The 72,089-nt window shown below is 46.3% G+C and overlaps 2 protein-coding genes and 1 long non-coding RNA gene across 3 annotated transcripts; all 3 read left to right on the plus strand.

The window, feature by feature from the left end:
- The first annotated feature begins 32,794 nt into the window (after positions 1 to 32,794).
- LOC139831368 (uncharacterized) lies at positions 32,795 to 33,995 on the plus strand. Its single transcript, XM_071820640.1, has 2 exons — positions 32,795 to 33,429; positions 33,509 to 33,995. The coding sequence occupies exons 1-2, from the start codon at positions 32,830 to 32,832 to the stop codon at positions 33,818 to 33,820; spliced, it is 912 nt and encodes a 303-aa protein (XP_071676741.1). The 5' UTR covers positions 32,795 to 32,829; the 3' UTR covers positions 33,821 to 33,995.
- Positions 33,996 to 34,947: 952 nt separating this feature from the next.
- On the plus strand, positions 34,948 to 35,916 carry LOC139831369 (uncharacterized). The gene is made up of 3 exons (XR_011746081.1): positions 34,948 to 35,319; positions 35,398 to 35,451; positions 35,539 to 35,916. It is a non-coding gene; the product is annotated as an uncharacterized lncRNA (long non-coding RNA).
- A 22,178-nt stretch (positions 35,917 to 58,094) lies between these two features.
- Positions 58,095 to 58,949, plus strand: LOC127298252 (BURP domain-containing protein 15-like). The gene is made up of 2 exons (XM_051328160.2): positions 58,095 to 58,206; positions 58,296 to 58,949. The coding sequence occupies exons 1-2, from the start codon at positions 58,173 to 58,175 to the stop codon at positions 58,889 to 58,891; spliced, it is 630 nt and encodes a 209-aa protein (XP_051184120.1). The 5' UTR covers positions 58,095 to 58,172; the 3' UTR covers positions 58,892 to 58,949.
- The last annotated feature ends 13,140 nt before the right edge of the window (positions 58,950 to 72,089 follow it).

Below are 72,089 nucleotides of genomic sequence, written 5' to 3' on the forward strand. Positions count from 1 at the left end.
GCTCCAAGATGGACATGTCGACCACATGGATCCTCCTACTTCCACAACACCTACCTCAAATGAGTCGGCCTACAAAGGTAACAACATAGGTGTTGGTGATGCCATGATCCCACTAGTGGACATGATGACTCATGAATGCATGCATGATCTTGATGACCCATTTGCTACGTCACATGCTACTTTCACTTTCCCATGTGATGCTTTGCTTGATAACATTGTTGATCATGTGGAATTGAGTGCTTGTGATACCATGACCATGCCATTCTATGAGAGCTTCAATTTTCCTACCATTGCTTGCAATATGTTACCTACTTGCTCTTTCACATGTATTGCTTGCAATGACAATGATGATATTAGCTTCCGCATGCTTTGCCCAAAATGTTTGCACTACTCCATGATCCTTGCATCCAAGATTGTGAACAATTCCCCTTTCTTATGCTTAGTATGCAAACATGCTTATTTCATTGTCCACGAGATGGCCCCCATAGCCTTCTCCATTTTTGATGATCATGAGTACCCACATGCCACACATGCACCTTCATGCCATTTGCACCATCGCCATGCATTTCATCCTATTTTGCTTGACACTCATGGTGATGTGCACAAGTCTTGGACCATCAATAAGGATGATGTGTTCCTCTACCATGCACACACGCTCTTTGTTTTGCCCATTCCATGTGTAGGTACCCGACCATCAACTTCCACCGCTACGGAGCATGAGCTCACGAAACGCGCAATTGAGAGCTACCCCAACACGGACGAGATACATGACCCAACCCATGGGATTCACACCAAAAGGTATGTTCCCAAACGCCTTCGCCCTCGTGTGCTTCCGGCTTGTCTTGTCGAGATTTCGGTTTGGCCCATTTCCTCGTCACCTCTTTTGCCTCTTAAGCAACATATCTTGACACATCTTGTTGGCACAATGGTTGTTGTATGTCTTGATGCTTTCATCATACACTTCGAGAATCTCAAGGACCATGTCATACATGTGAGAGACACCTTATGCATCTTGTGCCACATGTCACACAAAAAGTTGCTCTTCTTTGGATTTTTCATTTCATCATTGGCATTTGCAATGGATTCTTTCACACTTGAGGAGGCTCATACTCGGCTCACGCCAACCACACTCTCCCAAGCTCGAAGTATCCATCGTTTTGCCATTGCACCTAACAATTTTGCCCCAAATTTTGCCGCCGATACTTGCCTTTTGTTTGTTCCATTTGTTTGGGACAAGGCTACACCACACATTTTTGACACCATACAACTCTTACATGCACAAATTTTTGCCCTTCCACATGTCGGATACACCCACACTCTTTTGGTTCCCATTTTTGCCAAATGCCTCTTGGAGCTTTCCCTTCGCAAGCGGTTTTTCTCCAAGTTCTTCTTCGACCGCGACTACCCAACTCTACATGGGACAACCGTCATGGACTACCTCTTCGATGAGGAGAAACAAGAGTCGAGGACAACTCTTTCCCAAGGGGGGGGAGATGATGCGGGGTGGCCTTCGGACACCTACGCCTCAAAACCATCAAGTGCAGCCCCGCCTATCGTCGACGCTACACCATGGCCAAAGAGTCCCCCAAGTGGACCTTCAACCCTAAACCACGCTACACGCGACAAGGTGAACTCCTTCCTCTCGATACTCGACCTCATCAATACCTTGAATGGAATGCTACCTCATATCGGTGTGCTACATATCATTAGGTACAAGAATCATCGAGGAACCGGAGAGGAGGAACTCCCATGGTGCAAGGAAGAAGAGAGAAGAAGAAGAATGAAGGAAGTAGGAGGGAAGAGGAAGAAGAGGCGAGAGGAGGAAGGCCGGCCGGTCCCAGGGCCGGTCTGACCGGGCTCCTGACCGGACCACCCGGTCCCAGGCCCGGTCTGACCGGGCTCCTGACCGGCCTGGCCGGTTTTCGACCGGAACGTCGACCGGTGCCATCCGGAAGCAATCCCGGGGCTCCCGAAGCCCCGCCCGGTCACCGTCCGGTCCAGGATCCGGTTTGGACCGGATGGGCCGGTCCCAGACCCGGTCCAACCGGCCCTGTGACCGGATTTCACGGGTTTGACCCTACCAACTTGTACCCGTTCGACCCGAGCTGCCTTGTATGCCTATATAAGCACCCCGGTCGCCCCCTTACCTCTTTAGACAAGATTTAGGCTTAGACATGAAGTTGAGCTTTGTCTCCCTAGGGTTTCATCCCCTTTGTATCAAGGCTACCCATGTTGGATGATTGGATTTGGTGTGTGAGATTCTAGTGTTACCCACTCTCTCTCCCACTCCTAGATTCGTCTCCCTCACCAATCTCTCCGCTCGGAATTCTACCGTGTGTCTCTTCCGGGTTGATTCTATTGGCGTGGTCCATCGAGCCACGGGGTAAGTAATCGATTGTATCGGGTTGGTGTGTGTGCGTGAGTTCATCGTGTTCTTCGTGTTCATCGAGTTCTTCGCGCTCTCCCTCTCTCCCTCCTTTGGATTTCGGGTCAACCGCGAGATCGGGCCACACACGGGGTCTTAGACCTCATCAGCTCATGAATGGGACATTTGAGCATTAGTGACTTCAATCTCCCCCACGCTTGAGAAATACTCTCTCCATCACGAGGATAAAAGTTATAAATATAATTCCTATCAATATGCACTTCATGAGGAGGATAAAATTTAGAATAAAAGAGGGATGCAATTTCTTCCCAACCAAGAGAATGACTATTCTCCAACAATTTATACCAATGCGCCGCTTTACCAGACAGCGAAACAGAGAATTGCTTCTTCCTCACTTCATCCATAGAGATACCTGCACACTTGAATAACCCGCATAATTCATGCAAAAACAGTAAATGATCTCTAGGATGGACAGTTCCATCCCCTTTATAGTGGTTATCCATAACACGTTCAATAATTTTCATAGGTATTTTATACGGAATACTTTCAGTAGGTGCATTTAAAATATCACAAGCATCATTAGAGTTATTGCATATGGGAGATAAAGTATTATCAGAGCAAATTTTCTCCCCTAAAGATGGGATGCTAAAAAGATCACAAAAACTAGCTTCCCCAAGCTTAGACTTCTCCATAGCATTAGCAGTAATTGCATTCATACTAATAACATCGCTACTAGTATGCAAATAAGGTTCCATAGGTTTTTTAATTTTCGCATCAAACAATTCTAAATCAGGAAAAAGATTAAAAAGTTCACCAATTTTTTTGTTGTTTTCCATTACGCCTAACTAGTGTAAACAAGAAACAAAAAGATGCAATTGCAGGATCTAAAGGAAATAGCTTCGAGTACTTACAACGGCGAAAATAGCTTAGTAGCCGAGATCCGGAGTGTGAGTACCTTTTACCTTTCCTCCCCGGCAACGGCGCCAGAAAATAGCTTGATGTCTACGCCCCCCTCCTTTTCCTGTAGACAGTGTTGGGCCTCCAAAAGCAGAGGTTTGTAGAACAGCAGCAAGTTTTCCCTTAAGTGGATCACCCAAGGTTTATCGAACTCAGGGAGGAAGAGGTCAAAGATATCCCTCTCATGCAACCCTGCAACCACAAAGCAAGAAGTCTCTTGTGTCCCCAACACACCAAATAGGTGCACTAGTTCGGCGAAGAGATAGTGAAATACAGGTGGTATGAATATATATGAGCAGTGGCAACGGCACCAGAAAAGTGCTTTGCCCAGGACAGTAAACAAGCAGTAGTAACGCAGCAGTAGTAACACAGTAAAACAGTAAACAAGCAGCGATAGCAATATTTAGGAACAAGGCCTAGGGATCAGACTTTCACTAGTGGACACTCTCAACATTGATCACATAACAGAATAGATAAATGCATACTCTACACTCTTGTTGGATGATGAACACATTGCGTTGGATTACACGAATCCTCAATGCCGGAGTTAACAAGCTCCACAATTCAATGTTCATATTTAAATAACCTTAGAGTGCATGAAAGATCAATAAGACTAAACCAAGTACTAACATAGTATGCACACTGTCACCTTCACACTATGTAGGAGGAATAGATCACATCAATACTATCATAGCAATAGTTAACTTTGTAATCTACATGAGATCACAATCATAGCATAAACCAAGTACTAACATGGATGCACACACTGTCACCATTACACCGTGTAGGAGGAATAAAACTACTTTAATAACATCACTAGAGTAGCACATAGATAAATTGTGATACAAAACTCATATGAATCTCAATCATGTAAAGCAGCTCATGAGATTATTGTATTGAGGTACATGGGAGAGAGATGAACCACATAGCTACAACGGAGCCCTCAGCCTCGGGGGTGGATTACTCCCTCCTCATCATGGAGGCAGCGATGGCGGTGAAGATGGCGGTGAAGACGGCGGTGGAGATGGCTCCGGGGGCAATTCCCCGTCCCGGCAGGGTGCCGGAACAGCGACTTCTGTCCCCCGAATTGGACTTTCGCGATGGCAGCGGCTCTGGATGGTTTTCTCTGTTTCCGTCGAACTTGTCGATGTTTTTAGGTCAGGGACGAATATATAGGCGGAGAGGCGGCGCAAGGAGGCGGCTGGGGCCCCCACACCATAGGCTGGCGTGCCCAGGGGGCCACCCGCGCCGCCTTATGGTGTGGGCCCCCTGCTGCCCACCTCCGACTCTCCTTCGGTGTTCCGGAAGCTTCCGGGAATTCTAAGACTTTCGGTGTTGATTTCGTCCGATTCCGAAAATATTTCCTTACTAGGATTTCTGAAACCAAAAACAGCAGAAAACAGCAACTGGCCTTTCGGCATCTCGTCAATAGGTTAGTTCCGGAAAACGCATAAATATGACATAAAGTGTGAACAAAACATGTTGGTATTGTCATAAAACAAGCATGGAACATCAGAAATTATAGATACGTTGGAGACGTATCAACACACTTAAGGTTTGATGTTGTAATAGTAGAACTTGAATATGGAATGGAGTTCGAAGTATTGTTCGAAGTCTCGGATGGGATCCTGGACATCACGAGGAGTTCCGGAATGGTCCGGAGAATAAGATTCATATATAGGAAGTCATTTTATAAGTTTGAAAATGATCCGGTGCATTTATGGAAGGTTCTAGAAGGTTCTAGAAAAGTCCGGAAGAAATCACTTTGGAAGGCGGAGTCCCGGAGGGACTCCACCACCATGGCCGGCCAACCCTAGAGGGTGGAGTCCCAGGTGGACTCCACCAAAGGTGGCCGGCCACCCCCTCCCAAGGAAAGGTGGGAATCCCACCTTGGGTAGGTTTCATGTCATATGGAAGGTTTTGGTTTGGGGTCTTATTCGAAGACTTGTACACCAACTCTTGGGTGTTCCACCTATATAATGAGGAGCAAGGGGAGGGGGCCGGCCACACCAAAGCCATTGTGGCCGCACCCCTCATAGTGGCCGGCCACCTCCCCCTCTCCCAAACCCTAGCCGCCCCCTCTCCTCCACCTCTCCCGCAACGCTTAGTGAAGCTCCGCCGGAGTTCTCCATCGCCACCGCCACCACGCCGTCGTGCTGCCAGATTCAAGAAGGAGCTACTACTTCCGCTGCCCGCTGGAACGGGGAGAAGGACGTCGTCTTCATCAACACCGAACGTGTGACCGAGTACGGAGGTGCTGCCCGATCGTGGCGCCGTGATCAAGATCTTCTACGCGCTTTTGCAAGCGGCAAGTGATCGTCTACCGCAGCAACAAGAGCCTCATCTTGTAGGCTTTGGAAATCTTCAAGGGTGAGTCTCGATGATCTCCTCGTTGCTCCCGTCTTCTAGATTGCATCTTGGCTTGGATTGCGTTCTCGCGGTAGGAAATTTTTTGTTTTCTATGCAACGAATCCCTACAGTGGTATCAGAGCCGTGTCTATGCATAGATGGTTGCACGAGTAGAACACAATGGTTTTGTGGGCGTTGATGCTTATGTTGTCTTTAGTTTGAGTACTTTGCATCTTTGTGGCATAGTGGGATGAAACGGCTCGGGCTAACTTTACATGACCGCGTTCATGAGATTTGCTCCACGCTCGACATGCAACTTGTATTGCATAAGTGGCTCTGCGGGTGTCTGTCTCTCCTACTATAGTGAAGATTCAATTTACTCTTCTATTGACAACACTAGTATCACCGTTGTGGTTCATGTTCGTAGGTAGATTGGATCTCACTCGAAAACCCTAAACCACGTAAAATATGCAAACCAAATTAGAGAACGTCTAACTTGTTTTTGCAGGGTTTGGTGATGTGATATGGCCATAATGTGATGATGACTATGTATGAGATGATCATTATTGTATTGTGGCAACCGACAGGAGCCTTATGGTTGTCTTTAAATTTCATGTTGAGTAGTATTTCAAAGTAGTTGTAATAGTTGCTACATGGAGGACAATCATGAAGACGGTGCCATTGACCTTGGTGCTTCGCCGACGATGATGGAGATCATGCCTGTTGATGATGAAGATCATGTCCGTGCTTTGGAGATGAAGATCAAAGGCGCAAAGACAAAAGGGCCATATCATATCACATATGAACTGCATGTGATGTTAATCCTTTATGCATCTTATTTTGCTTAGATCGCGACGGTAGCATTATAAGATGATCCCTCTCACTAAAATATCAAGATAATAAAGTGTTCATCCTTAGTAGCACCGTTGCCAAAACTTGTCGTTTCGAAGCATCTCGTGATGATCGGGTGTGATAGACTCAACAAGTGCATACAACGGGTGCAAGCCAGTTTTGCACATGCGGATACTAAGGTGGCCTTGACGAGCCTAGCATGTACAGACATGGTCTCGGAACACGTGATACCGAAAGGTAGAGCATGAATCATATGATTGATATGATGAACACTTTGAGTGTTCGCCATTAAAATTACATCTTGTCTCGTGATGATCGGACTTGGTGTGGTGGATTTGGTTCGTGTGATCACTAAGACAATGCGAGGGATATTGTTTTGAGTGGGAGTTCACCTAGTTTTTAATTATGTTGAATTAAAATTTGAACTCAATTTGTCATAAACATTAGTCTAAACTATTGCAAATATATGTTGTAGAAATGGCGTCCCCAATCAATTTTAACCAGTTCCTAGAGAAAGAAAAGCTTAAGAGCAACGGTAGCAACTTCACCGACTGGTTCCGTAATGTGAGGATCTTCCTCAATGGCGGAAATCTGCAATATGTGCTTGATGCACCGCTAGGTGACCCTCCTGCAGAAACTGAAACCGATGAAGTAAAGAATGTTTACGCGACTTGGAAAACTCGGTACTCTCAAGTTCAGTGTGCCATCCTGTGCAGTCTGGAAGCCGATCTTCAAAAACGTTTTGAGCACCACGATCCACATGAGTTAGTCAATGAGTTGAAAACTATCTTTGAAACTCATGCGGCCGTGGAATGCTATGAAGCATCGAAACACTTCTTCAGTTGCATGATGGAAGAAGGTAGCTCCGTTAGTGAGCGCATGCTCGCCATGACCGGGCATGCGAAGAAACTCAGTGATTTGGGAATAGTGATTCCTAACAGACTGGGGATTAATCGTGTCCTTCAATCACTGCCACCTAGTTACAAGAACTTTGTGATCAACTACAATATGCAGAACATGAACAAAGAGTTACCTGAACTCTTCTCCATGCTAAAATCAGCTGAGATTGAGATCAAGAAAGAGCACCAAGTGTTGATGGTCAACAAGACCACCAGTTTCAAGAAACAGGGCAAGTCTAAGGGAAAATTCAAGAAGGGTGGCAAGAAAGCTGCCACGCCTCCTGTGAAACCTAAGACTGGCCCTAAGCCTGATGCTGAGTGTTATTACTGCAAGGAGAAGGGACACTGGAAGCGTAATTGCTCCAAGTATTTGGCGGATCTGAAGAGCGGCCTTGTCAAGAAGAAGAAAGAAGGTATATCTGATATACATGTTATAGATGTTTATCTTACTGGTTCTCGCACTAGTACCTGGGTATTTGATACTGGTTCGGTTGCTCATATTTGTAACTCGAAACAGGAACTAAAGAATAAACGAAGACTACTAAAGGATGAAGTGACGATGCGCGTTGGAAATGGATCCAAAGTCGATGTGATCGCTGTCGGCACACTTCCTCTACATCTACCTTCGGGATTAGTTTTAAGCCTCAATAATTGTTATTTTGTACCCGCGTTGAGCATGAACATTATATCTGGATCTTGTTTAATGCGAGACGGTTATTCATTCAAGTCTGAGAATAATGGTTGTTCTATTTTTATGAATAATATCTTTTATGGTCGAGCACCTGAAAAGAATGGCTTATTTCTATTAGATCTCGATAGTAGTGATACACATATACATAACATTGATGCTAAATTGAATGATAATTCTACTTATATGTGGCACTGTCGTCTTGGTCATATTGGAGTGAAACGCATGAAGAAACTCTATACCGATGGATTACTTGAATTACTTGACTTTGAGTCACTTGATAGATGCGAAGCATGTCTAATGGGAAAAATGACTAAGACTCCATTCTCTGGTATTATGGAGCGAGCTACTGACTTATTGGAAATCATACATACCGATGTGTGCGGACCAATGAGTGTAGCATCACGCGGTGGTTATCGTTATGTTCTAACCTTCACAGATGATCTGAGTAGATATGGGTATATCTATTTCATGAAACATAAATCCGAAACTTTTGAGAAGTTTAAGGAATTCCAAAGTGAAGTAGAAAATCAACGTAACAAGAAGATTAAATTTCTACGATCTGATCGCGGAGGTGAATATCTGAGTTATGAGTTTGGCATGCATTTAAAGAAATGCGGAATACTTTCACAATTGACACCGCCGGGAACACCTCAACGAAACGGTGTGTCCGAACGTCGTAATCGAACTCTCTTAGATATGGTTCGTTCTATGATGTCTCTTACTGATTTGCCGTTATCATTTTGGAGTTATGCATTAGAGACAGCCGCATTCACTTTAAATAGAGCACCATCAAAATCCGTTGAAACGACACCGTATGAATTATGGTTTAATAAGAAACCTAAGCTGTCGTTCCTAAAAGTTTGGGGTTGCGAAGCCTATGTAAAAAAGTTACAACCGGACAAGCTAGAACCCAAATCGGAGAAATGCGTCTTCATAGGATACCCTAAGGAAACTATAGGGTATACTTTCTATCACAGATCCAAAGGCAAGACCTTTGTTGCTAAGAACGGAACCTTTCTTGAGAAAGAATTTCTCACTAAAGAAGTGACTGGAAGAAAAGTAGAACTCGATGAGATTGATGAATCTTCACTCATTGATCAGAGTAGCGCAGTACCGGAAGATGTTCCTGTGCCGCCTACACCGTCAACAGAGGAAGCTAATGATGATGATCATGAAACTTCAAACGAGATAGCTACTGAACCTCGCAGATCGACAAGGGAACGTGCCACTCCTGATTGGTATGATCCTTGTCTAAATGTCATGATTGTGGACAACAATGATGAAGACCCTGCGACGTATGAAGAAGCGATGATGAGCCCAGATTCCAACAAATGGCAAGAAGCCATGAAATCCGAAATGGGATCCATGTATGATAACAAAGTGTGGACTTTGGTAGACTTACCTGATAGCCGCAAGGCTGTCGAGAATAAATGGATCTTCAAGAGAAAAACAGATGCTGATGGTAATATTACTGTCTATAAAGCTCGACTTGTCGCAAAGGGTTTCCGACAAATTCAAGGTGTTGACTACGATGAGACTTTCTCACCTGTAGCGAAGCTAAAATCTGTGAGGATTTTGTTAGCAATAGCTGCATTTTTCGATTATGAGATTTGGCAGATGGATGTCAAAACGGCGTTCCTTAATGGAGACATTGAGGAAGAGTTGTATATGGTACAACCCAAAGGTTTTGTCGATCCTAAAAATGCTGACAAAGTATGCAAACTTCAGCGTTCAATTTATGGACTGAAGCAAGCATCAAGAAGTTGGAACCGACGCTTTGATAAGGTGATCAAAGACTTCGGGTTTATACAGTGTCATGGAGAGGCCTGTATTTACAAGAAAGTGAGTGGGAGCTCTGTAGCATTCCTGATATTATATGTAGATGACATATTATTGATTGGGAATGATATAGAACTATTAAGCAGTGTAAAGGGTTATTTGAATAATAGTTTTTCAATGAAAGACCTTGGTGAAGCATCATATATATTAGGCATCAAGATTTATAGAGATAGATCAAGACATCTAATAGGGCTATCACAAAGTACATACCTGGACAAGATTCTAAAGAAGTTTAGAATGGACGAAAGTAAGAAAGGATTCTTACCTATGTTACCAGGCAAGGTCTTGAGTAAGACTCAAGGTCCGGCTACTACGAGAAGAAAGAGAAAGGATGAGTCAGATCCCCTATGCCTCGGCAGTAGGCTCTATCATGTATGCCATGCTATGTACTAGACCGGATATAGCACATGCTGTTAGTTTGACTAGCAGATATCAAAGTGATCCAGGAATGGAACACTGGAAAGCGGTCAAGAATATCCTGAAGTACTTGAAAAGAACTAAGGATATGTTTCTTTGTTATGGAGGTGTGATACGTCTCCGACGTATCGATAATTTCTTATGTTCCATGCCACATTATTGATGTTATCTACATATTTTATGCACACTTTATGTCATATTCGTGCATTTTCTGGAACTAACCTATTAACAAGATGCCGAAGTGCCAGTTGCTGTTTTCTGCTGTTTTTGGTTTCAGAAATCCTAGTAACGAAATATTCTCGGAATCGGACGAAATCAACGCCCAGGTTCCTATTTTCACCAGAAGCATCCAGAACACCCGGGAAGGACCAGAGGGGGGGCACTGGGCCCCCAGACCATAGGCCGGCGCGGCCCAGGCCCTGGCCGCGCCGCCCTATGGTGTCGTCGCCCCTTCGACCCTCCTGCGCCGCCTCTTCGCCTATTTAAAGCCTCCGTCGCGAAAACCCTGATACGTTCGACGAAACCCACAGAAGCCTTCCAGAGCCACCGCCATCGCGAGGCCAAGATCTGGGGGACAGGAGTCTCTGTTCCGGCACGCCGCCGGAACGGGGAAGTGCCCCCGGAAGGCTTCTCCATCGACACCGCTGCCATCTCCACCGCCATCTTCATCACCGCTGCTGCTCCCATGAGGAGGGAGTAGTTCTCCATCGAGGCTCGGGGCTGTACCGGTAGCTATGTGGTTCATCTCTCTCCTATGTACTTCAATACAATAATCTCATGAGCTGCCTTACATGATTGAGATTCATATGATGATGCTTGTAATCTAGATGTCGTTATGCTAGTCAAGTGAATTTTACTTATGTGATCTCCGGAGACTCCTTGTCCCACGTGTGTAAAGGTGACAGTGTGTGCACCGTGTGGGTCTCTTAGGCTATATTTCACAGAATACTTATTCACTGTTATGAATGGCATAGTGAAGTGCTTATTTATATCTCTTTATGATTGCAATGTGTTTGTATCACAATTTATCTATGTGCTACTCTAGCAATGTTATTAAAGTAGTTTTATTCCTCCTGCACGGTGTAATGGTGACAGTGTGTGCATCCGTGTTAGTACTTGGTTTATGCTATGATCATGATCTCTTGTAGATTGCGAAGTTAACTATTGCTATGATAGTATTGATGTGATCTATTCCTCCTTTCTTAGCATGAAGGTGACAGTGTGCATGCTACGTTAGTACTTGGTTTAGTCGTATTGATCTATCTTACACTCTAAGGTTACTTAAATATGAACATTGAATTGTGGAGCTTGTTAACTCCGGCATTGAGGGTTCGTGTAATCCTACGCAATGTGTTCATCATCCAACAAGAGTGTAGAGTATGCATTTATCTATTCTGTTATGTGATCAATGTTGAGAGTGTCCACTAGTGAAAGTCTAATCCCTAGGCCTTGTTCCTAAATACTGCTATCGCTGCTTGTTTCTTGTTTCTTGCGTTACTACTGCTGCAATACTACCACCATCAACTACACGCCAGCAAGCTATTTTCTGGCACCGTTGCTACTGCTCATACTTATTTATACCACCTGTATTTCACTATCTCTTCGCCAAACTAGTGCACCTATTTGGTGTGTTGGGGACACAAGAGACTTCTTGCTTTGTGGTTGCAGGGTTGCATGAGAGGGATATCTTTGACCTCTTCCTCCCTGAGTTCGATAAACCTTGGGTGATCCACTTAAGGGAAACTTGCTGCTGTTCTACAAACCTCTGCTCTTGGAGGCCCAACATTGTCTACAGGAAAAGGAGGGGGCGTAGACATCAAGCTATTTTCTGGCGCCGTTGCCGGGGAGGAAAGGTAAAAGGTACTCACACTCCGGACCTCGGCTACTAAGCTATTTTCCGGCGCATTGTAAGTACTCGAAGCTATTTCCTTTAGATCCTGCAATTGCAACTTTTTGTTTCTTGTTTACACTAGTTTGGCATAATGGACAAGAATGAGCTTCTTATGCTATTTCTTGATTTAAAACATGGATTGTTTGATGCGAAAATTAAAAAACCTATGAAATCTTATTTGCATGCTGGTAGTAATATTAGTATGAACGCTTTGAACACCATTGTTGATAATGATATAGAAAGTTCTAAGCTTGGGGAAGCTGGTTTTGATGAGCATGATCTTTTTAGTCCCCCAAGCATTGAGGAGGAAATTTACTTTGATGATACTTTGCCTCCTATTTATGATGATTATAATGATAGTAGTCTTTTGTTACCACCTGTTATGGAGGATGAATTTGATTATGATTACAATATGCCTCCTATATTTGATGATGAGAATAATAATGATAGCTACTTTGTTGAATTTGCTCCCACTAGTACTAATAAAATTGATTATGCTTATGTGGAGAGTAATAATTTTATGCATGAGACTCATGATAAGAATGCTTTATGTGATGGTTATATTGTTGAGTTTTCTCATGACACTACTGAAAGTTATTATGAGAGAGGAAAATATGGTGGTAGAAATTTTCATGTTACTAAAACACCTCTCTATATGCTTAAAATCTTGAAGTTGAGCTTGTCTAGTTTTTCTATGCTTGTTGCATTATGCTTCTTGAATTTGTTTATTTACAAGATTCCTTTGCATAGGAAGCATGTTAGACTTAAATGTGTTTTGAATTTGCCTCTTGATGCTCTCTTTTGCTTCAACTACTATTTCTTGCGAGTGCATCATTAAAACTGCTGAGCCCATCTTAATGGCTATAAAGAAAGAACTTCTTGGGAGATAACCCATGTGTTATTTTGCTACAGTACTTTGTTTTATATTTGTGTCTTGGAAGTTGTTTACTACTGTAGAAACCTCTCCTTATCTTAGTTTTGTGTTTTGTTGTGCCAAGTGAAGCCTCTAATCGAAGGTTGATACTAGATTTGGATTTCTGCGCAGAAACAGATTTCTATCTGTCACGAATCTGGGCTGTTTTCTCTGTAGAAAAATCAGAAAATATGCCAATTTATGTGCGTGTTCCTCAGATATGTACGCAACTTTCATTAGTTTTGAGTTTTCTGATCTGAGCAACGGAAGTATTTATTAAAAATTCGTCTTTACGGACTGTTCTGTTTTGACAGATTCTGCCTTTTATTTCGCATTGCTTCTTTCGCTGTGTTGGGTGGATTTCTTTGTTCCATTACCTTCCAGTAGCTTTGAGCAATGTCCAGAAGTGTTAAAAATGATTGTGTCACCTCTGAACATGTGAGTTTTTGATTATGTACTAACCCCTCTAATGAAGTTTATGAGAAGTTTGGTGTGAAGGAAGTTTTCAAGGGTCAAGAGAGGAGGATGATATACTATGATCAAGAAGAGTGAAAAGTATAAGCTTGGGGATGCCCCGGTGGTTCATCCCTGCATATTTCAAGAAGACTCAAGCATCTAAGCGTGGGGATGCCCAAGGCATCCCCTTCTTCATCGACAAATTATCAGGTTCCTTCTCTTGAAACTATATTTTTATTCGGTCACATATTATGTGCTTTACTTGGAGCGTCTGTATGCTTTTATTTTTGTTTGTGTTTGAATAAATTGGATTACATCATGCTTGTGTGGGAGAGAGACACGCTCCGCTGTTGCATATGAACACATGTGTTCTTAGCTTTTAGTATTCATGGCGAAGTTTCTTCTTCGTTAAATTGTTATATGGTTGGAATTGGAAAATGATACATGTAGTAATTGCTATAAATGTCTTGGGTAATGTGATACTTGGCAATTGTTGTGCTCATGTTTAAGCTCTTGCATCATATGCTTTGCACCTATTAATGAAGAAATACATAGAGCATGCTAAAATTTGGTTTGCATATTTGGTTTCTCTAAGGTCTAGATAATTTCTAGTATTGAGTTTGAACAACAAGGAAGACGGTGTAGAGTCTTATAATGTTTACAATATGTCTTTTATGTGAGTTTTGCTGCACCGGTTCATCCTTGTGTTTGTTTCAAATAGCCTTGCTAACCTAAACCTTGTATCGAGAGGGAATACTTCTCATGCATCCAAAATCCTTGAGCCAACCACTATGCCATTTGTGTCCACTATACCTACCTACTACATGGTATTTCTCCGCCATTCCAAAGTAAATTGCTTGAGTGCTACCTTTAAACAATTCAAAATTTATCACCTCTGATTTGTGTCAATGTTTTATAGCTCATGAGGAAGTGTGTGATGTTTATCTTTCAATCTTGTTGGGCAACTTTCACCAATGGACTAGTGGCTTCATCCGCTTATCCAATAATCTTGCAAAAAGAGCTGGCAATGGGATTCCCAGTCCCAAATTAATTAATAAAAATAGACACTCCTCCATGGTATGTGATTGTTGGACGGCACCCGAAGGATTCGGTTAGCCATGGCTTGTGTAAGCAAAGGTTGGGAGGAGTGTCATCATAATAAAACTAAAATAAAAAAGGCACTCCTTCATGGTATGAGATTGTTGGCAGGCACCCGAAGGATTCGGTTAGCCATGGTTTGTGAAAGAAAGGTTGGAAGGAGTGGCACACAAAAATAAAAATAAAATGGGAGCCGCTCTTTGAAGGTTTGTCTGGCAAGGGGGTTAGAGTACCCGCTACCATTCGTTGACAACAACAAACACCTCTCAAAATTTTACTTTTATGCTCTCTTTATGTTTTCAAAATCAAAGCTCTAGCACAAATATAGCAATCGATGCTTTCCTCTTTGAAGGACCATTCTTTTACTTTCATTGTTGAGTCAGTTCACCTATCTCTCTCCACCTCAAGAAGCAAACACTTGTGTGAATTGTGCATTGATTCCTACATATTTGCATATTGCACTTGTTATATTACTCTATGTTGACAATTATCCATGAGATATACATGTTATAAGTTGAAAGCAACCGCTGAAACTTAATCTTCCTTTGTGTTGCTTCAATGCCTTTACTTTGAATTATTGCTTTATGAGTTAACTTTTATGCAAGACTTATTGATGCTTGTCTTGAAGTGCTATTCATGAAAAGTCTTTGCTTTATGATTCACTTGTTTACTCATGTCATATACATTGTTTTGATCGCTGCATTCACTACATATGCTTTACAAATAGTATGATCAAGGTTATGATGGCATGTCACTCCAGAAATTATCTGTGTTATCGTTTTACCTGCTCGGGACGAGCAGAACTAAGCTTGGGGATGCTGATACGTCTCCGACGTATCGATAATTTCTTATGTTCCATGCCACATTATTGATGTTATCTACATGTTTTATGCACACTTTATGTCATATTCGTGCATTTTCTGGAACTAACCTATTAACAAGATGCCGAAGTGCCAGTTCCTGTTTTCTGCTGTTTTTGGTTTCAGAAATCCTAGTAACGAAATATTCTCGGAATCGGACGAAATCAACGCCCAGGTTCCTATTTTCACCAGAAGCATCCAGAACACCCGGGAAGGACCAGAGGGGGGGGCACTGGGCCCCCAGACCATAGGCCGGCGCGGCCCAGGCCCTGGCCGCGCCGCCCTATGGTGTCGTCGCCCCTTCGACCCTCCTGCGCCGCCTCTTCGCCTATTTAAAGCCTCCGTCGCGAAAACCCTGATACGTTCGACGAAACCCACAGAAACCTTCCAGAGCCGCCGCCATCGCGAGGCCAAGATCTGGGGGACAGGAGTCTCTGTTCCGGCACGCCGCCGGAACGGGGAAGTGCCCCCGGAAGGCTTCTCCATCGACACCGCTGCCATCTCCACCGCCATCTTCATCACCGCTGCTGCTCCCATGAGGAGGGAGTAGTTCTCCATCGAGGCTCGGGGCTGTACCGGTAGCTATGTGGTTCATCTCTCTCCTATGTACTTCAATACAATAATCTCATGAGCTGCCTTACATGATTGAGATTCATATGATGATGCTTGTAATCTAGATGTCGTTATGCTAGTCAAGTGAATTTTACTTATGTGATCTCCGGAGACTCCTTGTCCCACGTGTGTAAAGGTGACAGTGTGTGCACCGTGTGGGTCTCTTAGGCTATATTTCACAGAATACTTATTCACTGTTATGAATGGCATAGTGAAGTGCTTATTTATATCTCTTTATGATTGCAATGTGTTTGTATCACAATTTATCTATGTGCTACTCTAGCAATGTTATTAAAGTAGTTTTATTCCTCCTGCACGGTGTAATGGTGACAGTGTGTGCATCCGTGTTAGTACTTGGTTTATGCTATGATCATGATCTCTTGTAGATTGCGAAGTTAACTATTGCTATGATAGTATTGATGTGATCTATTCCTCCTTTCTTAGCATGAAGGTGACAGTGTGCATGCTACGTTAGTACTTGGTTTAGTCGTATTGATCTATCTTACACTCTAAGGTTACTTAAATATGAACATTGAATTGTGGAGCTTGTTAACTCCGGCATTGAGGGTTCGTGTAATCCTACGCAATGTGTTCATCATCCAACAAGAGTGTAGAGTATGCATTTATCTATTCTGTTATGTGATCAATGTTGAGAGTGTCCACTAGTGAAAGTCTAATCCCTAGGCCTTGTTCCTAAATATCGCTATCGCTGCTTGTTTACTTGTTTCTTTGCGTTACTACTGCTGCAATACTACCACCATCAACTACACGCCAGCAAGCTATTTTCTGGCACCGTTGCTACTGCTCATACTTATTTATACCACCTGTATTTCACTATCTCTTCGCCGAACTAGTGCACCTATTTGGTGTGTTGGGGACACAAGAGACTTCTTGCTTTGTGGTTGCAGGGTTGCATGAGAGGGATATCTTTGACCTCTTCCTCCCTGAGTTCGATAAACCTTGGGTGATCCACTTAAGGGAAACTTGCTGCTGTTCTACAAACCTCTGCTCTTGGAGGCCCAACATTGTCTACAGGAAAAGGAGGGGGCGTAGACATCAAGGTGACCAAGAGCTCATTGTAACAAGTTACACCGATGCAAGTTGGAACACAGATCCTGATGACTCTAAGTCACAGTCTGGGTATGTGTTTATATTGAATGGTGCTGCAGTAAGCTGTGCAAGCTCGAAGCAGTGCACGGTGGCGAAGTCATCAACAGAATCGGAGTACACAGCGGCTTCAGAGGCTTCATCAGAAGCGGTATGGATGAAGAGGTTCATTGTAGAGCTCGGTGTGGTTCCTAGTGCATTGGACCCATTAGTCATTTACTGTGACAACATGGGTGTGATGTCTACGGGTGCTTCTATTCTTGTAGACAGTGTTGGGCCTCCAAGAGCAGAGGTTTGTAGAACAGCAGCAAGTTTTCCCTTAAGTGGATAACCCAAGGTTTATCGAACTCAGGGAGGAAGAGGTCAAAGATATCCCTCTCATGCAACCCTGCAACCACAAAGCAAGAAGTCTCTTGTGTCCCCAACACACCTAATAGGTGCACTAGTTCGGCGAAGAGATAGTGAAATACAAGTGGTATGAATGAATATGAGCAGTAGTAACGGTGCCAGAAAAGTGCTTGCTGGCGTGCAGTTGATGGTAGTAATATTGCAGGAAGTAAACAAGCAGTAAAACAGTAAACAAGCGATGATAGCAGTATTTAGGAACAAGGCCTATGGATCATACTTTCACTAGTGGACACTCTCAACATTGATCACATAACAGAATAAATAGATAGATGCTAGACTCTACACCCTCTTGTTGGATGATGAACACCACAAACTGTGTAGGATTACACGAACCCTCAATGCCGGAGTTAACAAGCTCCACAATATCCAATGTTCATATTTAAATAACCTTAGAGTGCATAACAGATCAACATAACCAAACCAAGTACTAACATAGCATGCACACTGTCACCTTCACACTACGAAAGGAGGAATAGATCACATCAATACTATCATAGCAATAGTTAACTTCATAATCTACAAGAGATCACAATCATAGCCTACGCCAAGTACTACACGATGCACACACTGTCACCATCATGGGCGGACGCACCTTCCCTGTTGCCCGGGCCACTGCCCGGGCTTCTCTGTCGCTCGACGCTGGTGCAATGGGATTTTTCTTACGATGAGCATTCGCAAAAGCTTCTCTGCCCGGGCTACACTGGCCAATTTGTGGGCAATGCCCCACGCCAGCTCTTCACGGGCCACACATTGAGCCAGGCTATTCTTAATACTCACATTGGGCCACCGTTAGCTGAACAGTTACGGATGGTTTCCTAGCTAAAGTCGATCGTCCGCTAAAAACAAAAAAGCTAAAATCGACCGATGCCACAGAATCCCAATTCCCAAATCAACTCGTCTTGTCAATCCTCATCCATAAAGAAATCGATCGAGGTACCATTATATAATACTCTAATACAAATAGTCGATTGTTGGAGCTTCAATAATGTCTAGTACCAATAGTTCCGAGCTTTCGTGGCCCGCCGTTGTTAAATCTGACATTCTCATATTTTTTTCTCCAAAATGTACCCTAAAAGATGTATCAATCATATATAAAAATAATATTCTCATTTGGTACTAATATATGTATCATGTTTTTTCTGCACCGTGTGTCCATGTCCATCTTTATACATGAAAAATTCCCTATGTGATGTTTATATTCGGCTCATGTCGTTTCCATTGGCAGCTCGGGTGAAACCCTAGCCGTTGCCGCCAAAAACCCTCCTCTGTCGCCATCGTAGGAAGCTAGTTCGTTCTGCATGGCAGATAGCGAGCTTTCGTCTCCTCGCATCTTCGCGTGGCGGGAATCTTTGGCCAGAGGACGACGGTTGACCGTGGATGGCGGAGGTGTGATGCGAATCTTGGACTTCGGGACGGCGCGATGAAACAGTGCTGGCTGGCTAGGTCTCTGCTCTTTTTCAAAAACAATGTGATATTTACATCCACTGCGCCTGCATCTGAAATTTTTTGGTCACACTTTGGCTTGCCCAGGCTTCAAAAAATTCCTGGGTCCGCCTATGGTCACCATTACACCATGCAGGAGGAATAAACTACTTTAATAACATCACTAGAGTAGCACACAGATAAATTGTGATACAAAACACATTGCAATCATAAAGGGATATAAATAAGCACTTCACTATGCTACTATGAATTACTCTCTGGCAAGATAACAAACACTAATTCATCATGTAGGCAAACCTTAAAGATGCATTTCCAAGTACTAATGAACACCCCACGCTGTCACTTTGAGCATTCACAGGAGGTACTAACACACCACAATTTCATAGAGACATCCAACTCAAATCATAACTCAATGAATAAGTATTCTATGAAATATAGCCTAAGAGACCCACACGGTGCACACACTGTCACCTTTACACACGTGGGACAAGGAGTCTCCGGAGATCACATAAGTAAAATCCACTTGACTAGCATAATGACATCTAGATTACAAGCATCATCATATGAATCTCAATCATGTAAGGCAGCTCATGAGATTATTGTATTGAAGCACATAGGAGAGAGATTAACCACATAGCTACCGGTACAGCCCTTAGTCTCGATGGAGAAATACTCCCTCCTCATGGGAGACAGCAGCGTTGATGAAGATGGTGGTGGTGTCGATGGAGAAGCCTTCCGGGGGCACTTCCCCGTCCCGGCGGCGTGCCAGAACAGAGACTCCTGTCCCCCAGATCTTGGCTTCGCGATAGCGGCGGCTCTGGAAGGTTTTCTCTGGTTTCGTCGAACGTGGTAGGGTTTTCGCGACGGAGACTTTAAGTAGGCGGAAGGGCAAGTCAGGGGGCCACACGAGGGCCCCACACAACAGACCGGCGCGGCCAAGGCCCAGGCCGCGCCGCCCTAGTGTCTGGCCACCTCGTGGCCCCACTTCGTCTCTCCTTCGGACTTCTGGAAGCTTCGTGCAAAAATAGGACCCTGGTCGTTGATTTCGTCCAATTCCGAGAATATTTCCTTACTAGGATTTCTGAAACAAAAAACAGCAGAAAACAGGAACTGGCACTTCGGCATCTCGTTAATAGGTTAGTTCCGGAAAACGCATAAATATGACATAAAGTATGCATAAAACATGTAAATATCATCAATAATGTGGCATGGAACATAAAAAATTATCGATACGTCGGAGACGTATCAGCATCCCCAAGCTTAGTTTCTGCTCGTCCCGAGCAGGTAAACGATAACAAAGATAATTTCTGGAGTGACATGCCATCATAACCTTGATCATACTATTGTAAGCATATGTAATGAATGCAGCAATCAAAACAATGGTAATGATATGAGTAAACAACTGAATCATAAAGCAAAGACTTTTCATGAATAGTACTTTCAAGACAAGCATCAATAAGTCTTGCATAATTGTTAACTCATAAAGCAATAAATCAAAGTAAAGGTGTTGAAGCAACACAAAGGAAGATTAAGTTTCAGCGGTTGCTTTCAACTTATAACATGTATATCTCATGGATATTGTCAATGTAAAGTAACTAGCATGGTGATCCGCGCATTTTGCGCGGCTAGATTTATTTTATAGTAGTTGCCTTGACGGCTCCATTGTTTTCCCATATATTCATCACAAACTAAATCAAAATATATGTGGATTATACTTAAACCTTGTATTCTCTTCATGCACGTAATCATTGTTGATATTATGTTAGTTTTTTGGAAATAATTGTGTATGAGTCTTCCCATAATGCATTATACTGCGTATATCTTATTCTCTTCATGCACGTAATCATTGTTGATATTATGTTAGTTTTTTGGAAATAATTGTGTATGAGTCTTCCCATAATGCATTATACTGCGTATATCTACTCGAACGCACTTAAATGAGTAATTCCTTAGAACTTTACTGTTGATTAGACAACATTCCTTCTATTTGATTGTACAATACACATACATTGAATGGACTTGCCAGTTCTTCTTAACCGACATACTACATGTTTATTTCCATGATGGCACTTTTCTTTGTACATTCAGCTGACGTGAACTCTCTGAGATAGAGCTAGATCATAGAGACATTTATCTGCAAGCAAAAAAAGCAAGAAGTAATTGCTACCTGACATTTGCCCAACTAATTTTACTTAAATTATATTGCCACGTGTTCCAAAAACCAAGACGTAAAAAGGATCCATAAACAAATAATGTGTTGTTTTACGTGATTTGAGTAAGTAGGTTTAGATGGCAAGCAGAGTAGCAGGGATTTGCTTTCTTGTGAAAAAGAGATCGGTGGTAGTTTCCACTTAGCCACATCTGCAAGCAAGGGAGTTTGGTGTGCAGCATACTAACCGAAAAGATGATCATGTGAAATTTAATGGCATTATCAGTCTAGTGCTTTAAAAATAAAATAATATGTAAAATGTAAATAAAAAAACCCGTTGAAATTACACTTCATGGTGAATTATTTTACCTTCTGGGTTCAGACTTCAGTCACATCTTCTACCATGCATCATGCCAACCCAACTGACCAGGACACCATGACTCATGTGAGTAATACAACAGATAGAAACTCAATAGTCAGATACAAAAGTCTACGATTAAACATGGCACACTTACACATACATCATAACTTTATATGTTTTTTTCCAAAATGTATCGCTCTTCTGACAGTAATTTAAGAATAGCTTTAAGCACCATATTTGAATTTCTTCATCTTCTAAAATTCAAGCATGTCTAAAAGTCAAAACAAAAGAATTCAAATTATTTCCAATGAGTATGTACACTTTATTAACTATTTTATTATATCCATTATACATCATACATTTTCTTTAGAGAGAGATAAGCATTATAAAAATAGAATGCTATTTTTTTCAAATCATGAACTTATCAATCGTGCTTAATTTCTTAAGAAATACCTCATTATTTTCCCACTCTGATGATTTACATGAGAGCTCAGTAAACATGCATAGTGTTCTTTGACTAAAGATCTATGAACTGAACTACTGTTTTGAGAAACAGAAAACGAACGCAAGAAGTAAAAGTTACCTGACATTCACCAAAAGATTTTACTGAAACTCTATTTTCATGTATTCTCCGTAAACCATTATCCAAATGATTGTGACACCTGTAAAACTAAAGAAAATACCCAGAGTCTGTAATGTACTACATTAACCGAAGTTATTGCATGTTGGCTTGTATCAAGATTATGGAGTTTAACTGAATATTTTGTTGCATGATATAAGCCAAAAGTCAAAATAAGCCTAAAACAGTAGTTGTTGCATTCTTTTACTTCTTCCCCTCTGCTACGTTCTGTGCATTCTCGCCAGTAAGATTGGTTGTAGTAGCCATTCAGCCAATCTTAAAGTTCGGGATTATTACATGCAGATAGTTCAACATACCAAAAAATAGAGATGATTATGAAATTTGATATCATGGTGGCTGGAGTGATTTTAAAGGTAGAAACTCAAGAAAAACAATTAAGAAGATAACCTTAAAATCAATGTTGTATCTCTTGGTTGCTGCAACTTATCAAGAGGCCACATGCTTGATATCTTGAATGCATACTGTTCTTTCTGTGCAAATAGTACTACAATCAGAGGTTTATCCATCAGAACATAACATAGTTTGTGATTCCCGAGATACTCATATCCTATCGGATCATTGGGTGAAAGTAAACTGAAAACAGAGAATATATTTGCTTGAAACAGAGAATATATATATTTGGTGGAAGTGACTCTTATAAATGAATCATATAGAACCTTTGAATCTTGTCTGAGGCCACCCTAGTAGTAGAGATCCGATTGGAATTAAAGAACACGCATCATACAAAATCCCCTAAGGCATGTCAACGCATACACATATGCATGCAGCTCCGCTGGTCCCTCGAGATCGAAACTCCGATCAACATGTGTGCACACCGCTCCTCTGATTTGCCTGGTCTATGGACGTGGACTGAAGTTGGTCGTCCCAATGCAAACGGTGTATGTTGAGCTGTGCCTCACGAAACGACCCGTCCGGTAGACAGCAGTGCCGCCTCGATGGAGCAAGGCATCCGTGGCCTAACCTTCATCTCTCGATCGTGCTGTTGAGGCACATGATGGCGGCGAGATCTCCTCGTCGTTGGCCTCGTCCAAACGGGCAGACTGAAGGTAGTCGACAAAGGTCCGGCGGCAGCCGAGGTGCACAACGGCCTGGAGCACTCGGAGGGCGCCGCGGATGGCGATGCGGGAGATGAGGTCGTATCCAGTCCGTCGACAGCCGAGGTGCACGGCAGTACGTAAAACTGCATCCTTGATGGCCTCACCCCCAGCTCAACTTCTTCATGAATTTCCACTGTGTCTTCTGGTCACCGGTGCCACAATCATCATGGCCAGCGTTTCCTTCCAGCCATAGCTTGTCGTTGTTCTACAGACTACAGGCATGTGTCTTTCCTCAGCGTTGTTTATCAATCTGGGCTAAGCGACACAAACATCATGGTTGTTGAATAAAGGTGCATACGTAGAGAAGTTACCAGTTTTCCTAAACGCATGGCCGGGCAGACCTCCGGCCGAGCAGCCATAGCCGGATCTCATCTAATCTCACGTGGACTGTGAGCAGGCTATTGGAGATTGAGACGTATCGGAGGAGGAAATTACGGCCAGAGTCGCCCTGCCATCGTCCGCCATGGAACGCCTCCTCCGGCGAGTGCTTTGGAAGGCGAGGGCTGGAGCTCTGGCGGAGGCGGCGGCGGCATGCCTCAGGAGTCGCCAAGGATTACCCAAGAGGCTAGGTCAAAAATCACAAAAATAACTTTCCTTCGCAGTGCTTCATGCGCGTACGGTTTCCATTAACCGGTTCTATTCCAAAAGGCGCTTCCTATTATTCATCCAAGGCGTTCATTGTTATTGCACTTAATCTGGGACGTTAATTGTTTGTTGTTTTAATAATATAATAGATAGATATAACAAGTGCAATATGCAAGTATGTAAGAATCAATGCACAGTTCACACAAGTGTTTGCTTCTTGAGATGGAGAGAAATAGGTGAACTGACTCAACATAAAAGGTAAAAGAATGGCCCTTCGCAGAGGGAAGCGTTGATTGCTATATTTGTGCTAGAGCTTTGGTTTTTAAAACATAAAGAGAGCATAAAAGTAAAATTTTGAGAGGTGTTTGTTGTTGTCAACGAATGGTAGTGGGCACTCTAACCCCCTTGCCAGACAAACCTTCAAAGAGCGGCTCCCATGAAGTACGTTATCTCTACCAGCAAGGTAGATCATCCCTCTTCTCTTTTGTTTACACATGTATTTTAGTTTTATTTATGGACGACACTCCTCCCAACCTTTTGCTTACACAAGCCGTGGCTAACCGAATCCTCGGGTGCCTTCCAACATTCACGTACCATGAAGGAGTGTCTATTTACAAAATTAAGTTGCTTACTGATGAATCAGAGCAAAACATGTGAAGAGAATTATTAATGAAGGTTGATTAATTGGGGGCTGGGAACCCCGCGCCAGCTCTTTTTGCAAAATTATTGGATAAGCGGATGAAGCCACTAGTCCATTGGTGAAAGTTACCCAACAAGAATGAAAGATAAACACCACATACTTCCTCATGAGCTATAAAACATTGACACAAATCAGAGGTGATAAATTTTGAATTATTTAAAGGTAGCACTCAAGCAATTTACTTTGGAATGGCGGAGAAATACCATGTAGTAGGTAGGTATGGTGGACACAAATGGCATAGTGGTTGGCTAAAGGATTTTGGATGCATGAGAAGTATTCCCTCTCGATACAAGGTTTAGGCTAGCAAGGTTTATTTGAAACAAACACATGGATGAACCGGTGCAGCAAAACTCACATAAAAGACATATTGTAAACATTATAAGACTCTACACCGTCTTCCTTGTTGTTCAAACTCTTTACTAGAAATTATCTAGACTTTAGAGAGACCAATTATGCAAACCAAATTTTAGCAAGCTCTATGTATTTCTTCATTAATAGGTGCAAAGTATATGATGCAAGAGCTTAAACATGAGCACAACAATTGCCAAGTATCACATTATCCAAGACATTTTACCAATTACTACATGTAGCATTTTCTGTTTCCAACCAAATAGCAATTAACGAAGCGGTTTTCAACTCCGCCATGAACATTAAAGATAGAACTAAGAACACATGTGTTCATACGAACCAGCGGAGCGTGTCTCTCTCCCACACAAGGATTTATTCAGAGAATGAAAATAACAAAACGAAAATAAAAACAAACAGACGCTCCAAGTAAAGTACATAAGATGTGACCGAATAAAAATATAGTTTCAAGAGAAGAAACCTGATAAGTTGTCGATGAAGAAGGGGATGCCTTGGGCATCCCCAAGCTTAGATGCTTGAGTCTTCTTGAAATATGAAGGGATGAGCCACGGGGGCATCCCCAAGCTTAGACTTTTCACTCTTCTTGATCATAGTATATCATCCTCCTCTCTTGACCCTTGAAAACTTCCTCCACACCAAACTCGAAACAAACTCATTAGAGGGATAGTGCATAATCAAAATTTCACATGTTCAGAGGTGACACAATCATTCTTAACACTTCTAGACATTTCCCAAAGCTACTGGAAGTCAATGGAACAAAGAAATCCATCCAACACAGCAAAAGAGGCAATGCGAAATAAAAGGCAGAATCTGTCAAAACAGAACAGTCCGTAAAGACGAATTTTAAAGTGGCACCAGACTTGCTCAGATGAAAATGCTCAAATTGAATGAAAGTTGCGTACATATCTGAGGATCACGCACGTAAATTGGCAGATTTTTCTGAGTTACCTACAGAGAATTCTGCCCAGATTCGTGACAGACAGAAATCTGTTTCTGCGCAGTAATCCAAATCTAGTATGAACCTTGCTATCAAAGACTTTACTTGGCACAACAATGCAATAAAATAAAGATAAGGAGAGGTTGCTACAGTAGTAACAACTTCGAAGACACAAATATAAAATATAGGTACTGTAGCAAAATAAACACATGGGTTATCTCCCAAGAAGTGCTTTCTTTATAGCCATTAAGATGGGCTCAGTAGTTTTAATGATGCACTCGCAAGAAATAAGAGTTGAAGCAAAAGAGAGCATCAAGAGGCAAATTCAAAACAAATTTAAGTCTAACATGCTTCCTATGCATAGGAGTTTTGTAAATAAACAAGTTCATGAAGAAAAAAGTAACAAGCATAGGAAGATAGAACAAGTGTAGGTTCAAAAATTTCAGCACATAGAGAGGTGTTTTAGTAACATGAAAATTTCTACAACCATATTTTCCTCTCTCATAATAACTTTCAGTAGCAACATGAGCAAACTCAACAATATAACTATCACATAAAGCATTCTTATCATGAGTCTCATGCATAAAATTATTACTCTCCACATAAGCATAATCAATTTTATTAGTTGTAGTGGGAGCAAATTCAACAAAGTAGCTATCATTATTATTCTCATCATCAAATATAGGAGGCATATTGTAATCATAATCAAATTTATCCTCCATAACAGGCGGTACTAAAAGACCAGTATCATTATAATCATCATAAATAGGAGGCAAAGTATCATCAAAGTAAATTTTCTCCTCAATGCTTGGGGGACTAAAAATATCATGCTCATCAAAGCCAGCTTCCCCAAGCTTAGAATTTTCCATATCATTAGCAACAATGGTTTTCAAAGCGTTCATACTAATATGTTCTTTAGGTTTTTTAATTTTCGCATCAAACCATCCATGTCTTAAATCAGGAAATAGAATAAGAAGCTCATTGTTGTCCATTATGCCTAACTACTGTAAACAAGAAACAAAAAGATGCAATTGCAGGATCTAAGAGCATCTCCAACCGGGCGACCCATCCCGCGCCCGCGCGTCCGGATGGGTCGAAACGGACAAAAACCCGGCCCAACGCGGGGACGCACCGCAAAAGCGGACGGCCGCGGCGTCCGGAACGACGCAAACCCGGCCCAAATCTGGGCCGGGTTTGCGTGGCCGCGGATGGCACGCGGCGTCCTCGCGTGTCCGCCCTGTCCGCCTGGCTGGCCCACCTGTCGGTGCCCCAGTCCTATTAAATGTGGACTGGGGAAGGGGACTGTCCCTATCCAGTCCCCACTTTCCACTCCGGCCGCACGCACGAGCTCGAAGCTTCCGCGCCGCCATGGCCCCGAAGCGCGAGTTCGAGCCGTCCGCCAACGACCACGAGGCCGGCAGCAGCCGGCAAGTCGCGCCGCCGGCGTTCGCAATGGGGCCGCCGGCGCCTCCCAGACGCGACCGGATCTACGTCACCGTAGCGGTGGCGCAGATGTTCTGGGACGCCGGCGTCCCAATGCCGTGGGGGGACGTGCACCTCCCCCACGGCTGGCACCTGAGCCCAGATCGGGTTCCGGTGCCGCCCATCCCGGGCTCCGGCCGCGCCCGCTACGCCGAGATCCGGAGGCGCCGCGCTCAGCTGCCGGCGGACCTCCGGCAGGACCCCGCGTACGGCGACGCAAGTCCCAACTGGGACTTGTGGTTCGAGGTGGAGCACGATGCGCGCCGGCGCACATGCTTCACATCCGCGACGGCGCGGCCTCGCGCGCAGCCAGCCACACCTGCTAGGCGGGCTGGCCGCCGCCCCGGCGGCCTCTACATCAACGAGCCCGCGCCCCAGCCCCAGCCGCAGCCCCAGGAGGAGGAGAACGACCCGGAGCTGCAGGCGGCGCTCGCGGCGTCCCGCGAGCAGCAGGACCTCGACGAGCTGGCCAAATGGCCGCACCTCGCCGAGGCGCTGCGCACCTCCGCGCTGGAGGAGGCGGCCAGGAAGGCCCAGGAGGACGCCCAGGCGGAGGCGTGGGCCTTCCTGGAGCTGGCGCGCCGTCAGGAGGAGGCTACGCGTCAGGCGGCGCTCCGGGAGGAGGAGCGCCGGGCCGCGCGCCTGGCGGAGGAGGAGCGCCTGGCCACGCGCCTGGCGGAGGAGCAGCTCCGGCAGCAGTCCGCGCGCAGGGCACGGCTGCGCAGGCCGGCGAGCCCGCCGAACCCGCATTCCGCCTGGGAAAGGGCGCAGTGGGAGCCCTGGCCGGAGTCCCCGGTGCCCTCCGGCGTGTCGAGCCGGAACAGCGCGTCGCCGCCGGGGGGCGTCGTCGTCATCGACGCCGACGATGACGAGTACTACTGGGGGTAGTACTGCCGGCGGCCACCGTGCTCGCAAACCCTTTGTAGGGTTTCTTTTTTTTTTAGTTTAAAGCCCATATAGGGCTTTCTTTTGTGTAAAAATTGCCCAAAATAGGGCTAAGTTTAATTAACCACTAGTTTAATGTTTTTTTTGGCTGTTTTCCTTTTTTATTTTTATTTTTGTTATTTTAATTACATATGCGGTGCGTCCGCGCGTTGGGCGCAGCGTGCGACCCAAACGGACACGCGGACGCGGGGCGCTGTCCGGGTGTCCGTTCGGCCACCCAAACGGCCCAAAACGGACGGCCCAGCGCGTCCGTTTGGGTCGCCCGGTTGGAGATGCCCTAAAGGAAATAGCTTCGAGCACACACACAACGGCAACAGAAAAGTACTTAGTTACCTGGGACCGGAGTATGAGTGCCTTTTACCTTTCCTCCCCGGCAACGGCGCCAGAAAATAGCTTGATGTCTACGGGTGCTTCTATTCTTGTAGACAGTGTTGGGCCTCCAAGAGCAGAGGTTTGTAGAACAGCAGCAAGTTTTTCCTTAAGTGGATCACCCAAGGTTTATCGAACTCAGGGAGGAAGAGGTCAAAGATATCCCTCTCATGCAACCATGCAACCACAAAGCAAGAAGTCTCTTGTGTCCCCAACACACCTAATAGGTGCACTAGTTCGGCGAAGAGATAGTGAAATACAAGTGGTATGAATGAATATGAGCAGTAGTAACGGTGCCAGAAAAGTGCTTGCTGGCGTGCAGTTGATGGTAGTAATATTGCAGGAAGTAAACAAGCAGTAAAACAGTAAACAAGCGATGATAGCAGTATTTAGGAACAAGGCCTAGGGATCATACTTTCACTAGTGGACACTCTCAACATTGATCACATAACAGAATAAATAGATAGATGCTAGACTCTACACCCTCTTGTTGGATGATGAACACCACTAACTGTGTAGGATTACACGAACCCTCAATGCCAGAGTTAACAAGCTCCACAATATTCAATGTTCATATTTAAATAACCTTAGAGTGCATAACAGATCAACATAACCAAACCAAGTACTAACATAGCATGCACACTGTCACCTTCACACTACGAAAGGAGGAATAGATCACATCAATACTATCATAGCAATAGTTAACTTCATAATCTACAAGAGATCACAATCATAGCCTACGCCAAGTACTACACGATGCACACACTGTCACCATTACACCGTGCAGGAGGAATAAACTACTTTAATAACATCACTAGAGTAGCACACAGATAAATTGTGATACAAAACACATTGCAATCATAAAGGGATATAAATAAGCACTTCACTATGCTACTCTGAATTACTCTCTGGCAAGATAACGAACACTAATTCATCATGTAGGCAAACCTTAAAGATGCATTTCCAAGTACTAATGAACACCCCACACTGTCACTTTGAGCATTCACAGGAGGTACTAACACACCACAATTTCATAGAGACATCCAACTCAAATCATAACTCAGTGAATAAGTATTCTGTGAAATATAGCCTAAGAGACCCACACGGTGCACACACTGTCACCTTTACACACGTGGGACAAGGAGTCTCCGGAGATCACATAAGTAAAATCCACTTGACTAGCATAATGACATCTAGATTACAAGCATCATCATATGAATCTCAATCATGTAAGGCAGCTCATGAGATTATTGTATTGAAGCACATAGGAGAGAGATTAACCACATAGCTACCGGTACAGCCCTTAGCCTCGATGGAGAACTACTCCCTCCTCATGGGAGACAGCAGCGTTGATGAAGATGGTGGTGGTGTCGATGGAGAAGCCTTCCGGGGGCACTTCCCCGTCCCGGCGGCGTGCCGGAACAGAGACTCCTGTCCCCCAGATCTTGGCTTCGCGATGGCGGCGGCTCTGGAAGGTTTTCTCTGGTTTCGTCGAACGTGGTAGGGTTTTCGCGACGGAGACTTTAAGTAGGCGGAAGGGCAAGTCAGGGGGCCACACGAGGGCCCCACACAACAGGCCGGCGCGGCCAAGGCCCAGGCCGCGCCGCCCTAGTGTCTGGCCACCTCGTGGCCCCACTTCGTCTCTCCTTCGGACTTCTGGAAGCTTCGTGCAAAAATAGGACCCTGGGCGTTGATTTCGTCCAATTCCGAGAATATTTCCTTACTAGGATTTCTGAAACCAAAAACAGCAGAAAACAGGAACTGGCACTTCGGCATCTCGTTAATAGGTTAGTTCCGGTGTCGTCGTGGTGAACGAGCAGATGCCATAGGATGGCTTAGATTGGGGCCGAATGGACGCAAGAGGATTCGGGGGAGGGTTTGCGATCAGGTGGGAAGAGATTCCGGATGGTTTCCTCAAGAACTTGGCCAAGGCCAGAAGTTGAAGAAGAAAGACACAAGGAAGAACTCCCTCTAGATCACCATGTTCATTGATTCACACAAGTTACAGGCTCTGCCTTCCTACATACACGCGTACATACTTGCCCGTGAAGATGGGCTGCCCCCTCTCCTTATATAGGGGAGAGGGTGGCTTACACTGCAAGAAACCCTAATGGCATCTTTGACTGGACAAACTACTTTACAGAGTTCTTGTACAAAGCTACTTTAATCGCTCTTGTACAAAGCTACTTTAATCATAGATGACACCGGGGCCTTCTTTTATCATAGAAGCCGACGTCCCCGGCTTCTTTCTCCGTCACCTCTCTCTTTGGCGCTGTGGCTCTGAATAAAGTTACTTGGCGTAGCTCATCCTTGTCTTCGTGCTCTGAAGAGAATCTTTGGCCAGTCCTGCCGACAGGCTCTCCTTTCCGGTATCTTTTATGCCGGGTCCCTAAGATACCCCTTTGGGGATACCGGCTTAGCCTTGCTCTCCCGGATTCCTTCTAGGCTTCCGGCAAGAACATTAAACCGGTATCTCAATGGCTCAAACCATCCGGTTTGGCATGCCTTTGGCATACCGGGGGTTATCCCCCCAACATTAGTCCCCGAAGCTGGTATAGCCTGGAGGATTTTATCCTACAGACCATGCCAGGTTTTCATCTTTCTAAGATACCGGTTTAGTCACTCATCTCTTGAGCTTAGTTCCGGCACCTTTACCCTTGTTCCTTTTCTTCTCTTTGCAAGGCTTGTTCCGGCACCTCTTTTCTCCGGCACCTTGTGTCTTTACTCCCTCCTCGGCGAAGTCGAGAATATATCGGGTCCCGCGCCTGCCAGTGACATGCGCCTTTGTGAATCGACGCGCGGTGTCCGCTGTCACATCGTTTCGACTCCCGCGCACGCATTAAATGCACCGCAGCGGATCCCACTAGCCGCTCTGGATCCTTTGGGTATCTCCGTGTGGCCTCCTGTTTTTGCGTGTATCTCCTTGACACGTGGCGGCCCATGATGCGAACCGCCGTGGGCCGCGAGGCGAACCGCCGCGGCCCAGCGGTTCCACGCCCACTTTCTCTCTCTTATATAAACGCAACTGCCCGTTCCTCTTCATCTTCTTCGCATTCTTCTCCTTCGCGCACAGAGCTCCACGCCTTTGCGCCTCCGCCGCTCTCCGTCCGCCGTCGCCCGTTCAAGCTCCGGCGCCCGGCGAACTTACGCCGCCCCTCCGCCGAACTTCGCCGTGCGGAGTTCTTTGGCAGCACCTTCCTCGCGTCCGCCGCATTTGTGCTTCTTCGCGAGCTTTTCCGCTTCGCCATCGACGGAGCTCGCCGGCGACCGCAGAGCCGCTCCACCGCCAGCAAACACTCCCCTCAGCGTCCGCGCCGCTCAAGGTTGGTATCAATTTTGCTTTACTCGCCGTTCGCTTGCTTTCCAGATCTTGAGCCTTTGGTGTTCTTATTTGCTCCTTTTCTTTGGTTTTCTTCTTACTCGTAGATCTTCACACGGGGTTGAAGTTTGGGATTCCTGTTTCTCCGCCCATCCTTGCGATGTCTGACGAGGGATCTTCCTCTGCATCCTCTTCTTCTCTTTCTCTCAAGCGCCGTAGACCTTCTCCCGGTGAATCTACGGCCTCAGATCCAATGGAAACCGATTCCGGCAACCAGCAGGAATCCGGTGACCCCCAAGAGTCCGGCGGCCACCTAGAATCCGGTAGCTTTAGCCAAGCTTCCGGTAGCCAAGAGGCCAGTGGCTCTGGTCAAGCCTCTAGCAGCTCCAGCCAATCTTCCGGCGAGGAGCCTTCCCCAACCACCCGCGGAGCCTGGATGGGCTCCTACGTTACTGAGTTTGAGATCGATTGGTTGTACCGGTCTCGGAGGATTCCGGAAGGAGTTGCCTGCCGGATTCCGGATAACGAGATCGAACCGGATCCGGAAGACGACGAGCATGTTGTTTTTCTCGCTCACTTTGAGCGCGGCTTCGGCCTTCCTGCCTCTACTTGTTTCCGGGATTTCCTGGATTTCTACGATCTCCAACCTCACTCACCTTCCTGGCAACGCCCTTTTCTATCTTTCTTGTTATGCCACCTTCATGGAGGCTTACATCGGCATTCGTCCCACTCGTGAGACGTTTGCCCGTTTCTTCAACCTGCGGATCAACTCCGTCCAGGGCAAGGAGATCCCCAAGCCCAAGCCGCCCGTGCAGTGCGGCTCCTGCATCGTCGGCTCCCGCCAAGGGAGCACTTTTCTTAAGCTTTCCGGCCTCGAGTCTTGCCGCACCTGGCAAGGAACTTTCTTTTACGTGAAGAACACCGGCCGCGCTGATCGCATCAATCTTCCTCCATATCAAGCGGGGCCCCCCAGTAGAACCAACTGGAGCTACAACCCAAGGACGGAACACGCCGAAACAAACCGGGTAGTGCGTTTCTTGGCCTCTCTGAAGAAGGAGACCAACATCTGTTCTGACGATATCATCCGGACTTTCATATCGCGCCGGGTGCTTCCTCTGAAGCGCCGCGCACATAGGATGAGCGAGATGTATGGCCCAGGCGATCCTACCAAGATCACAGGCCGCGCTCTCAGCAAGAAAGACGTTGTTCTCAAGGCCAAGCAGATTTGTCAAACTGCTATGCCTTTTGCGTGGGAATGGGGCCTCCTTCCCCTCAGTTTCTCTAACCGTCCGACCCAAGAAGTAAGAGATTGCGCAATTTGGGGTTGTCTTTGCCGGTAAGTTTCTGCTTTTGCCAACCATCTTTTTTACCTTGTTTCAGGCCAGGGACCGCTTCCCCTCTATCCAGGCAGAGCCGCGAGGACCTCTCCGGAAGCGTGCCTTTGACTCCTTCGACCCGGATCCCTACATCTTTTGGAAGGATCTGAAGATGGGGAAGACTCCGGCTGCTCGCCTTGGCCGGGACCCGCCGGAGCCCACCGGAAATCCGGAGGAGCTGGTTGTGCTCGAGGTATTTTCTTTTCCGGCTTCTTATACTTTGCCATTATCGCTTTCTTGCGAATTGCTTCTTAGCCATATCCAACTCACAGATCCACGAGCGCGTGCCGCCCCTGCGCGCCGAGGCCGGCACTGAGTTTGTGGACAAACTCATGGCCCAGGGCCAGAAGAACAAGCAGCCGGCATCTACTGCCGGCTCCAGCCATGCTCCTCCCTCCAAGCGCTTCCGGACGGAGCCCGTGGGGGAGAAAGAAGTGGGCGTGCGCCGCTACGGGCGCAAAGCGATGCCAACCGCTTCCGGGTAATTTCATTTTCCGGCTTGCCTCCTTTTTGTCTAAGTTCTTTTTCCGGTTGCTTCTTCTCAACCACTTGTCTTTTTTCTTTTTCTCAGCCCCGCTCTCAAGCTTGGCCCAAGGCCATCGGGCTCTGAGGGATCCGCAAGGACCTCAACCCCTCCTCCTCGTTCAAGCCCGGCACCATCTGGTGCCGGCTAACCTCTGCCTCCCTTTCGGGGCACAACAAATCGGGGCGTGCGGCCCCTTCACCGTCAGATCACCGCACGGAGGAGGATCTTTCCTTCCTCCCGGAACACCAAGACACCGGCGCCAGCAACACCGGCGCCGGAGAAGAAGAAGGCTGCCGGCGGGCGGAGCCTTTGCTCCTCCCGTCCTCGAAAGACAACCTCCGCGCCGGAATCTTCCGCGCCGGAAGGCTCCAAGACGGGTGACGCTCCTAGCGCTCCCCTTCTCCACGCACCATCCTCATGCCTCCGCCCGAGGCTCCTCGCGCCCAGCCCTCCAAGGCCGCTCTGGCGCGCGCCGCCGGCTAAGACTTCCGGGGCCTCTTCTACCGCGCCGCCGCCCAAGCCCTCCAAGCTCATCAAGGGGAAGGCGACGGCCTCCAGCGCCCCTTCGGGCGGCCAGCAGCCCTTGGTGCTGCACGTCTCCAAGGCTGCCAAAAGCGCCAGCATGAAGGCCACCGGCCTCCTCGGCCGCATTACGGAGTTTCAGCGCCAAGGCCGGGACCTGGGGCACCTCCTGCCGTATGCCCAAAAGTGGAACGCCGCGGACATCACTCCGGCGACCCGCGGCATGGGCAAGGATCGGCTGCCGGCACCTGATCCTGTCGGGGATCGGTGTTCTGAGGAGCACTTCATGCGGCTCCGGGCTGCCGTAAAAGAGCTTGACAGCGCGTGGTACGATTCCCACGAACAATCGACGGTATGTTCTATTAACTTTCAACCTTTGCCGGTTTCTTCGTTTCCGGTTCTGCTTTATCTTTTCCTTAGTTTCATGCCGGTTTCTCTCTTGTCTATCTTCCCAGTCCCCGAGTTTTGTGGTGAGAGCGCAGCTCTTAGCGCAAAACTTAACTTAAGTTTTTAGCGCAAAACCGGCACTGCCAGTCCCCGAGTTTCGGGTTAAACATCTTCTTCTTAACACATAATTTACCTTAGAAATGCGCAAAACCGGCACTGCCAGTCCCCGAGTTTCGGGTTAAGAACTTGGTTCTTAGCACAAAATTTTACCTTATTTCTTCTTTTTCTTGAACAGGTCACCGCTGACACTCGGAAGGCCCTCTTCGAGGAGCTTTTATGGGAGCACCGGGAGCTCGCTGAGGCACATGACAAGTGCCAAGGTAAGTTTTTCGTTTCACCGGCATCTTTGCTACCGGAAACCTCTTTTCCTTGTGATATTTACAATTTCTGTTCAACAGTGATCCCGGAAGCTTCCATCGATGCTCTCAAGGAGCAGCTCGCCACGGCCCAACGTACTATTTTTTCCTTTCTCCTTTGAACTTGGTTTCTTTTCAGTTTTACTAGTGTAGCCTTGCTAACACTCATTTTTCCGGTTACAGGGGAGAAGGATGAGCTCAGCCGGCAGCACCAGGAGGAGCTAAACGCCCTCAAGACCAGCTACCAGGAGCTCAAGTCTCAGTTGATTCAGCTGGGGCTTGACCACGCCAAGGCCCTCAAGGCCGCTGAAGTGACTGCAGCGGCCAAGTTGGACGAGGCTCTGGAGAATGCCTGCAATGCCACTGTGGTGTTGCGGGCAGAGCTGGAGGAGATGACCAAGGCCCGGAAGGGTGCCGAGGAGAAGGCCGCGCGGCTGGAGGAGGGGCACAAGGAGTGCGATCAGCTGATCCTGCAGACCGACACACTTGCCCTCCGTAAGTTGTTTTCTTTTACACTTTGACTACTGCATACGAGCCTTTTTTCCTTCGACCCCATTTTTGTTTCCGCTATCTTTCCGTCCGGTCTCTCTTCTTCCGGACTCTTCTCCTTCCGGTCTCTTTTCTTCCGGACTCTTTTCCTTAAACTTTTTCTTTCTTTGCATAGGCCTCTTTCCGGACTCGCAGAGGTACGCTGTCAAGAAGGTCGATGCGCAACGCAAGGACAAAGGCCAAGCGGATCTTACTGTGCCATGGACGCCGAAGGACCATCTGGTCGCGCTTAACGCGCGGGTGTCCCATATGCGCTGCATAGACCGCAATCTTTCGGACATCCCTGATGTAGCTACCCAGCTATACAGGACTTTATGGCCTGGCGAGGAGGTGCCGGACACCTTCTCCCTCATCAACGACCGCCTGAAAGGTGCCGGCAGGAGGATCCGCGAGTGGCAGTGCTCTGCTGCCCGCGCTGGAGCGGACTCCGCCCTCCGCGTCGCCTGCTCCTGGTACCCGGAGCTCAATCTGGACGCCCTTACCGGCGTGCGCGAAGGCGCAGAAACGGATCTGGACCCGATCCTCTCCGCCAAGCGGCAGGATCGCGCGTACCGCATCGCGGAGTATGCCGACATGCGCACCTTCATCCCTCCCCCTCCTGGCGTCACGGATTATCTCGACGAGGAGGAGGGTGAAGCCGAAGAAGAGGTCCTGGGCGATGCTGGTGCCGGCGATGCTCCTCCGGAGGCCCCTGCTGCATGATGATTTCCTTTGAAGTGTTTGCTCATTATATCTGTTGGTCCTGTTGCTTTAAGACAATATCTGTTAAATTCTGCCCCGGAATGCCGGGGCTTATGATGTAAAACTTAAGTTTGCCTGTGGTTGTGCTACAACATTTCCTGCCGGTAAGTTATACCGGTAGCTAAGTACTTATGAGTTTGCCTTAACATATTTTGCTTTTGGTTCCGCTTTTATCCTGCACTGCAAAGATTTCTCAATTGCTTCCGCATCCAATTTGATGCATACTTGGTTCTTTTGCCTTGGCTCTGCCTGCCTTCTCTGGGCGTTCTTTGGCGTATGAGCACAAGGTTCTTTCACCAAACAAGCATCTTCTTGAATTTAGAAATAACTTTGAAATTTTGCAAAAAACCGGTTTAACCGGGGTTAATTAAATTTTTCAGATTGTTCTTTCCTGTTCTCCCTTTTCGCAGTTCATGTGCTTATCCCCTACCGGTTTATCTTGCTTGCCATGAAGCCGGTTTGCGGACAGCAGCAGAGTCGAAGACTCCGGTAGGATTTAGCACACTACTAAACCGGAAAGAAAAAACATTCAATAAGCAACCGGTAAACTGAAAAAATAGACAAGTTACATGCAACTTAAGTTGGGGTAGTCCCCGAGATTCACTCAAGGTTCCGGCATCTTTTATTCATAGCATATAAGGTACAAAAAGGAACTTCTTACACCACCACTTCAAGAGTAGAAAGGACGCAACAGAGCTACGTTCCATGGACGCTTGCTCTCCTCGCCGGACCTGTCCGCCTTTCCTTTCTTCCATTCCTGTGCATCTATCAAGTAGTATGCATCATTGTGAAGCACCTTGCTTACAATGAAGGGACCTTCCCACGGTGGCAAAAGCTTATGCCGGCCTTCAGTGCGCTGCACCAGGCGAAGTACAAGATCTCCCTCCCGGAAAACTCTTGGGTTAACCTTCCGGTTATGATAGCGTCTTAGGTTTTGCTGGTAAATGGCTGTTCTTGCCAAAGCCAGCTCTCTTGCTTCTTCTAGCAAGTCCACATCGTTTTCTCTGGCCTCTTTGACCTCTTGCTCAGTATAGAGCTGTACCCTTGGTGAATCATGGATGATATCGGTTGGTATCACCGCTTCTGCTCCATAAACCATGAAGAAGGGAGTGTATCCGGTAGACCGGTTTGGAGTTGTTCTTATACTCCACAGTACTGATGGTAGCTCATCGAGCCAACATCCCGGTGACTTTTCCACCGCATCAATGAGTCTAGGCTTGATACCGGAAAGCACCAAGGCATTCATTCTTTCTACTTGGCCATTGCCCTGTGGATGTGCCACTGAGCACAAATCCAACCGGATGTTCTTTTCTTCACAGAACCTTTTGAACTCTCCTTGAGCAAAGTTGGTTCCGTTATCAGTGATGATGCTGTGCGGGTATCCATACCGCAAAATGACATCTTTCAAGAATTTCACAGCTGTATGCCCATCACACTTTGCGATAGGTTTTACTTCCAGCCACTTGGTGAACTTATCCACCATGACCAAGATGTGAGTCATGCTGCTTCTTGCAGTTTTGAATGGTCCAACCATGTCAAGGCACCAAACAGCGAATGGCCATGTTAGCGGTATTGTCTTTAAACCGGATGCTGGGGTATGGTTTTGCTTGGCGTACCTCTGGCAGCCGTTGCATTTTCTTACCAAATCCTCAGCGTCCTCCAAAGCAGTGGGCCAATAGAACCCATGCCGGAATACTTTTGCTACCAAAGCCCTTGATGAAGCATGATGCCCACATTCTCCTTGGTGAATTTCCTCAAGCATTTCTTTTCCTTCCTCCGGTTCCACACATCTTTGAAGGACACCGGTAACGCTTCTCTTGTACACCTCACCACTGATGAATGTGTAAGCTTTGGACCTTCTTTGTATCCTCCTTGATTCATTTTCGTCAGCCGGCAAGGTGCCGCTGATCAGGAATTCCTTAATAGGTTTAACCCATGATGGTATTTCTCGAACCAAAAACACCGGTGCATCTATCTCCATGCTATCTACCAGCATCGTTTCTTCCGGTATGGGTACAGCAGTCCCCGAGCCGACCGGAGCAGTCCCCGAGCTTGCCGGAGCAGTCCCCGGGTTTGCCGGAGCAGTCCCCGGGTTCCCTTCATCGATATCCATGGGTACTACGTGTGACTCTGGTACAAAAATTGATTCTGATTCCGGGCTCGGCTTGATCGATGGCACTCTTAGGTGAGCCAAGGCTATTCCGGGAGGAATTTCTTGCCTAGATGAGCCCAACTTGGACAAAGCATCCGCGGCTTCATTTTCTGCTCGCGGCACATGGTGAAACTCACATCCTTCGAAGAATCCGGCAATCTTTTGCACGTGAAACCGGTACGAGGCCATGTTGGCGTCTTTTGCATCCCAATCTCCTGAGCACTGCTGTACCACAAGGTCTGAATCGCCATAGCAAATGATCCGGTGTGCACCGATTTCTTTTGCGACCTTAAGCCCATGGATCAAAGCTTCATATTCAGCGACATTGTTCGATGCCCTGAAATGTACTTGCAAAACATACCGGAGGTGGTCTCCTTTTGGTGAAGTAAGCACCACACCGGCACCTAGACCTTCCTTGAGCTTAGATCCATCAAAGTGCATCTTCCAGTATTCTATCCTCTGATCTGGCGGTTTGTATTGCATCTCCGCCCAATCAACAAGGAAATCAGCCAAAGCCTGTGATTTTATGGCATCTCTTCTTTCATATACCGGCACGTACGGTGATATCTGGATCGCCCATTTTGCAATCCGGCCGCTGGCATCTTTGTTGCACATGATGTCGGAAATTGGTGCTTCACTCACCACCTTTATGGGGTGCTCCTCAAAGTAGTGCTTGAGTTTTGTGGCGGCCATGTACACGCCATAAGTCATTTTCTGGAAGTGAGGGTAGTTTTGTTTTGAGAGGGAGAGCACCTCGCTCAAGTAGTATACCGGCCTCTGGACGGTTTTTTCTTCCTCTTCTCTTTCAACCACAACCACTACACTCACAACCCGGTTTGTTGCTGCTATGTATAACAGCATAGGCTCCCTTTCTAGAGGTGAAGCCAGTACGGGTGCTGTGGCTAGCATCGTTTTTAGCTCCTTAAACGCTGCGTCTGCCTGAGGGGTCCAGACGAACGTGTCAGATTTCCTCATGAGAGCATAGAGTGGCAGAGCTTTTTCTCCCAACCTGCTTACAAACCGGCTCAGCGATGCCAAGCTTCCGGTAAACTTTTGCACATCTTTTAACTCTCGAGGGATAGCCATTCTTTCTATCGCCCGGATCTTTACCGGATTAACCTCTATGCCCCGGCTTGAAACCAGGAAACCGAGCAGCTTGCCGGCGGGGACACCAAAGGTACATTTTGCCGGATTGAGTTTCATCCGGAACCGCCTTAGGTTATCGAATGTTTGCCGGATGTCATCGATTAAAGTGTTTTTTACCTTAGTTTTTATCACGATGTCATCCACATAGACTTGCACATTTTTTCCAATTTGATCAAACAAGCATTTTTGCATACAGTGGTACGTTGCACCAGCGTTGCGCAACCCAAAAGGCATAGTGACATAGCAATAAGCCCCGTGCGGGGTAATGAACGCAGTTTTTATTTGATCTTCCTTTTTAAGGGAATTTGGTGGAAACCGGAATAGGCATCCAGGAAGGACAACAACTCACACCCAGCAGTTGAATCAATCACTTGATCGATTCGTGGCAAAGGAAAAGGATCTCTTGGGCAAGCCTTGTTCAAGTTGGTGTAGTCGATGCACATGCGCCACACCTTCGGAGCTTTTGCCTCCAGGTTCTCATCTTTCTTCTTTTCAACCATTACCGGATTGGCCAGCCACTCTGTGTGCGTGACCTCCACAATGAATCCGGCAACAAGCAGCTTGGTTACTTCTTCTCCTATGATCTTTCTTCTGTCTTCAGCGAACCGACGCAGTGGTTGCCGCACCGGCTTGGCATCTTTCCGGACGTTTAGAGAGTGCTCAGCCAGCTCCCTCGGAACACCTACCAAATCATCGCTGACCAGTGCAAAGATATTCCGATTCTCACGGAGGAAGCTGACGAGCGCGCTTTCCTATGCTTGATCAAGGCCGGCGCCGATACGAACGGTGCGCTCTGGGTAAGCCGGATCCAGCACAATGTTCTTTGTTTCATTGGTTGGCTTGAATGCCGGTGTGCCCATGTTTTCACTCATTGCCGCCAAACTCATTTGTGAGGATTGAGCCAGCGCAACAGCTGTCGGCATTCTTTTCTTTTCCTCCGCGATCACCAGCGATTCTGCTAGGTTTGATCCGGCAGATGCAGTTTCCAGTGAGATCTTATAGTTTCCCACCACAGTCAATGGCCCACGAGGTGCCGGCATCTTCATCTTGAGGTAAGCCGTATGAGTGGTGGCCATGAAAGCAGCCAACGCCGGTCTCCCCAGCAATGCATGGTAGGGACTGTCCAGATCCACCACCTCAAACTCCAGATTTTCCACCCGGCAATTGTCACGTCCTCCAAATGCCACGTCCACCCGAACTTTTCCTATCGGGGCACAGGACAAGCCAGGGACGATCCCATGGAACGTTGTGCGCGTTGGCTGAAGCATGTTTTCTGTTATGCCCAGCGTTTGCATGGTGTGCTTGTACATGATGTTGATGCTATCGCCATTGTCTATCAGCACCTTGCTGAACTTCACTCGAGTTTGCGGCCCTTTCATGATCGGGTCCACAACAAGAGCATATCCACCCGGATTCGGCATGATCTTTGGGTGATCCTTGGATGACCAGGTAATTTCCTGATTGGACCACATCATGTACTTGGGAACTGCCGGCATCACAAAGCATTGACCTCCATGGAGCGCCGGTGTACACTTTGCCGGTCTGTTGGCTCAGTGACAAAGACAACACAGCACAGATGCGGATCTTCGTAAACATTCCGGCCTAAAGGTGCCGGTGGAGGTGGCTGGTTATCATTTTGCTCCACCCGGTTAACTTGCTGGTACTGCTGCCGGTTTGGCTGCACCGGTAAGGCGTTTGGCCCGGTAAGTGGTGGTGGTGGCGGTAGCTGTTGTTGCTGCCGCGGCATGTCTTGCGGTGGCCGCGCATCTTTCACTGTTCCTTTTTGCATCAAGTACTTGGTCCAGGTACAATCCTTTGTCAGATGGTTTGACGGATGTGCCGGATTCGGCGTGTGCCACCGGCAAGGTTGATCCATGGCAGCTTCCATGGTGTATTTTGCGGGTTCTTGCCAGTTCTTCTTCTGGACCCAAGGTTTCTTTTCCACCCATTGTTTCTTAGGACCCGCCCATGGCTGCGATCCGGTTTTTTGCCTCTGGCTGTCGCTGGCCTCAAAGTTTTCCTGCACAGCCCAAACTTGCTCCGGACCGTAAATTCGATCCGGAAAATATTCCCATCTTTTGTTATTCCGGTTGTCCCGGTGTTGTTCGTGGCGCGGCTGTTCCGGCTCCGGTTGACCGCCGGTTGCGTTGGGTCTCCCAACGCATAGCTATCCGCCACACGTATCATCTCGCCAACGTTGTCGGCATGTTGCGCTGCAACTTTTGCCACAACGGTGAACCTCTTCTGCATCCACTGCTAAACCAAGCAATGGCTTGTGCCTCGATCACCCCCTCACAGGAGTTCCTTGTGGTGTTCCACCGGGCTAGATAATCCCGGTCTGTTTCGTTCGGGCGCTGCACGCACAGAGCAAGTTGCTGCGGCCTGTTTGGCCTCTGATAGGTGCTGCTGAAATTGCTCACAAAGGCCTCCTCAAAATCCAGCCAGCCATTTATGCTTCCTGCCGGCAAGTTGTTTAGCCAGATTCTTGCCGGTCCAACCAAAAACGATGGTATGATCCTCACGGCCCAACGCCGGTTTCCTCCTCCTGCTACGGTTCCTCCACCGCCTGCAACGTATACCGCGGTCACGTAATCCGCGAGCCAATCTTCCGGCTTCGTGGTGCCGTCATACGTCTTTGTGTCACGGGGCAACATAAAGTTGCGAACTGGTGGTTTTTCTTTCATGATCCTTGGGCCAAAACACTTTGGACCTGGAGGACCTTCCTCCTCGATCATTTCTGACAAGTATACTCTATCCAGACGGTGCCTCGCATCCCGTTCCGGTAAGTATCTCTCTCCCAGGCGTTCTCCCAATGGGTTCCGGTATGCTGCCGGTTTCGTGGAATCGGCTTCATCGTGACATTCCGGTACCGCGGCCCTTGCCTGCCGATACCTTGGGGGATCTATTTCCTCCTCCTCGTACGCTGCCCTTGCAGCTCGATAGTTTTGCCCGGTCTCATATCTACCGGCATGATTGTTTCCGGCATAGCCTCTGGCATAGCCTCGCTCTGCCCCTTGGCTTTTTCTACCGGCATCGTGTTGCCCGGCTTGTTGCTTTCCGGCAAGAACCGGATCGTACACGGTCATCTGCTGCGCATTCACTTCTTTTTCTCTCCTTCTATCCGGATGGGGGGACGAAGCCTGCCCATGGGATTTGCTACCGGCATTCTTTGTTGAACGCGCGGATTTTGAGGCCGCGGCCTTGTTCAGCTTAGCCAGCTGCTCAGCATTTTGCTGCTCAATGGTTTCCAGCAGCTCTCTAACACGCTCTTGCTGCTTTACCAAAGCCTCTCCGGAAAGCGACTCGCACAGCTCTACAGCGGCCTTAGCAGCTTTTATAGTTTTATCCGGGCTGCTATACTTAGGCTTTTCCACGATGCTAACAGATGCAGAGGCGCTCTTGCCGGTAAGAATCTCTTTGCGCAAATCTTGATCTAGGTTGCGAGCTTTTAGCCGGTTTTCCGGCATCCTAGCAGCATGTGCGCTAACAGAAGCAAAGCCATGGGCAGCGTTATACTCACGTACGGTTAGGTTCAGCTCGCGCTGCGCCCTGACGATGTCCTTGCCGCTCTCCAGCATCTTCTGGCGCTGCGCCTCCAGCTCCGCCTGAGCCGCTGCCGGATCGATGTTCTGCGCGATGGGGGTGGCGAGGACGTTCATCGCCGCCTGGAGCGGTGTCTCCGGTGGCGCGGATGATGCTCCCGCTGCGCCTGCGCCGCGCTCCAGCGGTGGCTTAGCCGCACGGGTCGAAACCGCGCGACCGGCACCTTCAGCCGCAACCTCCTTTCCTGCACCAGCCACACCGGTCATCATTACCTCGACGCTGCCGGCGGCGCGGCCAGCACAGAGCCATCTTGGCGGGTCCGGTGCCACCAGCACCGGCGAGAGGCGCTGGCGCACGGGGACGGTGCCGAAGTAGACGCGATGGCTGCCGAACTCGATGATGCGGCCGTTCTTGGGGAAGACGCCGCCGTTGGCGAAGCAGCCCGCGTTGTCGTTGATGAAGTCCATGGCGTAGATGCTCTGCACCAACGCGGACACCGTACGCTCGCCGGAGATCTCGAGAACGCCCGCCCGAATGTGAACTCCATCAAGCGCCACTTCAGGCCCCACGGTGGGCGCCAACTGTCGTCGTGGTGAACGAGCAGATGCCATAGGATGGCTTAGATTGGGGCCGAATGGACGCAAGAGGATTCGGGGGAGGGTTTGCGATCAGGTGGGAAGAGATTCCGGATGGTTTCCTCAAGAACTTGGCCAAGGCCAGAAGTTGAAGAAGAAAGACACAAGGAAGAACTCCCTCTAGATCACCATGTTCATTGATTCACACAAGTTACAGGCTCTGCCTTCCTACATACACGCGTACATACTTGCCCGTGAAGATGGGCTGCCCCCTCTCCTTATATAGGGGAGAGGGTGGCTTACACTGCAAGAAACCCTAATGGCATCTTTGACTGGACAAACTACTTTACAGAGTTACTGTACAAAGCTACTTTAATCGGCTCTCGTACAAAGCTACTTTAATCATAGATGACACCGGGGCCTTCTTTTATCATAGAAGCCGACGTCCCCGGCTTCTTTCTCCGTCACCTCTCTCTTTGGCGCCGTGGCTCGAATAAAGTTACTTGGCGTAGCTCATCCTTGTCTTCTTGCTCTGAAGAGAATCTTTGACCAGTCCCGCCGATGTGCTCTCCTTTCCGGTATCTTTTATACCGGGTCCCGGCATACCCCTTTGGGGATACCGGCTTAGCCTTGCTCTCCCGGATTCCTTCTAGGCTTCCGGCAAGAACATTAAACCGGTATCTCAATGGCTCAAACCATCCGGTTTGGCATGCCTTTGGCATACCGGGGGTTATCCCCCCAACATCCGGAAAACGCATAAATATGACATAAAGTATGCATAAAACATGTAAATATCATCAATAATGTGGCATGGAACATAAGAAATTATCGATACGTCGGAGACGTATCAGGGTGCCATCGCCAATGCTCAAGAACCAAGGTCACACAAGAGGCTGAAGCATATCAAGCTGCGTTATCATTCGATTCGCGAGTACATCGAAGATGGAGAAGTAAAGATTTGCAAAGTACACACTGATCTGAATGTAGCAGATCCGGTGACTAAAGCTCTCCCTAGGGCAAAGCATGACCAACACCAGAATGCCATGGGTGTTAGGTACCTTACAATGTAGTCTAGATTATTGACTCTAGTGCAAGTGGGAGACTGTTGGAGATATGCCCAAGAGGCAATAATAAAAGTGGTTATTATATATCTTTATGTTTATGATAAATGTTTATATACCATGCTATAATTGTATTAACCGAAACATTGATACATGTGTGTTATGTAAACAACAATGAGTCCCTAGTAAGCCTCTTAACTAGCTTGTTGATTAATAGATGATTAGTTTCATAATCATGAACATTGGATGTTATTAATAACAAGGTTATATCATTGTATGAATGATGTAATGGACACACCCAATTAAGCGTAGCATAAGATCACGTCATTAAGTTATTTGCTATAAGCTTTCGATACATAGTTACCTAGTCCTTATGACCATGAGATCATGTAAATCACTTATACCGGAAAGGTACTTTGATTACATCAAACGCCACTGCGTAAATGGGTGGTTATAAAGGTGGGATTAAGTATCCAGAAAGAATGAGTTGAGGCATATGGATCAACAGTGGGATTTGTCCATCCCGATGACGGATAGATATACTCTGGGCCCTCTCGGTGGAATGTCGTCTAATGTCTTGCAAGCATATGAATAAGTTCATAAGAGACAACATACCACGGTACGAGAAAATAGTACTTGTCAGGAGACGAGGTTGAACAAGGTATAGAGTGATACCGATGATCAAACCTCGGACAAGTAAAATATCGCGTGACAAAGGGAATTGGTATCGTATGTGAATGGTTCATTCGATCACTAAGTCATCGTTGAATATGTGGGAGCCATTATGGATCTCCAGATCCCGCTATTGGTTATTGGTCGGAGAGAGATCTCAACCATGTCTACATAGTTCGCGAACCGTAGGGTGACACACTTAAGGTTTGATGTTGTAATAGTAGAACTTGAATATGGAATGGAGTTCGAAGTATTGTTCGAAGTCTCGGATGGGATCCCGGACATCACGAGGAGTTCCGGAATGGTCCGGAGAATAAGATTCATATATAGGAAGTCATTTTATAAGTTTGAAAATGATCCGGTGCATTTATGGAAGGTTCTAGAAGGTTCTAGAAAAGTCCGGAAGAAATCACTTTGGAAGGCGGAGTCCCGGAGGGACTCCACCACCATGGCCGGCCAACCCTAGAGGGTGGAGTCCCAGGTGGACTCCACCAAAGGTGGCCGGCCACCCCCTCCCAAGGAAAGGTGGGAATCCCACCTTGGGTAGGTTTCATGTCATATGGAAGGTTTTGGTTTGGGGTCTTATTCGAAGACTTGTAGACCAACTCTTGGGTGTTCCACCTATATAATGAGGAGCAACGGGAGGGGACCGGCCACACCAAAGCCAGTGTGGCCGCACCCCTCATAGTGGCCGGCCACCTCCCCCTCTCCCAAACCCTAGCCGCCCCTCTCCTCCACCTCTCCCGCAACGCTTAGCGAAGCTCCGCCGGAGTTCTCCATCGCCACCGCCACCACGCCGTCGTGCTACCGGATTCAAGGAGGAGCTACTACTTCCGCTGCCTGCTGGAACGGGGAGAAGCACGTCGTCTTCATCAACACCGAACGTGTGACCGAGTACGGAGGTGCTGCCCGATCGTGGCGCCGTGATCAAGATCTTCTACGCGCTTTTGCAAGCGGCAAGTGATCGTCTACTGCAGCAACAAGAGCCTCATCTTGTAGGCTTTGGAAATCTTCAAGGGTGAGTCTCGATGATCTCCTCGTTGCTCCCGTCTTCTAGATTGCATCTTGGCTTGGATTGCGTTCTCGCGGTAGGAAAATTTTTGTTTTCTATGCAACGAATCCCTACATGCCCCCCCCCCCCCCGTCGTCGGTGGCGTTGGCTTTGTTATCAGGAAGGAAGTCGATTACTTCGACTATCCAATGAAGGAATCCGTCTAGGGTTGGCGCAACAAGTGGTTTTATCTGCGAGACCCTGTGGTGCATGGGCGGCGCTCGAACCTCCCTCCTTTCGAAGATGTCTTGATAGCTAAGCCGAAGAAGTCCTGGCGAAACGTCCTTTCTCCCGAAGAGAGGATGGTAGCTGACAGGCTTTTTGACCAAGTCGTCGCTTTAAAGAATATGGGGGGCTTGACGATGTGCGGCACTGAAGTAGTCTCAATGTTCCTGCAACGTCGAGTACAACCACTAATGTCTCGACCACACCAATTATGGCTTTACACTGGCAAAGGCGACAAGTCTAGGGTCACATATGCCGACCTTTCGGCTGAGGACCTTCGGGACGAAGTCCGCCGACTGACATGCCTCAGCATGAAGGACAATATTATCTTGACATCGGCTCGTCCCCCTTATGATTTTCATCATCTTCCGACTGAGGTAATTCTTCACCCTTTTTTGCTTGTTGTTGTTGCTTCTTTCTTTACTGCGCTTTACGAGCTTTCTTCTCCTGACAGGCCCCCTCCGTTGCTCAATGCTATCCTCCTCCACCCGAAAGTGGCATGGAGCCAGAGGATGATGATGACGACTCCAAGGAGACCGAGGACGTCCAACACGCCCTTGAGGACAGCGATGTCCAAGAGGAAGATGCTTCCGAGGATGATGCCTTCATTAGGAGCAGGCGACGCAAGCAGGTACACGATGATTTTATTACAACGGCTGAATCATGTCCTAGCGGACAGGATGTTGATGCCGTTAGGACTGCTTTGCCTCCTCCTATCCAGGAAAGTTCGACAGGTTTTTTCGCTGCTGAAGATGACCTGGACCTGTAAGCATTTTTAGCCCTTCTCTGATGTACTCTTTACCGCCTCGCATACTAATTGTGCATTCTTCTTATGTTGTTCTGATGATGATGATGAAGTTCCTCTTGCAAAGAGGGCTAAATTATCTGTTGGAAAAAAGGCATCAGCTAAGGAGCCAAATCCTTCTCCCGCCAAGTCGACGCCTCCTACAAGGACGGTTGTGGAGAAAATTCCCGTGTCGAAGGTTATTCCTCCTGGCGATGCTCCTACTTCGTCGGCTGGTCATGACCACGTAAGTATTTAATCTATCTTGCTTTGCTGAGTTTCTTTTGTCAACTGAATCTTCTTGATTTTTCTTGCTTCAGCCGATTTACGCCACAGTCGATGCTGTGGTAGATTTCGCCGAGCAGTTTACCCGACTGGAGGCTGAAAACACCCAGCTTCGAAAGACTGTCAAATCTTCGGCTGATCAGGTGCTAGAGGCCAACAGGCTTGCCACCGACGCCAAGAATGAAAATGCCTTGCTGAAGGAGGAGTTGAAGAAGCTGAAGCGGCAGATGAAGGATGAACAAGATGTCAGGCGTGCGGCAGCGCTTGCAACCGACAAAAAGGAAGGCGTCCTCCGCGAATCCATCAAGGAATTATTGGGTAAGATTCACGACACATAGTTTCTTTCTTGGTATTGTCTCACTAGTTACTGATCCCCTTTTACTTTCAGAGGCCGCCAATATAACTGTCAGTCGACGACATCAGCTTCGGGAGGATGCTACAGCCGATGCCCTGTCGCTTGCCGCTGAGTCTAATGTCCAAGTCCTTGGACTTCTGCAAAAGACTAAAGGAGTGTTGTCGAGGCTATTCTCGATGATCTTCCCGAAGATGAAGCAGGACAAGACTCTCAGCGAGATGGCGGATGCTTTCCTTGTTGATCCTTCCGAGCTTGTGGAGGTATTGAAACACCGTTCCCGCTTGTATGGGGCGGTCCTTACTTTCCAGCTGCTAATGGGCCATGGGATGGGGTCGGATTTAGAGAGGTTATCTAAGGCATTGCCTGTGGATGATGACAATCATTTAGTCGACCTTGAGCCCTTCAAACGATCGGCAGTGACATGTGCCAATCAGCTCCTGAAGTTGGTAGATGAAGCACAAACCAAGCCTATTCCTGAAGCTGCCCCTGGCTCATCATCCGCAGTCCCTTGAACTCTTGCTTGATTTATTGTAAATAAGACTAATCGGAATTTGACTTAGTCCTGTTTTATTTCGGCTCTGTTGCCAATTCGAACAATCTTTTGAATGTAACGTATATGCCAAGCGCTCCCGATGGGAATTTTTATGTTAATGCTGCTCTGAACTGGGGACTGTACTGCAGATTCCTTCATCTTCTTCCCGTGCCGAGCTTTTTCCAAATCCTTCGAGTAATGACGAATCGGACCTTGTTCGCCGCTTACGTGACCAAGTGTCTTGTTTAAATAAAGACATCACTTCTCTTCGCGCAATGGCAGCCTTGGTGAAGAAAAAGGGGGAAATAGCGACTGCTATCGAGCAGTACGCTCTCGATGGTCTTCATGTTGCTACCGAAAGTTTGGGTTGTAAGTATTGGCCCATCTTCTGATTCCTGACGTAGCTTGAATGTTCTTTTGACTGCTATTCGTTCCTTTCCAGTCGTGGCTTCAGATAAATTTTGACAAGTTCCACGCTCATCTCACGATGGTTTGGAAGACTTTGTTTCCTCTGCAAGCACCCGAAACTTTATCTACCCTGTTCACCCGATTCAAGTCTCCCGAAAGGATTCGACAGTTGGTGCGGAAAGAACTTCTGGCTGGTGCTGAACTTGCCTTTGCTTTGGTACTGGCATGCCATCCATCTTTAGACTTGAGAGCCGTGGCAAACACTGAGAGGAGTTTAGGCCAATATTATGATATTGCTAGAGGTCCTGCATACACCATTATTTTCAGGATGGAGTCATGTCTCGAGAGGGATCTAAGGACCCAAGGGAACCAGGGAGCCCAGTCATGAATGCAATAACCTTGTATCTGCATAAGATTGTTTTGTACAAATTTACTGCGTGCGTTGCACGCTATGCTAGTTTGATTGATATTTTATTGTCGAGGGCGGCTGAGTGATCAGTTCAACCTGCTCTCTCGATGACTTCGTTGAATTTTTGCAATATTATTGCAAAGTCGATATGTAAGTTTTTATGAAAGCGAGACCCGTCGACTTAGTCGAGGGAATTAGACGCTTGGCTTCGTCATGCGGTGCACCGGTTTGAGCCTTATTTTGTGGTAATGTAACCATCGACTGCAGCACTCGCGTATTTTCTCGAGGCTTGGATTGGTTGTTTTTGTGTGTCACTAATCTTAGCTCCCGTTGAGAGTATTTAATTAATGACACTGTGTAAGCGTGTTTTCTAGGCCGACGCTCCCGATGGGAGTAAGAGCCAGAAGTAGGGGCCGCAGACGACCTGTTCGGGTGGCAGGGCCTGGATTGAGAAAAAAGGTAGAAGACCTGATTAAAACTTTATTCATAACATAAAAGCAACCTTAAGGGCCGTCGAGTAATAAAAGGCAATCGTATCCTATGTATAGAACCGTCGCAGATGTGCAATGTTCCATGGATTCCCAACATCTTTTCCCGAAGTTGGGTTTTTGAGCCGGTATGCTCCTCCTGGTATCACTTCAGTGACGATGTAAGGTCCTTCCCATGGAGACTCGAGTTTCGAGGGTCTTTCTTGCTTCAGCCGAAGTACCATATCTCCAACACTAAAGCTTCGGTTGCGTATTCGTCGGCTGTGATAATTTCTCAACGCCTGCTGGTACACCGTAGTTTTGGCCAAAGCAATGTCTCGAGCTTCGTCAAGGAGGTCTACAGCGTCCTGCAATGCGATGTTGGAAGAGGACTCTGTGTATGCTGTCACTCGAGGGGCTTCGAACCAAACGTCGGCTGGCAGAACTACTTCGGCTCCATGTACCAAGAAGAATGGAGTGTATTGAGTCGACCTGTTAGGTGTGGTCCGCAAGCTCCAAAGTACAGATGGTAGCTCCTCGACCCAAGCTCCGGCCGCACCCGTAAGGCGTTTCTTGAGGCCATCCCCTATTAGACCGTTGATCCTTTCCACCTGGCCGTTGGTCTGTGGGTGAGCCACTGATGCAAATTTCAGTTTAATTCCTCCGTCATCACAAAATTTTCGAAACTCTTTGGAATCAAAGTTAGTTCCGTTGTCTGTGACGATACTGTGTGGCATGCCAAATCGACATGTTATTCCCCTGAAGAATTGAACTGCTGTTTTTGCCTTCTGGTTTCGTACCGGTACTGCCTCTATCCACTTTGTGAATTTGTCGACTGCGACCAATAGGCACGTGTGTCCTCTAGGCGATGATCTTGGCAGCGGTCCAACTTGGTCGAGTCCCCTTTGAGCGAATGGCCACGCCAGAGGTATTGTCATCAGGTCTGTCGCAGGGGCGTGCGGTTTTGGTTAAAACCGCTGGCAGGGGTCGCACTTCATGACCAGATCTCGAGCATCCGATGCCGCTGTTGACCAGTAAAATCCTGCCCTGAAGGCCTTCGCCACAAGGGCCCTGCTTCCTGCATGATGTCCGCAAGTTCCTTCGTGTATCTCGCGCAACAGTGCTCTTCCATCGTCAATGGCAATGCATCTTTGGAAAATACCGGAAATGCTGCGCTTGTAAAGTTCACCGTTTACTATGGTGAAGGCTTTTGATCGTCTGACGATTCATCTCGCTTCTACTGGATCCTCTGGTAACTCCTGCCTCGTTAGATACGCTAGAAACGGCTTGGTCCATAGTGGCTCAAGGAGGAGAACTTGTTCGGCAGGAGGAGTTGGAGATTCTTCGGGAGCTCGCTGCGGGCTTGCCTCTGATTCGTCAGCCGATGGTTTTGGAGGTGCTGAAGCCTTCTCTTTTATCGATCGCTGAGTGATCACTTCGTAAAACACTCCGTATGGAATGGGGGAGCACATGGACCCGATGTTTGCTAAAGTGTCGGCTTCCTCATTGCTGGCTCTGTCGATATGCTTAAGTTCACACCCTTCAAACTTGGCTTCCATGTTTTGGTACAACTGTCGGTAGGCGATCATATTGTCGCTGACTACGTCACACAGGTTCATCGATTGTTGTACTACCAGGTTTGAATCTCCGTAGATTTCCAGGCGAGTTGCCCCGCACGCCTTTGCCATCTTCATTCCGTGCAGCAGCGCTTCGTATTCTGCTTCATTGTTCGTTGGCAGAGAGAAATTCATACGTAGTATATACTTCATCTTATCTCTCTGTGGTGATATCAATATCACTCCTGCTCCTGCACCTGTGCTCCGTTTCGACCCGTCGAAATACATTATCCCTGACCCCGACATGTCGGGTGCTGCTGGTGTCTGTGATTGGATCCAATCTGCCACGAAATCTGGGAGGATTTGGGATTTTATCGTTGTTCGATTATGGTAAGTTATGTCGTGTGGTGCTATCTCGATAGCCCATTGAGACACTCGACCTGTGGCCTCTGGATTAGTCATTATGTTCTTCAGTGGTGCCTCGCTTACGACGATAATCGGATGCTCTGTGAAGTAGTGCCGTAACTTGCGAGCTGACCTCCATACTGCGTATGCCAGCTTCTGATGATGGGGGTACCTATGTCTTGCAGGTGTGAGTACTTCACTAAGATAGTAAACAGGCCTCTGCACGCCATGAACTCTCCCTGCTTCTTCTCGTTCGACGACCAAGACGCTGGTAAAGACTTGGGCTGTTGCTGCTATATACATAAGCAGTGTTTCCTTCTCACGGGGGTTACAAGGACTGGAGATGTCGATAAGATTTTCTTCAGATTGTCGAAGGATTCCTGCGCCTCCTTTGTCCACTCTAATTTTTCTGATTTTTTCATCAAGTTGTAGAAGGGCAAAGATTTTTCCCCTAGCTTGGCGATGAATCTGCTGAGTGCCGCCAACCTTCCTGCCAACTGCTGCACTTGGTGCAGATTCTTTGGCGGTTCCATGTCGAGGATAGCTTTGATCTTCAATGGGTTAGCTTCTATTCCTCTTGCTGAGATGAAGTAGCCGAGTACCTGTCCTCCTGGCACCCCGAAGAAGCATTTCTTCGGGTTCAGCTTGATCTTGTACTTGTCTAGGTTGTCGAAGGTTTCTCGCAAATCGTCGATGAGAGTGGCGGCGTGCTTCGTTTTTACCACAATATCATCGATGTAAACTTCGATGTTTCTCCCGATCTGTTCTCCAAGGCAGGCTTGCATGCACCGTTGATAAGTTGCCCCTGCATTCTTTAACCCAAACGTCATGACGTTGTAACAGAAAACGTTGTGTGGGGTGATGAACGCGGTTAATTCCTGATCCTCCTTTTTGAGCTTGATCTGGTTATACCCGGAGTATGCATCCAGGAAGGAGAGGCGATCGCATCCAGCTGTGGAGTCGACTATCTGGTCTATACGAGGCAGCGAGAAGTGGTCTTTCGGGCAGTGCTTATTAAAGCTGGTGTAGTCAATGCACATGCGGAGAGCGGTTGTGTTTTTTTTCTGCTTTGCGGAGTCGACTAACTTCTTCGCCAATTGCTCTTCTCTTCGGTTCAGAAAACCGGCGCATCGATTGATGTACTGGTTTGGCTGTCGGATCAACATTGAGGGCGTGCTCAGCGAGTTCCCTGGGGATACCTGGCATGTCGGATGGTTCCCATGCAAATATCTCCCAGCGCTCACAGAGGAACTCGATGAGCGCGCCTTCCTATGCATCAGTAAGGTCTGCCGACGTGTTGACCGTCTTCTTCGGGTCAGTGGGGTGCACCTGCAGCTTCTTTGTCTCCTTTGCAGCGTCAAATTCGTCGGCCCTTACGTTTCAATTGTCGGCTGGTGGTTGTGCATGATCCGTGATGGCGTCGACAGCGTTGAGTTCTTCCTTTGCTCCGAACCTTGAGGCAATCTTCTGGAATTCTCTGTCGCAATTGTCTGAACGGGTGAAGCTTCCATGAACGGTTAACGGAGTCCCATTGTTGCCGGACATCTTCAACTTTAGATACGCGTAATGAGGTACGACCATAAATTTGGCAAAGGCTGGCCTGCTGAGGATGGCGTGGTACTGAGATTCCCAGTCGACTACTTCAAACTCGATTTTCTCCCTCCTGAAATTGCTAGGTGTGCCAAAAACTACATCCAGTGATGTTTTGCCTAGAGAGTAAGCGGGTCGAGTCGGTATGATGCCATGGAATCCTGTATCGGACTCTCTCAGCATGTCGACTGTTAAACCCATCGCTTTCATCGTGTTAGCGAATAACAGGTTCAAGCCACTTCCTCCATCCATGAATACTTTGCTCATATTGTACCCCCCGATCTGCGCCTCAAGGACAAGGGTTGCATGACCTGGTCTAGGGACGGCCTTCGGGTGGTCTGTCCTGTCGAAGGAGATGCTTTGCTGTGACCAGTCGATGAATTCGGTTGTGTCAACCATAGCAACTTCCGCATACTTAACTTCTCGTGAGAATTTCTTGATTTCCCTTTTTGAAAAGCTAGTTTTATGGATCATGTTGACCTGCCCACATGGCTCTGGGAACGCTTCGGCTGGTACATACTTGTCTCTCTCCATTGGTTCATATGGTTCTGGTACATACGGTTCTGGCGGATAGCTGTAAGACCTCGTCCTCTTCTCCATTACGTGAACTCTTGATATGGCTTCGGCTCTAAGATCATCACAGAACCGTCGGATCTCCAGGAAGTGTCGGCAGTTCCTTAGTAGATGGCTGGACTTCTCTCGACCATCCTTTGGATCAATGTAAGAGTGGAGGTAGCATGGTGCCTCGAGTTGCTCCGTAGCCGATAAATACAGCGAACGGGTGCGGCCATGGATCGGTTGCGTGTCCCGCTGTCCTCGTTCGGACTGGCGAGGGTGAGTCGCTGTACGTTCTTCCTCTTCACGGTGCGTGTCCCTTCGTCTTTTCCTTCGTCCCGTTGTGAGGTCGAAACTTCCTCGGCTGCCTCCTTGCACGTTTCTGGACGGGATTTCCAAGGTTGCTGCCGGAGCGTCACCTGTCGGGACTGAGGTCCTCGAGCCAGATGTACTTGTCCTAGGGAGGCAAAGAAAACCTCCGGTGTCTATGATGAAGTGAACGCCTCCAAAAGTTGCGGTCATGCCGTCGCACGATTCTGCAGGGATCGAGTGCGGCGACTTGAGATGTGGTACGAACTCGAAGGATCCGCAGCGGATCGGGTGTTTTGGATCTGGTGGCGTTGGTGACTCGAGTACGAACGCCGCAGATGTGACTGGTATCGCCGATGACCTGCCTTGTGCCGACAGGTTTCCCACAGACGGCGCCAATTGTCGAGGGTGCTCCTCGGCAATGCCCTCCGATAGGGGCTTAGGGTTGATGGAATCCTGCAAGCTGACACGAGATATCGGTTCATAGACAAGCGGGGAGAGCGATTTACCCAGGTTCGGGGCCCTCGATGAGGTAAAACCCTTACGTCCTGCCTGTCTGTTCTTGATTATGATGACAATGGGTTACAATGGGGTGCCGAATAGTTCGGCTGAGATCTCGTCGAGATGGTTAAGTGCTATGGTGACCTAGCTCTAAGCTTTTGGTGGCTAAGATTGCTACGATTTATTGTGTTCCTCAGCAACCCCTCTCCTGGTCTTTATATAGGAGGCCAAGTCTCAAGAGGTGTAACCGAGTGCGACTAGGTTTACAATAATTTTAGATCTAATCTTTCCTTGTTCGGCCGCTTCTTTGTCTTGCTTGCCAAGGAATCTTCTGGTGCACCACCCAGATGGGCCGCCTTGCCTCCAAGTGCTTTCACGGGCCCCCAACTGGTCAATACAGGATAGGGAAACGTCGGTTACCCGAAGGGTAATGCCCACGTCAACACCACTTTGAGCACCAACATATTTGGCAAATACATTGACAACCTCATCCTTGCGAATAGAATAAACACCATCAACTATGATGGGGTTGGATTAGGTACCCTTAGTGCAAAAGGAGGAGATGTGACCCTTCTCACGATATATGTAGCAAATTCTTCTCTTCTACTTTTTCTCACTTGATATCTCCACAAAGAAAGCATTCACTAGTAGAAAAAAGGCCTATAATCCCGGTTTATAAGGGCCTTTAGTCCCAGTTTTGGAACCGGGACCAACCATCCGGGACTAAAGATCCTCCCCTTTAGTCCCGGTTGTAAAACAAACAGGGACTAAAGGTCCCGCCACGTGTGCTGCTGGCGCGCGTCGAGAAAATGACCTTTAGTCCCGGTTTGTAACACCAACCGAGACTAAAGGTTATTTGTTAATTTATTTTAATCCATTTTGTTATGCCCAATTATTTTTCGCTCCTCCTTTTTTCTATTTTTTTCAGAATTTCTTGTATTTCAAGTATTTAACTAGTTTAGTCTCTAACTACACTTAATCTCTAACTACACTTATAATCTCTAGTCAAATTACTTACCCGTGGTCCAACTTCCCGCTCGGTCACCCATCCTCCCACTACTCTAGCACTAGCATGCTTAACTTCCAAGTTCCTTTTCCATCCCGCTTCCAAGTGCTTCGCGCGCATGTTGTGATAATAGTATCATATCAATCCTATTAACATGTTGGTTGATGTCACACTTATTTATTGTTCGAATTCCAAATAATTATTTTAATAAACAAAACTAATGACGTAATAACATGTTGTGATAATTATATTATAATTTTATTTTTTATAAATATTTTTTTAATTTATATTATAATTGTTCTTTAATATTATATTTTTTAATATTTTTTTCCAAACTTTGAAAATCTAAAAAATTTGCTAACTTTATGGTTAAGTAATAGTAATCTTTATGCATGATGAAATTATTAATTTATAAAATTTAAAAATATAAAATCCTGAATTTCTGGCAAAAACTAAAATCTTCCTACTTTCATATTTTCATTTGGAATTTTGAGAATCTAAAAATTGGCTAATGGGGTAAACCCTGGTGAATTCGGATGTAACTTTTTCCCACGATGATTTTGATATATTATACGTTTTTTTTCGATGTCGTATGCAAAAGTTAATGCGATTTTACCATTTTTCAAACTTTTTTTTGCAAAAAAAGTGAAAATTCAAATTTGTTAATTTTGTTAATAGTAGGTTGCATAACATATAAGAATCTGAAAACATTTTTTTTTGAATTTTCTATCATTTTTTTTCTATTTTACAGTGTTAAAAAACGCGATCCACGGGGGGAGGGGGGAGGGGGGTGGAGGTGCGTGAGGAGCCAAAAAAAAACCCCAAAAATACGAACCGGGACTAAAGGGTAGACCTTTAGTCCCGGTTGGTAATACGAACCGGGACTAAAGGCTTTTGCCCCAGAGGCCACCCCTTTAGTCCCGGTTGCTATTACGAACCGGGACAAGACCCCAAACGGACCGGGACCAAAGGGTTTCCACGATGAACCTGGACCAGTACCCCTCATTGGACCCGGTTTGGTTCAAAACCGGGACTGTTGCTCCCAAGGGCTTGGGACGAAAGGCCTGTTATCCACTAGTGATTAGCTTGATTCTTCTTGGGAAGTACCATTTCTTTAACTTGAGGTTGAATATGAGTTTGAACTTGAGACCGCTTCTCTTTTTTGCTTCTTCTTCAAATGGTAAAATCTAACATGGTGCCCTTTAGTATTGCACTTGAAGCAAACAACCTTGGCTGCGTCTTTTACTTGTATTTGGTCCTTCTTCTTCTTGTTGTTCTTAGACTTGTTCTTGCACATGACATGGGGAACGAGACACCTCACGGCAACCGTCACCTAAGATTATATTCTGATCGCCCCAGCCATCGCCGGCTGGCGCGCGGTGCTGTCCATTCGATCAGGAGGTCATCGATCGTTTCTTTCCCCAGGCCGGGACCTCCATTGCAGTCGCAGAGAGAATATCGGAGGTCGCCTGCTCCGTATCACCCGCGCGACGCGCCTGCTCTCGCACGCATCGGTCGTCGTGGAGATTATATTCCCAGGTCCGACGCTTTCAGTTCCATGTCACCGTCGCCGTCGCCACTCCTCCGTGGCTCGCCCCCTCTATAAATTCAGCGCGATCGCTCTTCGAATCGACACAAGGAGCAAAGCTTCACTCAAGGTTGTGGGTGCTTAGTTAGCTTCGCACGGCCGGCTCTTCTCCCATCGATGGCGCGCCTCCTCGCTCTCGCCGTCACCGCCACGCTTCTCATGGTGTGCAAGAGAGAAGCCACCATGCATATCTCAGACTTTGTACGCGACAGAATTCTGCATTGTCAAACATTTGATCCGTGCATTGTTGTTTCTTCATTTTCAGGCTCAGACAGGGCAGCTGGCATCTGCCGCTCGGACGTCGCCGGGGGAGGCGGAGACCTTCTGGCGCGCCGCCCTGCCTGGCTCCCCCATGCCGGACGCCATCTTCGAGCTCCTGCACCACGGTGATCGCATCCGCAGCACATGAGCGAAACAGGGCATGGTTTAGTACTGATGGTTATCTCGCTCACATAACTATTTGCCTGTAATGCAGACACCGGCGTTCCGGACGGCGCGGTCGAGGCCGCAAACGACGATGATAAACCGCCCATGAACTTCAACTACGACGACTACAGGGCTCTTCCCCGGAGCGAAGCCACCGCTGCCCCATCTCCTGACGTGCTGCTCCGCGCCGCCGTGCGCGACGAGGAGACGGTGTTCTTCCTCGAGGATGCTGTGTGCATCGGAGAGAGCCTTCCCTTGCACAGCAGTACCAAGCTAGCCACCGCCGCTGCCTCTGCCGGGGAGGCGTCGGCACGACTGCCTCTCGAGCTGTACACCGTCCACTCCGTGAGGGCGGTGGAGGGGTCTAGCTTCGTCGTGTGTCGCGGCGAGCCTGGCCACGGCGCCGTGTACGGGTGTCGCGCCACCGGTCCGGCGAGGGCTTACGTCTTGGGTCTGGCCTGCGAGCGCGGGGACGCGGCGGTGACCGCGGTCGCCGTGTGCCGCACCGACACGTCCCAGTGGGATCCTGATCACGCGGCGTTCCGACTCCTCGGCGTGAAGCCAGGCGGCGCCGCGGTGTGCCACGCCGTGCCCGATGCGCTGGTACTCTCGGCTAAGAACGGGAAGAGCTCCACCGCAAATTAAGTGCCCGACGTACGTCCACGACTCCGCGTTCCCGTATTTGTATGTCGTGATGTATAATTTCTTCCAAGGACTGTATAAGGTTCATCAGTATAGCCGTTGTATTATTTGTTTCTTGTGTTGTTTCCCGTTGTATGTTGCAATGCGCTCTCTAGAGTGATGTATGATACACTTAAAATAAAGGATGCATGTTAATTTGGAATTGTATACAAAAGCGTTAAATTCAAGTTTTTGGACTGGATCGATTCGTACAAAATTTGAATAGCATTCAATTTTGTTCAATACTATCACCGTATAAAAAAAAAATAATATAAATTTGGTCAAAAGTAAAGGTTTACTAATTATTTCCATGAATTTTATAGATAAAGTATGAACATTTCAAATACCAAATCAATATCAACAGGTCAAACATAAAATATATTTTTATAATATATTTATTCAGTATCTTAGATATTTCTACATAATTAGTCAAACTTAGCAAGCCCTGACTTTTGAATGAATTTATAGGCCTTGCTTTGGAACATAGGTGGTGTTTCAACAAATCTAATGGAATTTAGACAAAACATTTCCCATTAGTTCCTGAAACCTCTAGAATATCAAATATTTCGGTAGGATCCAAAATTACTTAGGTATCGAAATGTTTGTCCCCATCCAACTCTTTTATCAGGTAATTACCCCCATGCCACACAATTTCCCACTAGTAGAAAACACACCTTATATTTTTTATCTCCAAAGAGTATTAGCACCGGTTGTGCTACGAACCCAGACTAAAGGGTGCATTAGTACCGGTTCGTGTGACCAGGGCGTCGCGGGGGACTCAAACCTTTTGCACCGGTTTGTTGCACGAACCGGTGCTAAAGGTTACCATGAAACGAATCGGTGCTAAAGGCCCCTTTGCCTATAAATTCAGCTTGCCCTAGCCAGCCCTCTCCTCTGTTTTTTCTTGGTGGAAGGTGTGAGGGTTGTGTGCTAGTTTGTTTTTCTTTCCTATGCATGGTGCTCGATGAAATGCCCGAGAGAATGATGCCGCTTGATTTCACCCAAAATAAAAATGATATGAGGTGCCCGAGCGATACTTACGCTTTCTCCTCTTTCTTCCCTCCTCGATCGAGGTTAGCAACTTTACCCTTTCATTTGTACAATGGTCATTTCACTAGTTATGTTACGTAATGGTTTTTTGATAAACTTAATTATATGATGCAGATGAACCAGCGGCAATGGATGTACGTTGACCGATGCCTTAACGAGTTCACTGCGGGCCTGAAAATTTTTCTCCGTGTGGCTGAGGAAAACCCACATGCAGATGGATTTATGTGTTGTCCATGTGTTGACTATCGTAACTTAAAGCAATACTCTTCGTGGCAAGTCCTTCACTCCCACCTGCTTCGGAAAGGTTTCATGTCCAGCTATAGTTGTTGGAGAAAGATGGATTATGATGGAACACAATGAAGAAAATAAGAGAATGATGATATGTACCCTGAATACGGTGATACTGCAACAGGGCAGGCTGAAGTTGAAGAGGAAGGGGAAGCTGAAGATGAAGAGGCATCAGATGATCCCGCTGATGATCTTCGTCGGGCTATCGCTGATGCACACAGAGAAGCAGAAAGTGCAAACGAGAAGCGAAAGTTAAATGGAATGTTAGAGGATCACAAAAAAGTTGTACCAAAATTACTAAGATAGCAACACAAAGCTCGGTGCCACACTGGAGTTGCAATGGAAGGCAGACACTGGTTTATGTGATAAGTCATTTGAGAAGTTACTGAAAATAATGAAGAAGAAGCTTCCCAAGGATAACAAATTGCCTGACAGTACGTACGAAGCAAAGAAGGTTCTCTACCCTCTAGGATTAAAGGTGCAGAAGATACATGCATGCATTAATGATCGCATCCTCTACCGCAGTGAGGAGTACAAAAATTTGGAAGCATGCCCAGATGCACTAGACTACGGTATAAGATCAGACGAGATGACCCTAGTGATGTTGAGGGCGAGCCCCCCAGGAAGAGGGTTCCTGCCAAGGACTCAAAACGTAAATCCCTTGGGGGGACATGGCTGATATACTCCAGAGGTAATTCCAATCATTATGGCACTATATCAGAATTTTTTTTTCATTTCATGATAACTGAATTTATAACTCTTTTGTTCATTTTCTTTGCTAGGCAGGGCTTGGAAACGGTTCACCAAGAAGGCTCGAGTGAGTGGAAACTGGAGCTTCAATTTAAACAAATACCGGTAAGTACTACTAGCTAGGTCCACGCATCTCTTTGATTCTAGTTTCAATACCATTACCATCCTTGATTACTATTTTGATTGAACTCTGTTCTCGTAAAGTGCTTGACGCAAAAAGACGGGAATACTATATGTGGATTCTACGTTTGCGAGTTCATTCGCCAGCTGCGAGGCGGGGAGAATTGTAGAACAATTTTGAGTACACAAACAATATTCATAATTTTATGTCATAACCACGAATTGAGTTGTGTTTCATTCATATATATTGACCCCTTCTTTAAATTAGATCGAATGGCAGTGGGACGGTCTTCTAGCAACCGAGCGTGTACGAGCAATTCAAGAAGAATTGGCGGGACTCTACTTGACCAGGTCATAGAACCAATCGGAGAATTCCATCAGCGCCAAATCGATTATGGACAACGATGATCCATAGAAATTATATTGTACATATGCATGAACGTGTACCGTACCATTATGTAATATGTTCGGTCAAGCACGATAAAAGAGGTCACTTTGATCTCTATATTCATAACAATGTTTTGTAATATAATGGTTTCATGTATGTGTGCATTAATGTGTTTCAAATGGTGAGCCCTGGGCGTGGCGGCAGACTCTGCCACGGCAGCGTTTTGGGGCACTTCCCTGCCGCAGTAGACTCTGTCGTGACAGGGAAATGCTCCAAAACTCCGCTGTGGCAGAAACCATTAGCACCGGTTCGTGTTACGAACCAGTGCTAAAGGTCCTCCGCCCGGGCTCTCAGCAGCAGCCACCTGGTGCCCTTTAGCACCGGTTCGTAACACAACCGGTGCTGGGGAGGGGGTGGGCTTTAGCTCCAAATTCTTTGCACCGGTTGTGCAACCAGTGCTACAGCCCAGTTTTCCACTAGTGCCCCCTTGCCATATTCACTCAACAAGTGGATGCCATATATAGAGTATAAACGGATATGATTAATTTTGCATGAAATACATTTTTTAATCTGTTTTTAGAGAATCCATATGTAGTTTGAAGAAATCCAACGGATGAGGATTTCTGATTCTGAACACTTGACACCAAATACAGTATGGGATATGGTATGCTAAATAGCACCTGATTATCCGTAGCTGAAACTTATTTAGGATCATCTGATGATTTTTACCCGAATAATACATTTTTCACCCGAAACGTCAAATATATAGAGCATATTTAGTAGTTAGCATGTTCCCGAGGTCGTCCTTCTAACAATAGCCCACTTACATAGTGATTCTATCGAATATGGAGACCAAACTTGTTAGGATACATGGCTGTTGAAGCATGCTTCAGTGCTATCCTGCCCTTACGTTTACGTTATTGCATCGATATGAACATACTTTGTTCATGTGGTTATGTTATATTTTCGCCCCGAGTCTTCTCCGTTTTGTGACCGGCACCCCATTTCAAATGATCAACACATCTCACATAACTGCCACAAAAACACTAGCTATATGATACTCAATGAACAAAGAAGAAACACATATATATTTATGGCTTGAAAATCCAATACGTTGATTATTAGAACAAGGTGGCGAGCCATCTTCCATCGTGCCACACACAACAATATTTACATTTTTATCCGACATTTGAGCCTCTATCAGACATCGGAGATGTAGGTAATAACTTGGGCAGTAGAAGGCTTTATTCCATATGGTTTTGCTTGGGTTACTTGTCCTAGTTATCGTACAACGGGTACTCGGCAACGAATACAGAGGATCAAAAAATAACAAGAAAATTCTATTCTATAAGGAATGGCAAGGCTCAATGTAGAGCATGGATTGATACGGAACTTAAGTGCGAGCCCAGCTTAATGGTTCAACTTAACTTACCATCTTACCTTTGTAGGGAAGATACCAAAGTGGGTAACGAGCATCTCATTTCCCAATTTCATATTTCACATTCTCACAAGCCTCTAGACGTAGTTGGCTGAACAACAACTTCAGTTGCGAAATTTTAGTTATTTCTCCATACTCGACACATACAAATTTATTGTGTGACTCGACCCAAACATCGTCCAATAACCTAGGACAAGACCAGAACTATATATTGACAACTAGATATTGACACTTTCGAGAGGTTGTAACTTTTATCCAGTTTTTAAAACCTAAGCTTGTACCGCGGGTACCAAAGTACTACAACCTATATTGGTGAACAACAGAAACCCGTAATTGCGTTGTTGATGACACTACCAAGACAATGTCTATGTATCCACCAACATACCCTAGGGACTATTTCATATGATGAACTGAATCCGTCTTGCTCCCAACAAATGAGTAACGCCTAGCTCCGGAACCATCACAAGACTAGCGCTGACCACTCTTAGATAGTGACGGCAAACTTGCCAAATGGATGTCATTAAAGGATGCTTGAATAGGTAACTACACTAAGGTTCGCCAACATGAATGAGTCATGATTGTGCTCATTTGTTTGGTAAGTGGCACCATTAACTCACTCAATCAAGTCGATGGTGGTGATTATCTTATTAGTCAAGTTTCATCTTAGCACCTTATGCCTGGTATGCCATAAGAAAGATAACAAATGTTAGTTCACAGTTGTATATAGCTAGTGAAGGTGGTAAGTGAAGTCTTTTATGCGCCTCGTTCAACTTTGGCACCACCTATTTCTATCCTTTGTCGTGGAAGAGAGGAGTGGCTCCTATGGGACCCAAATATGCTACAAATACCAACATTAAGAGTGAAAGCCTCATCGGATTAGAGTATTTGCCAACGAGAAACACACAATAAAGAAAATTTTCCCTGGGATCCAAGTGGAGGGAGGTACAAGAAGGCTTTGGGCGAATGCTTCAGCCTCAAACTTATGGACGGCAAACACCAATTATATTCTTGACAAGGAAGAAGAATCAAATGAAGAAAAATGCCCGATGTCAAATAATGGCAGCCCTAAGACATCAAGATTTGACAATGGGAAAGAAGCATGCACTCATAGGAACCATGGTTTAATCATGGAATGTTTAGCTTTCAATCAAGGTGACATATCACCATGCAATATTCATTACATGTGATTATGTCCATACAAGTTATAATTGTTAGACATGTTCAATTTATACAAAAATTCTATAAACTTGTAGACAACGAGTTGATGGTTTTCTTTTATGATGAGGGTACGGTAGATTCAACATCTTGGTGATGGTTTAGCTCTATTAAATATTGATTATGCATGTATCAAATACCGTTCTCAAGAAACCGAATAATTAAACTAGCAAATAAAATCCATTTACTATGAAACCAGTGTCATTTAAGGAGATTAACGAAATCAACATAAAAAAGAATCAACGCATTTATGTTATTATTTTAAAAGATATGCCCTTGCAAAGTTAGAAAAAATTCTCAAATTCCTATATCTTATTATTTTTGGAAAATAATAAAAAATGATTTTATTATAAAAAATTGACAAGTGGGGTGCATCCAATATGTACCGAAACGATAAACTTTATAAATAGAACACATGGTCTGCAACAATCACCAGCAAACTCACTCGTGGCTCTCCTGCTAGGTGATGATGATGGGAAGGGGTAGGAGAGGACAAATAGAGGTCCAGGAGGCAATGTCGCAAATCATCTGCATGCTTACATATAATAACAAGCTCAAATAGAAAGGGGGGGGTGTTCATATCGTGCACCATTAGGTTCGGAAGGTCGTCGTTGTCGGAGTTCTCGAGCTCTGTTTTATCCGTTGAGACTGAAAGGACACATATGACGCCTAGAGGGGGGGGGGGGTGAATAGGTGGTTTAAAACTTTTACTATAATACCTTGAAAAAATGCGGAATAAAAAAGCGTTTAATTTGTCAAGCACAAAACCTGTATAACTAGTGTTCACCTGTGTGCACCACCAACTTATGCTAAGCAATATAGGAAACTATGCGATAAAAAGATATAAGAGTTTAAGTATAAAGGCTATCACAAAGTGTAGTGCATAAGTAAATATCTTGGGTAAGAAATAACCGAGGCATGTGAAGACGGCGATGTATCCCGAAGTTCACACTATTAAGAATGCTACTCTTTTTTGGAGTGGCGTGGAGGCCAAAGCACTCCAGAAGCTAGGAAGGCCTCACCTTATTCTCCTCGAGCCTTCCCATCAAAAGGGAAGTCCTTGATTCACTAAGGGACCCTTGACAGCGGTCACAAACCTGTAGAAACTTGGGGAAATCTAATTGGAGGCTCCCCAGAAATTTTCACAAATGCCTCGCACTTAAGGAATCTCCATAACTTAATTAGAGGCCCCAAGAACAGCACTAAAATCACCAAGCTATCAAGGGTTCAAATACCCAGAGGAACAAGTTCCGGGTGCAAGGCACCCCAAGAAAATATCTCATGAACTTTCACCTCCACGTGCCATCGCGGAGAACTTAACTGATGCACCAAATGCAATGGCAAGTCATTCACTCTTAAATTCCACCAAAGCTACAAAAGTTATTGGGGAAAAAGAGAGGAAAAACAAAGGAGGAGAACACCAAATTTCAAAGATCTAGATCTAGGGATCACTCAAAGGGAGGATTTTGATTGGTAGGATTGTAGGTCTAGATCGCATCCATCTTTTCCCTCACATAGGTGCAAGAATCATAGAGGGATTGAGGATAATGTAAGCTCTCAAAATATCAACAATGATGGAGAGAAAATGGGGAAAGAAGAGGTGGCAAGAGAGAGAAAAGGAGAAGACTTAAATAGCTAAACAGAGCCAGTTTTATGTTGGGCTGAAACTGGGAAGGCACGATAGTACCGGCCTGGGTAGGCGGTACTACCTCCCGCGAGCGCGACCAACAGCCAGCAAGCCAGCGAGCAATCCAGGGGCGACCAGGGCTAGCTGGCATGGTAGTATTGGACAGGTACCGGCACAATGCAGGCTATTTGAGCGCGACCAACTATCGGCATGTTACCAGCTCGGTACCACTCGGAATACTAAGGCAAATGGGCCCATGACCGGCATCGGCCCGGTATCGCCAGCGGTAGTACCGCCCAGCCTAAAAATAGCTTCCCCTTTTTTTAGAAAAAATAAAAGGAAAACTTAGAAATAAAATAAATTGAGTTTAGAAACCCTCAATCAGGTGAAACCAATTTTGCTGGAAAGATGATGACAAGAGATACCCTAAATTTGGGTTGGTACAAGGTCGGTAGTACCTCTCTATACGAAGAACCGGGAAAAACTCCAAACTCAAAATTGCAACAAGTATATCATGCGAAATCCATTTTCTATGAGCTAGAGCTTGTCATGGAAATAATCACAAGCTCTAAATTTACACATGGATAAGATCGAAATAACAACTAAGAAAAATGATGCCAAGGTTGCAAAGGTTTGAGCTCTCTCCTAACGATAGGATAAAGTTACTCACCCGAGAACTCTCTTGATAGTACGACCAACTATGCTATAAACGGGTCTCCCAACTACACCATGAGACTGGTAAGAAGAAACCCTATCAAGAATAAACATTATTCTTGCACATTTCCTTGAGCTAGATGATGACGATCTTGACCGCAACAATATGGAATGCCTTTCTTGATTGTGCTTGCCTGATGAAGTCTTGTGGATTGCTTCCCATACTCCAATATGGGAGAGCCTCTTGTTCTATACATCTTCACATATTCATTATCACCATATGGATAGCAAGCTTCAAGCATATGATATCTTCTAGATGGACCATCTTGAGCTTGCACTTTATTTCTTCTTTCTCCATCATGTTGTTGTCTTTAAGATACACATTAGAGCTAAATTCATCTTCGTCTTCAAGACATACTTGTCACTTCACCATCTTCATTTGCTTCTTATTGCAACCTTAAAGCCAACATATGGTTCAAGAATTTCCTATCGACAAATCCTATAAGTCGAACTCAATGCAAACATTAGTCCATAGGGATTGTAATTACCAAAATCACACATCAGTGTTCCATGCACTTTCAGAAGCCGATTACGAGTAGATGGTGATTAGGGGAGTAATCTAGCTAGGTTAATAAAAGTGCACTCACAACAAGGATATCAATGGAAGTATGTGCAGAGATGGTGAGCTTGTCGATGGAGAAGGTGGTGAAAGCATAGACACGCTAACCTAGAGGGGGATGGTGAATAGGTTCTGCAAAATTTTATTCACTTCTTTTGAAATTTTAGGCTTTTGCGGATAAATAAAGCTGTCCTAATGCAATCTAGGTGAGACAACCTGTATGATATGCGATAAAAAATTTAAGCACAAAGGCTATCAAGATAAACTAAAGTTGATAGAAATAACCAAAGCACGCGGAGACGACGATTTTTATCCCGATATTCACTTCCTTGAGGGGAAGCTAGTCACCGTTGGAGCGGTGCGGGTACCATGTAGGAACCCGAACGCCACGAAGGCTCAGTATCTTCTCCATGAGATTCTTCCACGAAGTAGAAGCTCGATCCACTATAGGAGACCTTAGGGAGGCCCCCAATCATGTACAAACTTTCTGTGCAATCACAAGTCGATTGCTCTAGGCGACCGCTACCTCCTAGGAGTCCTCAACCTCCAAGAGTAACAAGATTGAACCTTGAAGTTGACACAACGCTCAAATCAAAAATTTGTTCAGTTGAAATAGAAAGGAAGAAGAGATATTTCGATTGTGTGGATCCTCTCTCAAATTTGTTTGTTAAATCTCTCTAGATCAAAGAATTGGTGGAGAAGTTTACAAGAGAGTGTATGGGTGACATAGGTATACCTAGCAGGCATGCCGAATGAAGTACCCGAGTTGTGTTGAGATGACGTCAAGCCCATGGACCCGAAGTTTTGGAGACCCAGATGATCAGAGTTCTCCGAATGAGGAAACTAGAGTTGTATTAGGAAATTTGTATCAATATAGGAAAGGCCCAATGCGCCTCAGATAGTTTGTAACTTGTACGACACGAAAAGCCTCAGCTTCACCTCCTATATAAAGGGGAGCCGAGGGAGAAAGAAAGGATCGAATCTTTGAGCCAACACCACCATAACTTTGAGTCGAGCACGTTTTTGGCTGAATCTTCGAGATCTACTTGCCCTCTAATTCTTACGAAACCCTAAGTCTACAATCTGTAGGCATTGATAAGTTAATCTCTTGTCAATGGGGATGGAGAACTTGATTTGGAGCTCAGAATAATCGGCAAGGTGTTGATCTAGAAAAAATCACCTTCCTTATATAGCAAAAGTAGTTGTTTCTATCAAAAGGTTGTTTAGAAAAAGACAGTGACCAGTATGACCGGCCCTGAGCGCTGTCTTACCGGCTAGGCTCTCTGTTTCGCAAAGTGGTAGGGAAAAAAAGGGAGAAAGGATCTTGGCCGGTATGAACGGCCTAGGCATGGTCATACCGGCCCATGTTGCTGGTGATCAAGCGGAGAAACAATACGGGGCAGCGAGCGGAGCAGGAGCAGGCCACGCGAGAGCAGTGAGCGAAGAGTGGGCTAGGGAACTGCAACGCTCACGAGTGGTCAAGGAGCGAGCAACATAGGAGCGGAAACCGGCGGCGGGAGCGGGCACCTGCGCGCATAACATGAGGAAAAGTTGTGAGGGAGAAAAGCTACGCGCAAGAATTGATGTGAGCGCGGCGCAAAAAGCGGCGGTGGCGCACTAGCGCGCGAGCAGGCGCGCGTGTAGAAGTGTGTGGGCAGTGGCAGAAGCACGTGGACATCGTGTGGAGTGCGGGTAGGTGCACGTGGGTGTGGGCCACGTGGCCAGTAAGGAGCAACACGCGAGCGCGGGGCCTGGCCGGTATGACCGGCCTGAGTCTCACTCATACCAGCTCTTTTCTCTCGAAGTCCGGAGGGATTGGCAGCTGGGCTAGCCGGTTAGAGCGGCCTGGCACCGGTTAAACTGGGCAAAAACTCTGTTTATTTTCTTTGATTTCTTTTGCCAACAACTAAGTAAAATGCGAGCAAAATTCTTTTTGGTAAACCTGAGCAAATTTCAAGCAAATTCGGGAGTGTAAACAAAGGAGATATGAGAGCATTTTTGGGGTAGAACCAAATGAGACATATGGTGAGGAGGCCAAAAAAAAGTGGCGAAGAGAATGTGGGAAATGAATGGAAAAGCTTTATAGAAATGAAGAGAGGTTATTTGAGCCAAGTAACAAATAGAAACTCCGATCCCCTCTTAATAGTGCGGGGTCCTATACTCAAGAGAAAACCAAAAAATAAGATCTATCACATAGCTTCGGCTATCATGAAGCACTCATATGGACTTCGGCTTCGAGACTCCTTCTCATTTATTCTTTTCCCTTTTTGCGTTCATGCACCGACACCAAAATAGGGAGAGAGTACTAAACCTGTAGATGATCTTACATGAAAATGTTAGTCCTCTCTAACCTTGTATTCACCAAAAACCAAAATAATAGAGGGCATAAATTCCCTTACAATCTCTCCCTTTTTGGTATTTGGTGACAACAAGGTTAAAGCTCGCAAAACATAATATGTGAGGAGCGGCAAACAAACTCCCCCACACACTTAGCACGGTTGCAAGCCAAAAGATGGATATGCAATAAAGAAATAATATCCATAAAATCCAAATAACCCGTGAGCGAAACAACCTTTCTCCCCCCTTGACAACAAGTACCAAAGTGGGAAAGAGATAAAAGAAAAGGGGAAAAAAGCGGGTGAAACCTCAAAGAATATGACATGAAGCATAAGAGGAAAATAAAATGATCGGGGAATTACTCCCCCTATGCGTGAGCACAAATTTCATTGAACCGTGAAGATACGTGCTTGGATTCGTTGACATTGGGTTATGATGTAGCATACATGGGTATGCATCATGACAAGCATGGTAAGATGCTATCCCCACATATGCGACACTACTATGCTAGATAAGAAGGTGAAATGCACGAAAGTGAAACAAGTTCATCAAACCAGAAAATTGGAATTGAAAAACGAGCACACAATCCTACAATTACCATGATATCCATCCTAGAAGCTCAATGATAAATCAAAAATCCAAATATGGAACGGTGTACCTTTTTGATCGACCACTTTATCTATTTATCCAAGACCAAGTTGTCCATTGGTTGGCATTGAATTTTAGACAACCTTGTCCTTGTCCATCTTGAAATTCTTGATCATGTCCCGTACACATATCTCTTTCTTATTGGGAGATGAAAGTTCCCTTCACAAGTTGCTTCACTTGACGCATAGGAAGAACTTCAACTCCTCCATCATGGACACCTCTAGTTTTCTTTCATCAACGTATCAAATACTTTGTTATGTTTTCATTAGTATCACCAAAAGTAATATCAACAATATAAACTTGACATATGAATAAATCACTCCCTTTAACCCGCATGGGGTTTTGTAGCCTTGACTTGATGGACTATTCATTCACGACCAATAAATTTCACTTGAAGGGATAAAAGGGGGTCTTTGATCATATTCATCTTCTTGAGCTTGATCTTGAGAGATAGTGTCATTTAATTCCCCATCTTGATCTTGCTCCTTGGCTTGAGCACTTGATGCTTATTGGAGTGAAATTGGTCGTATATAATTGAGTTAGAATCGACTTGAGTTGGACTAGTGTCCTCTCCATTTATCACTTGATATTCATGATGATGGGTCTCACAAGGAAAAATGTGGCTTAATCCCCTTTTCCGTATGACTTGAGAGGATTCTTCATTACCTACATCACTTGAAATAACTTGCTCCACTTGGGAGTCATTATTTTCATCGAAATCCACATCAAAAGATACGTCAACATGGCCGGTGGGCTTGTCTTAGTATCCATAGGTGAAAGGACACGGATGTCGCCTAGAGGGGGGGTGAATAGGCGATTTAAAACTTTTACGAGATGGGCTTAACAAATGCGGAATAAAACTAGCGTTTACTTTGTCAAGCCCAAAGCCTATAAACTATGGTTCACCTATGTGCACCAACAACTTATTCTAAGCAATGGTTCACCTATGTGTACCAACAACTTATGCTAAGCAAGACAAGCAACTTATGTGATAGCACGATATATATATAACTTCAAGCACGATGGCTATCACAAAGTAAACTGCATAAGTAAAGAGCTCGGGTATAGGAATAACCGAAGTGACGCGGAGACAACGATGTAGCCCGAAGTTCACACTCTTGCGAGTGCTACTCTCCGTTGGAGCGGTGTGGAGGACAAGTCACTCCAAATGCACGAGGGCCGCCGTATTCTCCTCGAGAATTCCCACCAAAAGGGATGTCCTCGATCCACTATGGGACCTTAGGAAGGTCACCGAACCCGCACAAAGCTTGGGGCTATCTCCACAACTTAATTGGAGGCTCCCAACAAATTATCACAAAGGCCTTGCCCTTGAAGATTCTCCACAACTTAATTGGAGTCCCCAAGAACACCACAAAGATGCCACAAAGGCCTTGCCCTTGAAGATTCTCCACAACTTAATTGGAGTCCCCAAGAACACCACAAAGATGCCACAAAGGCCTTGCCCTTGAAGATTCTCCACAACTTAATTGGAGTCCCCAAGAACACCACTAAGATGCCACAAAGGCCTAGAATCCGTCTAGGGTTCCAAGAACCCAAGAGTAACAACCTTCTTGCTTTCACCTTCACGAATCACCGTGGAGAACTCAAACCGATGCACCAAATGCAATGGCAAGAACACCACAAAGATGCTCAAGTCCTTCTCTCTCAAATTCCAACAAAGCTACAAAAGCTATTGGGGGAATAAGAGAGGAAGAACAAATAAGAGGAGGAACACCAAATTTCTCCAAGATCTAGATCTAGTGGATTCCCCTCACAAAGAGAGGGATTTGATTGGTAGGAATGTAGATCTAGATCTCCTCTTCCTTTTCCCTCAAAAAGATTCAAGAAGCATAGGAGGAGTAGAGGGAAAGGGAAGCTCTCAAGGTCAACAATGGTGGAGAGCACAAAGGGGAAGAGGTAGCTGCCCAAGGAGGAAGAAGGGGGGCTTAAATACCCCCCTCCCATCGAAATATGACCGTTTGGGTCAGCTCAGGCCGGATTTTCCGGGCCGGATATTTGCAAAATATC

The sequence above is a fragment of the Lolium perenne genome, chromosome 5 (genome assembly GCF_019359855.2).
Source record: "Lolium perenne isolate Kyuss_39 chromosome 5, Kyuss_2.0, whole genome shotgun sequence".
NCBI classification, from domain to species: domain Eukaryota; kingdom Viridiplantae; phylum Streptophyta; class Magnoliopsida; order Poales; family Poaceae; genus Lolium; species Lolium perenne.

Coding starts and splice junctions, on each gene's coding strand:
- LOC127298252 (XM_051328160.2), top strand. CDS start 58,173: ATGCCGGACGCCATCTTCGAGCTCCTGCACCACG. Junction 58,207..58,295: donor CTTCGAGCTCCTGCACCACG/GTGATCGCATCC, acceptor CCTGTAATGCAG/ACACCGGCGTTCCGGACGGC.
- LOC139831368 (XM_071820640.1), top strand. CDS start 32,830: ATGGAGGCTTACATCGGCATTCGTCCCACTCGTGAGACGTTTGCCCGT. Junction 33,430..33,508: donor CTAACCGTCCGACCCAAGAA/GTAAGAGATTGC, acceptor ACCTTGTTTCAG/GCCAGGGACCGCTTCCCCTC.